The sequence below is a fragment of the Lathyrus oleraceus genome, chromosome 5 (genome assembly GCF_024323335.1).
Source record: "Lathyrus oleraceus cultivar Zhongwan6 chromosome 5, CAAS_Psat_ZW6_1.0, whole genome shotgun sequence".
In the NCBI taxonomy this organism is placed as follows: domain Eukaryota; kingdom Viridiplantae; phylum Streptophyta; class Magnoliopsida; order Fabales; family Fabaceae; genus Lathyrus; species Lathyrus oleraceus.
Window position 1 is genome coordinate 309525200 of NC_066583.1, and position 58146 is coordinate 309583345.

At 39.4% G+C, this 58146-nt stretch overlaps 1 non-coding gene across 1 annotated transcript; it reads left to right on the forward strand.

Moving 5' to 3' along the window:
• Positions 1-38254: 38254 nt before the first annotated feature.
• On the forward strand, positions 38255-38361 carry LOC127089037 (small nucleolar RNA R71). The gene has a single exon (XR_007790817.1). It is a non-coding gene; the product is annotated as a small nucleolar RNA R71 (small nucleolar RNA).
• The last annotated feature ends 19785 nt before the right edge of the window (positions 38362-58146 follow it).

A 58146-nucleotide genomic window follows, 5' to 3' on the forward strand; every position in this document is an offset into this window, starting at 1 on the left:
GAACATGCTCTGCTGAGGAGAGACTTTGTCAACCGCTTGGGGATGAGGATTCATGACTTGGCATCCGGTTCCTGTGACCTGCAACCAAAAATACACGTATGCCTCGGGGGAATTACTCAGTTTGAATTCACCGTCCGGGATTAAGCACATTCAAAGCAATTTTAAATGTTTTCCTGTGCAAATCATCTGCAAAAGCCACCATTATGTTCATATGCAATATGTTTTATCAAAAATTCGGACATTTTTGCAAACAAACTGATAAATGAAAAATAAAGAGGCTCTTTAACTAAATTATTCGACTCTTACTGGGGAGAAAATTTGTGCCAGGAATAGGCGAAGGTATCAGGAAGCTGATCTTTGAAAAGAGGTGATCGCTATAAAAAAAAGAACTATCCTAATGGCAATGGGGATACGGGGTCCCACCGAGTTTCGACTCTGCTATGGCTCGTATGTCCTCAAGACGCTCTGCTCATCTTGCTTTATGAAGTGGATGATTAGTCGATCTTTAACCTTCGAAGATTGCCGGATTGAATGAAACGGTGATATAACACTAATGAACTCAGATCACAGTCATTCGCTTATTCCCTAACTTTTGCCTGGATCACCCCCTTTTCGGGTTTTCAATCCACCGGGATACCCATTTTTGCCTGAGCCACCCTTTTGGGTTTTCGACTCACCGGGTGTACTCTTTTTTTATATCCCTAATTTTTGCCCGAACCTCTTTATTCTTTTTTTTTTGGTTCGTCGGGATGCCCTTTTTTTTTGCCTGGACTATTCTTTTTATCGTCCAGCGGGTCTATTTTATGCGAAGTATTTTTTTTAACTGCGTCTGAGTTAATAGGGGACGGGAATCCTTCGCCATCCATGGTTGTTAGCATCAAAGCTCCGCCATAGAAAATCCTTTTAACCACGTACGGACCCTCATAGTTCGGTGTCCATTTGCCCCTGTGATCTGTGTTGGGAGGAAGAAATCTTTTGAGTACCAATTCACCGACTTGATACCCCCGAGGGCGCACTTTCTGACCAAATGCTTTCTTCACTCGTCTCTGACCGAGATACGTAAATTCTGGGTACGTAGTTCCAGCATAGCACCTTAATCATCGAAGACAACGTAAACAAAGCATCAGCAAATTGGTTTTCTTCAAAAGAAAGTCAACAATCTTCTCGTGTAGTCTCTGTAAGGAGCCAGATGAGGCTGAGGTGTATACCATTTCCCGTTGGTTTGATTGATGACCAAAGCTGAATCCCCGTATACATCCAGGGTTTTAATCTGTATATTGACGGCTTCCTCAAGTCTTAGGATACAAGCTTCGTATTCGGCTTCATTGTTGGTGCAGGGAAAAGTTATTCTGGCACCAAATGGCATATGAACCCCCTTCCGGTGTGATCAACACTACACCAACTCCGTGACCATTGACGTGGACCGCCCTATCAAACATCATAACCCATTTGGATTCAGGGTCAGGCCCCTCCTCCGGGAGTGGTTCCTCTCAATCTTTCGATTTGAGAAACATGATGTCCTCATCAGGAAAGTCAAACCTCATAGGTTGGTAATCATCAATCGGTTGCTCTGCAAGATAATCTGACAAGACACTTCCCTTGATGGCTTTTTGTGAAGTGTATTGGATGTCATACTCTGTCAGTATCGTTTGTCACCTAGTAACCTTTCCGGTAAGTGTTGGCTTTTCAAAAATATACTTGACTGGATCCATTTTTGATATTAATAGAGTCGTGTGAGTCAACATATACTGTCTTAGTCGGCGAGCAGCCCATGCCAAAGCGCGACAAGTTTTCTCGAGCAATGAGTATCTTTGTTCACAGTCGGTAAACTTTTGCTAAGGTAGTATATTGCATGCTCTTTTCGACCTGACTCGTCATGCTGACCGAGCACACAACCCATTGACCTTTCTAACACAGTCAAGTACATGATCAACAGTCTTTCCTCTCGGCCTGTAGACTTGCCCCGATCTTGATCTCTTTCTTGTCGTCTGCGGTACCGATGTTGACGGTCTCAATCACCTCCTGATAAGGTGTAATAGCTCGGTCCTCCTGTTTCAACAATCTGGCTAACCCTTCAGACAATTCACAATCTTCCTCAACCCCTTCTTCGGCTTAATAGATAGGATTGTCGAAGTCATACTTGGCCATAGCAGTGTCGTTAGTAGTGAGATCCGGGTGGTCCGCTCTGCATGATGGAGGATCATGCTTTACCTTAGAATGAGAGATTTTTTTTTTGGAAAGAAAGAAAAAACGAGAAAAGAAACATTGCCATTTTTTTGTAAAAGTAAAAAAACTGAAAGAAAGAGAACACAAAATTGTTTGCAAAAGCCGTCCTTTATTGATGATAAAAATAATTGCGAAATGTAACTAAATGGATGGCCGTACAAATGAGCCGTTACACCTTGGGCAAAGTGTAAGACTTTATTATGAATGTAATAAAGGAAAACAATAAAATCACTCTTTCAGTAGAGTAACCCGGACGGTTTTTTCAGACGACCAATTGTCGAGCTTTTCTCCCGGGACACACGGGCGAATCCAGCTATCTAAGTCACAGTCGCTGTCAGCCTTGTCTTCATCTGCATCATTGACGATGTGGGGAGAAACCAAACCCCCGCCGGAGAGAGTACCGGTTTCATTCTTCTGAGATCCCGGAGCATACCCCAATCCAAACTTGTCTTCTTTGATGACTGGCTCCACAAATTTGCCCCAGCCTTGGGCATTGCCAGCTTTAACCACTTCGACAGCTTGCTTGTATGAAGAGATAGAAGTCCCGCCCTTCTCAAACTCAGGTGAAAAGACAGCTTCGGGCGCGACCTCATTGATGTTTATGGCTTCGAAGCCCTGACACAGCATCTCGTGCATCTCGCCGTCCATCTCTACATACTTAAATGTAGACAGGTGGCTAACAAAAATATCCTCTTCACCACAGACAGTGACGACCTGACCTTCTAGTTCATATTTGAGCTTCTGGTGGAGGGTAGAAGTAACAGCACCGGCAACATGAATCCAAGGCCGACCTAGCAGACAACTATAGGCAGGCTGGATATCCATCACATAAAAGGTACTCTTGAATACCTGCGGTCCAATCTTAACTGGCAACTCAACTTCGCCAAAGACAGCTCTCTTAGAGCCATCAAAAGCCCTCACAACTAAGTTACTTGGCCTCAGGATGGTGTCATCGCAATCCAACTTCATTAAGGCTTTCTTTGGAAGAACATTCAGAGAAGAGCATGTATCAACCAAAACATGGGAAAGCATCACCCCTTTGCACTCCATTGTGATATGCAAGGCTTTGTTGTGATTCCTGCCCTCAGATGTCAGATCATTATCGGTGAAACCTAGCCCCCGGCTAGCGTTTACATTGGAAACTACCGACTCCAGCTGGTTAACAGTTATCTTCGGTGGAACATAGAATATATTCAGTACTTTCAACAAGGCTGCTTTGTGCGCCTCAGAGCACAGCAATAGTGAGAGAAGGGAGATCTTTGAGGGTGTCTAATTTAGCTGGTCGACTACCTTGTAGTCACTTTTCTTGATAATCCTCATAAACTCGTCCACTTCCTTCTCGAATGCGGTCTTAGGAGGATCTTCCTCAGTAGTAACCTCTTCGGCGACCATCTGTTTCCCTTTAGCCTTGGTAGCTACCTCGGCTTCAGTATTCGCGCGTAATGTTGATGGTGCAAATAGGCGTCCACTGCGAATGAAGCCACCAACCCCTCCAACATTGTCTACAGCGGAGCTACCAATGTCAATGTCTTCTTCGTTAACTTTCTGCCCCTGGCAGTAGATATCAGCCCCATAGTGCCACGGGATAGCACTGTCTTTCTCATACGGAACGGGTCCTGGTATTGTGATGGCGATCGGACCAACCAAAGTCGGTTGAGGGATGTCAGAGTAAATTGCAACTGGTGCTGAACTTTCGATGTTCACCGCTGCTGGTTTTGTACTTTCTGGGAAATATATTGTTGTCGGAGCGAGTCTCTCGGGAACAAATATTTCTTCAGGGGTGAAATAAAATGTCACCGTCGATACATCATTCTTCACTGGACGGGCCTGATCGAACTGAAGACAACCTTCATCTATCAGTTGCTGAATACCCCTTCTCAAACTGTCACATCCGTTTTCGGCAGCTTGACAATTTCTGCATTCTTCCCCACAGCCCGGGAAAATCTGTCCTTTCAGAAGTCGGTCTTTAACCACCGATAGCGAAGTCTTCACCTTAGTCACATCAGAAACCAAATTCAAAGTTTCCCCACTATCAACAACATTAATCCTCTGCCCGCCGTGAGCCGTTATCGGGTTCTGGATAACATTAGGCATCAGAGCAAAATTGATAGCCTGGGCATCTCTCAAATCTTGTACCTTTAACTGGAGAGCCTTGCAATTATCTGTAGTATGGCCAGGTGCGTTGGAGTGAAAAGCACATCTGGCGTTGACATCATAACCTTTAGGCAAATTATTGGGATCGATTGGTGGGGCCAGAGTTCTCAACGTAACCAGATTCATGTCAATCAGCTTGGGAAGTAATACTTAATAAGGCATTGGGATTGGTTCGATGACCCGGTCCGTCTGCCTTGGACGTTGTTGATAGTGTCTCTGCTGACCCGGATTACCTCCTTGTTGTTGATTGTTGTACCTGGGTTGTTGTTGCGGATGATATTGCGGTTGAGGAACAGGTGTTGGAATAGTGACCGCGGCCACTTGATCTTGATAATAATTAGGGCGTCCTCTACCCCTGCCTCTGTCGGCATACACAACGCTTGCCTCACCTTCTTTTCTTCGCTGACCGTTACCAGCAAACGGTCTCTTGGGACCCGATGAGTTGGAAGCACTATTGTCTTGAATTCGGCCCATCTTCAACAGACTCTCGATTCTTTCTCCATCAATTACTATCTCTGCAAAGCTGATTGACGGGCAAGCAGCCAATCTCTCAATATAATTGCCTTGAAGAGTGTTCATGAACATGTCCGCCATCTCCCTTTCAGACATAGGGGGTTGGACGGACGCAACAATCTGTCTCCAACGCTGAGCATACTCTCTAAAGGTTTCCTTGGCAGTCTGAGACATACCTTGCAACAATGTCCGATTTGGAGCCATGTCCAAGTTGTATTGATATTGCTTGACAAAAGCCTCTGCCAAGTCTTTCCAGCTCTTGATGGTAGTACGAGACAAATGAGAATACCATTCACGAGAAGCTCCAGTTAGACTGTCTTCAAAATAGTACATCCACAGCTTTTCATCTTCCGTGTGAGCTCCCAACCTTCCCAGATAAGATTGGAGATGAGTGTGTGGGCAAGAAGCCCCGTTGTATTTCTCAAAAGTAGGGGGTTTGAACTTGTGAGGAATCCTTACTCCCTGAACTAGACCAAGATTTGTGACATCAAAGCCTAAGGAATTTTGAGACTCCAAAGATTTGAGCTTCTCAGCAAGCTCATCCATACGGCGAGTGGTCTCGAGGGCCTCGTCGTGCAAAGAAAATTGATCATACTGATAATCTTCAGTAACGGGGCGCCCGTTAATCCGAATTCCTTGATTCACATTGTACCTTTCGCCAATACCATTTCCAACATTCCCTATGTTGCCAACATTACCCGGGTTTCCATCAGCATTTGCGTTACCCGCGTTACCAGTGTTTACAGGGTCATCAGCGTTCCCAGGGTTACCAAGGTTTCCCTCAGCATTTGGTATCTCCACCTCCGGATCGGGTCTCGGTTGCTCAACCAATTCCCTCAGCTTTTCCTGGCCTTTTGCCATACTAGTCATCAATGTCATGAACTGATCCATCCTTTCACGCATATCAGCCAGCTCTTTCTATACTTGGTCTATCGCTAGCTGTGGACGATTTTCCTTTGTCGGGTACCTGTGGACTCGCTTGGGACCAACAACTGCCTGATACAGGGAACAAACATTAGACACTGCGGTGACACCTGCAAAACAGACAAGGGTTAATATGCATGGTATGCGATGCACTGCTTGTTCAGTTTTAAGGCACCCCCGTTTTGAAAGGGAATACCCTGCAAATGAATAAGCATGAGATGTTGGATGCAAATATGCAGATGATGTTATGCAATGCAAAGGCATGTCAATCAGAATTGATGGATCCGCTTGAACATCTGTCAGGTTGCACTGCCTGAAGAGAAATTCACTGAGGAATATAATACAAGACCAAAACTCTGCTCCAGAAAACCGGGTTGGTTGGAGGTTAAGGTTTCCTGAATTTAGCCCGCCCCTCACTGGTAGGTTCTAAGAACAGAAGTTCGTCAGCTTCATCCCTTAAGTCGCGAATAATACGTTTACCACTAAAGGTTTGGTATTATTACAGGACAAAAGACCTCCATTGACTCCCCTCAACAGGACATCCTAATAGCAAGTTCCCAGTCTCGGGATCCTCGGATTGAGCAGCGAGAATGCGCCCACCAGAGCTAACATAATCACGTCTCGGAGGAGAGGCTGTTCTCGGGAAATGGTCACCAAAGTCGATGATTTCTAGAGGAACATCCTGCCGTTACGGAACACCCGTAAGACATAATATATCCAAAAGAAACCTCGTCTGGGTGTGGTTCTTCACGAACGACTTAACGTAGCAACACGCCACGCAAGCCTCATGATTATCCACTCTAAAACCTGTGTGTACACTCAAGCCTGGGTAATGGGCTTATCTCTCATAGAACACCCCATCCCAACAAACAAACAAACAAATCCAACAGATACAACAGATGCATGCAAGCAGGTAAGCAAATAAAGGTACAAAAGCATGAACACCCAATAAACAAGAATTCACACAAGCTAGGAGGGACTCGCTTAGGGAAGATGGACCAGCAAGAGGTCAACTTCTTTCAGTCCCCAGCAGAGTCGCCAGTTGTCGCAACCTGAAAAATACAGTGCGCGAAAAAACAACCGGCGAAAGAAAATGACAGAAGAGTCGCCACCGTGCGTTATTCATCCCAAAGGAGGGAAAGGAAACGCTCGAAGTAAACCTGAAAAAGGAAAGGACAAGACGGGGTCTCGCAACCAAATCTTGGGTTCGGGAGTCGGATATGCGAAGGGAAGGTATTAGCACCCCTACACATCCGTAGTACTCTACGGGATCCACTTGTGTAGTTCTTGTCTAAAGGGTGTGAGTTTATCTTGTGCTGTTTACCAAAAAAAAAGGGTTAAATGAAAATGACTCGCGCGGATGTCGCATCCACTGCATACGTATCTCAACTGAATATGAGAATTAGAGTCTTCGTAGCTCGGCTGACCTATGGGTTAGGGGGATGTGTGCTCGCTAAGACATCGCGTCTTATGCCTACGTATCTCATATGGAATGAGAATCAGAGCAAGCCGTAGTTCGGCTAACTACGGGGTTATGGATTGGGTTTTGGACGAACGACGTTACTACGCAATCTACCGGATGCTCGACCTTTGGAGACTTACTCGCCTGTAGTAGAAGGAGTTAACGTGTTGCTTTGGGTTTTAGGGTTTGGGATGCTCAAGGGCAAAAAGGCAGTCCTTGACGAAGGAACCGCGCTACCTGCAAGGATACGAACACATACAAAACAAACATGTATAAAGTAAATGTGCCAACAAGGGGCTCAGAAGTAAATAAACAAAAGAAAACAAATGCCTCCTATCGAGGTCTTCCAGCTAAGAAAGCGATAAAATGCGGAAAAGAGGTAAAAGTACCACACGGATAAAGATCCGAAGTAACAGCAATTAAAGGAGTAAGAAACCCAGGGATCTCCCAAGCTAATGCCATCAAAGAAAGGTGAGTCAGTACAGGTAATCGGAATGAACCTCCAGGGGGTATCCCACAAATAAAGTGGGAAAACCACGCAAACCATCTCTGCAAGAGTCTGTGAGCCCTCACAAAAACTCAACAAAAGGGTTAGTGAAACACGATAAGCATTTTTTTCATGGATAACAGTATGGTTTCAGAAACCTCAAACCCTGTGGCATACATTTCAGAAATCATGTGATTAAACATTCAAGGCATAGGTTTCACCCATTCATGCATAATTAAACCCGTGGGCAAAAACATAATGAAATTCCTCCATCATACCTCATACATTCAGATGATCCAAATTAAGAGCATAAAATCATTGGATTGAGGCAAACCTGATGGGAGAGACCGGTTGAAATCAAATGGCACGGCTGGGTTTGCAAGGCAATGTTAGGGTTTGCGTGAGATGAAAGTGTGTGAGTCAGATTGAATTTTTCAGAGCTGCCTAGGGGTTGCTCTGGGTTCTCTGTCAGGTTTCTCTCCAGGTTTTGTCAAGGGTTTTGTTTCAAGGAAACCTCAGAGTATTTTGCTTCTCTTCCTTTTTCTGTCTGATCTCCCTCTTTTATAACCTGATTTTCATGGCTTTGTGGGCTCAAATGAGAGAGGTCCAAGTCCAAGTTTTTCTATTATATTTTATTTATTTTTTTATTATTATTTTTATTTATTTATTTATTTTTTGTAAAAAATTATTATTATTATTATTATTATTTTTCGTTTTTTTAAAGTTTCTTGGATCTAATTCTGATTGACATGATGAAATGCAATATGAAATGCTAAATGAATGCATGAATGAGGAGGACAAATTTTGGGGTGTTACAATAGGTGACCAACCAAAGCATGAATTGGGGAATATTCCCAAAACACTCATCATCCAAAAAGAGGGCAAAAATCAAACTCGATTATAGGATGGACATTCGATTCCAAAACAGGGATACGATTCTTACTCGACTGGTGAAGAACAAAAGGCTTCGACCAAAGAGTGCATGAGATATATTATCTATTACCGTCAGAACGTAGATAATATACTCGCATGGAAGATTATCCACAACCGGTTACTGGGTTAATAAAGGATAAATCGACCGACAGAGAAAGGCATCGGGATACCAGAACTAGGTATATAATGATGACCAAACAAGGGGAGCAACAAACATTACCGGCAGACGGTAAATGAAAGAGGACCCGCTGGGGATAAAATTGCTTAATCAGAGCAATTATCCAAAATAAGGAGGGAATATCAATACCGAATATTGGATAATGATAACCATCAAAGAGGGGATTACATCTACCGGATATTGGGTAGAAAACCACGGAAGAGTAACCGTCATCAACTAGGATGAACAACAATGGCTAACTCTGCAAAGGGGAGAAAATAGGATTTACAACTACCGGTATAAGGGTAGAAAACCACAAACTCCGCTGAGGAGGGAAAATAGGATTTACAACTACCGGTATAAGGGTAGAAAACCACAAACTCCGCCGAGGAGGGAAAATAGGATTTACAACTACCGGTATAAGGGTAGAAAACCACAAACTCCGCTGAGGATCAGGTGAATAATTACTGATTACTGAGCAATTATTCATTTATCACAGGGAAACACCTGAGACAGTCACAAGAGGCCAATTTAGGATCAAACCAAAAAGGCAAACTGAATCGAGACTCATCCTAATGAGGATATAACTCAATAGGGGAATCCATCCCATTATATGTGTTGGGAGGAAGCGGAAACAACCGTCGTTCACGAGGATATAACTCAGTGGGGAATATGGCAGGAAAGATAAACACTTTCTGCTTAAGGGGATGACTCTATATTGAGGGATTAGACACCGACATCTGCTTGGGAAATGTATCACCAACTAGCAGAGGATAACAAATAATAGCTATATGGCAAAAAATGCAGCATGAATATCTAAATGTTATGAAGGATATATGCACATATGCGTGATTCATGTATGATGAATGCTGACAAACAGACATTCTAACACAAACAGCTCCAAGGGAAAAGGCATACAGCCGTCCGGTACTACATCTCAAGGGAGGAAGCCCAAAATTCTAATGGAGAGTATCCAATCTGCCGGGGAATCAGAGATACCAGGGAATCACAAAATCTATGGGGGATGAATCATCAGGCAATCCGGCTGGGGAAAAAATTCATTGCACAGGCGGAAACTGCCACAAAAGCAACTCTACTGGGGAATCCAGCCGAGGGATATAAGAGGAAATCTGGGGATCAACCACCAAATACCGAATCTTCCAGAGAGGACATATCTGCTGAGGAGGAAAGATCACTGCTCTACTGCAGGGGAGAGTGGTGAACATCTCAAAAAACATACCACTCGGGGATGAACCACAAAAGGGGCCCCGGAGGAAGAAGATACAGTCATGCCAGGGATATGAACAAATGTCTTACCCTGTTGGGATCATACCACCCTTGGGAGAGCACTGAGGATCTCCTAAGTATCCTTTATCATTGTGAATGTTCACTTTGTTTTAAAAACAAGTTATGAAAAATTCATTTATTTAAAACAATGATATTTTCTCAATTAAAAGCATGCAAAACATTTGTTGAGTGGAAACAAATAAGAGTGCCAATAATTGGATAAAAGGCTCAAATTCATTTGATGGAATGGTAGCCTGCAAATGACAAGACTCCATAGATCTTTATAAGTTTAAAATTGGTGATATATATTGGAAAAGGGCTACATTGAACATAATGACCATTTCTCTACCAATTCTGAATTCGATGTATTCGAAGCTTTGGTTGACGACGAATGAACAAGAATCTCTGACGGATGACAGTTGTAGAACACAGTCTTGTCAGGATGCAGTTACTTGTCAAATCCCTAATTTTTGCCTAGATTGCCCCAAGATGAGGTACTCAATCTAGCGGGATGCATATATTCATTTTTTATGTCTCTAACTTTTGCCTGGATCGCCCTTTCGGGTTTTCAATCCACCGAGACACTCATTTTTGCCTAAGCCGCCCTTTCGGGTTTTCAACTTAGCGAGCCATTCTGTTTTTATTTTTAGGCGAAGTATTTCTTGACTGCATCTGAATTCACAGGACGAGTGAAATCCTCCCCATCCATAGTTGTAAGTATCAAAGCACCGCCTGAAAAGGCTCTCTTAACAACATATGGACCTTCATAGTTTGGAGTCCACTTGCCCCTGGAATCGGGCGCGAAAGACAAGACTTTCTTGAGCACAAGGTCACCTTCTTGGAATACACGAGGCTTGACCTTCTTATCAAAAGCTTTCTTCATTCTCTGCTGATACAACTGACCATGGCACATGGCAGTCAATCTCTTTTCTTCTATCAAATTCAGTTGGTCATAGCGACTCTAAACCCATTCAGCATCAGTCAACTTGGCCTCCATCAAGACTCTCATTGATGGGATCTCCACCTCTACTAGGAGTACGACCTCCATGCCATAAACAAGAGAGAAAGGGGTTGCCCCTGTTGAAGTGCGGACAGATGTATGATATCCATGCAAAGCAAATGGCAGCATCTCATGCCAATCTTTGTATGTGACAACCATCTTTTGGATAATTTTCTTGATATTCTTGTTAGCAGCTTCAACAACCCCATTCATCTTGGGTCTGTAAGGAGAAGAATTATGGTGCGCGATCTTCAACTCACTACACAGCTCTTCCATCATCTTATTATTCAGGTTAGATCCATTATCAGTAATGATCTTATCTGGCACACCATAACGGCATATGAGTTGATTCTTGATAAACTTCACGATCACCTGCCTGGTCACATTTGCATATGACGCTGCTTTAACCCACTTGGTGAAGTAGTCAATTGCTACGAGAATAAATCTGTGTCCATTGGACGCTTTCGGCTTAATCATGCCAATCATGTCAATTCCCCACATGGAGAAAGGCCATGGTGATGAAATTACATTCAGAAGTGTCGGAGGAATATGAATCTTACCCGCATAAATTTGACACTTGTGGCATTTCTTTACATATTTGCAGCAGTCAGACTCCATTGTCAGCCAATAGTAGTCTGCTCTCAACATCTTTCTAGCCATGGCATGTCCATTGGAATGAGTACCAAATGAACCTTCATGGACCTCAGTCATCAACAGGTCTGCTTCGTGTCTATCCACGCATCTGAGCAGAACCATGTCAAAATTTCTCTTATAAAGCACATCACCATTGAGGTAGAAACAACCTGACAATCTTCTCAGAGTCTTCCTATCTTTCACAGATGCCCCAGGTGGGTAAACCTGGTTCTGAAGGAAACATTTAATGTCATAATACCATGGCTTATCATCCTTCACTTCTTCAACTGCAAATATATGAGCTGGTCTATCCAAGCGCATCACAATGATATTGGGGACTTCATTCCAATATTTAACCATAATCATCGAGGCTAGCGTAGCAAGAGCATCTGCCATCCGATTCTCATCTCGTGGAATATGATGAAAGTCAACCTCAGTGAAGAACGTTGAAATCCTCCTCGCATAATCTGTATACGGAATAAGACCAGACTGATTCGTTTCCCATTCACCCTTAATCTGATTGACAACGAGGGCCGAATCACCATAAACATCAAGATGCTTGATCCTTAGATCAATACATTCTTCCAATCCCATAATGCAGGCCTGATACTTAGCCATATTATTCGTGCATTTGAAAGTTAGCCTTGTTGTAAAAGGAATATGTATGCCCTGAGGAGTAATGATTACTGCCCCAATACCATTTCCGTACTGATTTACAATGCCATCAAACACCATACTCCATCTGGAACCAGGCTCTGGCCCTTCATCGAGTGTAGGCTCATCACAATCTTTCATTTTCAAATACAGAATCTCCTCATCTAGGAAGTCATACTGAACTGACTGATAATCCTCAATAGGCTGATGTGCCAAGTGGTCAGCCAAGATACTACCTTTAATAGACTTTTGAGCTCGATACTCAATATCATACTCAGATAACAACATCTGCCAACGGGCAATCCTCCCGGTTAAAGCAGGTTTCTCAAAGATGTACTTGATTGGATCCATTCTGGATATCGCCCAAGTTGTATGATTTATCATATACTGGCGTAAACGCTTAGCGGCCCAAGCCAAAGCATAACATGTTTTCTCAAGCATTGAGTATCGAGACTCACAATCAGTGAACTTCTTACTCAGGTAGTAAATAGCATACTCTTTCTTCCCTGATTCATCTTGCTGACCAAGGACACAACCCATTGAGTCTTCAAGAACTGTCAGATACATGATCAAAGGTCTTCCTTCTACAGGCGGAGACAGGATCGGAGGTTCAGACAGATACTCTTTGATACTATCGAAAGCTTTCTGGCAATCCTCGGCCCAATCATGAGACTGATCTTTCCGGAGAAGCTTGAATATCGGCGCACATGTGGCAGTCATGTGGGATATGAATCTGGAAATATAATTCAAGCGACCAAGAAAACCTCGGACTTGCTTCTCAGTTTTGGGCGCAGGCATCTCTTGTATTGCTTTGACCTTTGCAGGATCAACCTCAATACCTCTTTCACTGACGATAAAGCTCAATAACTTGCTAGAACGGACTCCAAATGTACACTTGTTGGGATTCAGACGAAGCTTGTACTTCCTCAAACGCTGAAAAAGCTTCAACAAATACTCTACATGTTCAACTTCAGTTCTTGATTTAGCAATCATATCATCAACATATACCTCAATCTCCTTGTGCATCATATCATGGAACAAGGTGGTCATAGCTCGTTGATACGTGGCTCCGGCGTTCTTCAAACCGAAGGGCATCACTCGATAACAGAATGTTCCCCAAGGTGTGATGAATGTTGTCTTCTCCATATCCTCGGGTGCCATGTTAATCTGGTTATATCCGGAAAATCCATCCATAAATGAGAAGACATTGAATTTAGCGGTATTGTCTACCAACATATCAATATGTGGTAGAGGGAAATCATCTTTCGGACTAGCTTTATTCAAGTCTCTATAGTCCACACACATTCAGACTTTTCCATCTTTCTTAGGCATGGGCACAATATTGGCCACCCATTGAGGATATGTAGAAGTCACCAGAAACCCCGCATCAATTTGCTTTTGAACTTCCTCTTTGATCTTCACTGCCATATCAGGATGAGTTCTTCTGAGCTTCTGCTTCACAGGCACGCACTCAGGTTTTAAGGGTAGGAAATGTTGCACAATATCTGTATCTAGACCCGGCATGTCTTCATACGACCAAGCAAAGATATCGACATATTCTCGTAGCAATTCAATCAACCCCTTCTTAACAGATTCTTCCAGGAGTGCCCCAATCTTCACTTCTCGCACACAATCCTCAGACCCCAAGTTGACTATTTCCAGATTCTCAAGATGCGGCTGAATGATCTTCTCTTCATGCTCAAGTAGACGGGTAATCTCGTCAGGAATCTCTTCAACATCATCTTCCTCTGCCTCAAATACAGGGAATTCAAAATTGGGAGATGACGTTGGATCATTATGTTCAATGGGTTTGATCAACCTACATAATGATTTTGGATATGAAAAAGCTTTTAGAAATCAAACAAGGCAAATCATTATGCAGATGAAAAGATTGATTTTATTCTATTTTTAGGATTTTATGTGATCACCAATTTCATGCAAAAAGCAAAAAGGGAAAATAATTGGAAAAACAAACATTTAACATGAATTTATTGAATGAAAATATTATTGTATTTATGTTGCCAACAATGTCATCACTTCTCCTTTTGGCATGGGAGAAGGGTTTTTAAACAAAGTGATCATTACGTTGACTTGTGGACGACTGTAGGAACATCCACAGCGACCCAATTGTTGCAGATCCCACCAGGGATGATGAATTGTCATAATCCTCTGCATCTTCTTCAAAAACAGCAGCAGCTTCTTCATCCTGACCGGTGTGGATAAAACCTCCACTCTTGAACAACCCTTTCTCATTGAAAACCCCAGAAGAAAAGCCAATGCAGCCCGGGACTTATTGTCTTCCAGCTCAATCATTTTTCCTAGACCAGCAATTGCACCACACTCAATGGCCAATTTCGCATCTTTATAGGAAGTAAATGAAGGAGTTCTCTTCTCAACAGGCTTAACTATAGATAAAGCTTGGAAAGGAGTTCTAACTTCATCCTCAGCATCTATGTATGAGAAGGAAGGCAAGTGGCTAACCAGGAGAGCCTTTTCTCCCCCTACCACTACCAGTTTCTTATTTTTCACAAATTTCAGCTTCTGGTGTAGGGTGGATGTCACGGCGCCAGCCTCGTGAATCCAAGGTTTGCCTAAGAGACAGTTGTACGATGAGTGAATATCCATAACCTGGAAGGTAATCTGGAAATCACTTGGTCCAATCTTGATTGGGAGATCAACTTCCCCAATCACAGTCTTACGCGACCCAGCGAAAGCTTTCACAACTACTTCACTCTGCCTCATGGGAGGCCCTTGATATGACAGTCTTGAGAGAGTGGTTTTTGGCAATACGTTCAGGGATGACCCAGTGTTCACCAGCACATTGGACATGGCGTCGTCTTTGCAATTCATGGATATGTGTAAAGCCAAGTTGTGGTCTCTTCCCTCCTCAGGGAGATCAGTGTCACAGAAACTCAAATTGTTACAAGCAGTAATGTTTGTGACAATGTTATCGAACTGTTCTATCGTGACATCATGATCTACATATGCCACATCCAAAACTTTCTGCAGAGCCTCTCTATGTGGTTCTGAATTTAGGAGTAATGATAACACGGATATCTTGGATGGCGTTTGTAGAAGCTAGTATACAACATTGTACTCACTCTTCTTGATGAGCCTCAGCATCTCATCACAGTCTTCTTTCGCATTGCCGCTTGGGCCAACAGAAGTAGGAGTTTTCAGTATAGAGGAGGGTTTAACAACAGGTGCCGGATTCGGGGTGCTCACAGCATTCCCAATCGGGCGTTCAACAAAATCAGCATTAGCCTGAGGCTTCGGTGGTGCTGAAAACACGCGACCACTACGGGTCAAACCACTTACGTCAGCAATATTCACAACAGAGGAGGATGGCAAAGGCATCTCTTTCCCATCTTCTACAGCAACAACGTTGTAATGAAAGGGAATTGCCTTGTCAGAAGAATACGGTACTGGACCGGCAGGCTTAATGATCAGGGTAGGAGAGACCTTCTGCTTGCTACCATCGTACTTAACGATAACAGGCTCAGGCATCCGGAACACCGGGGAAATTACGTTGACCTCTGGCTCATCTTCATCAACATTCCTATTCTGAAGAATCTCAATAACTCCTTCATCCAGCATTTCCTGAAGATCTTTGCGCACCTGGCGACAACCCAATTGGTTAACAGGGCAGATTCGGCATCTATCATGATCGTGTTCATAGTGACTGTAACCATACAGCAAACGGTGCAACTCGACCAACGACTGTCGAATATGACTAACATATTTGACCTTGTACTTGCCAGGGCAGCCCTGGACCATGTTAACAGATTTCCCATGTTCGGGCAATGGGTTCTTCTTCACATTAGGACCTACGTCCTCAAAGCACAAAATGCCACACCTCACAAGGTCTTGAACCTTGGTCTTCAAAGGATAGCAATTCTCCACATCATGTCCGGGAGCACCGGAATGATAAACACAATGCAATTCAGGCTTATACCACCACTGAGGGTTAACAGGTATAGCTGGTGGGTCTCTCGGAGTAATCAACTTCCTCTCTATCAAAGAGGGATATAATTCTGCATATGTCATTGGAATAGGATCAAAAGTGACCTTTTTCCTCTCATAACTCGTGCTGGTTTGATTACTGTTTCGAGGCTGTAGGCCTGCTGTTACGGACGGTGTTGTTGCTGCTGATATTGCTGAGGTGGTTGTTGATTGTTGCTATGTTGTTGATACTGTTGATTGTCCCTGAAAACAGGTGCTATATGAGCCACCTGGTGCTGGTTACCGGCAGAACGCACAGTCTTCCTCCTCACAGAGGGTCTTCTTGGTTTCACATGGGAGGTCACAACATGTGCCTCTCCATCTTTCTTCTTTGCAAACGCCCCATATCGTTTGGCAGAAGAGCCTTCTTCCTTGGTCAAACGTCCTTCTCTAACCCCTTCTTCTAGACGCATCCCCATGTTCACCATCTCGGTGAAGTCAGAAGGAGCGCTAGCAATCATCCGCTCATAATAGAATGAACTCAAGGTCTTCAGAAAGATCTTGGTCATTTCCTTCTCTTCCAGCGGAGGCACAATCCGTGCTGCCAACTCTCGCCACCTCTGGGCATACTCTTTGAATGTTTCTTTGTCCTTCTGGGACATGTCCCTTAGCTGATCTCTATCGGGAGCCATATCCACGTTATACTTGTACTGCTTGACGAAGGCTTCGCCAAGATCGTTCAAGGATCGGATGCTCGCACTGTCAAGCCCCATATACCAGCGCAGAGCATCACCAGACAGAATGTCCTGAAAGTAGTGGATGAGCAACTAGTCATTATCAGTCTGAGTTGACATCTTCTTGGCAAACATGACCAGGTGGCTGAGAGGACAGGTATTCCCCTTGTATTTTTCAAAGTCAGGGACCTTGAATTTCACAGGAATCTTCACATTCAGAACCAAGCATAATTCGGTAGTAGACTTGCCAAAGAGATCCTTTCCTCTAAGATTCTTCAATTCCTTGCGAAGCTCAAGAAATTGGTCGTTCATAGCATCCATCTTCTCATGAACATCTGGGCCCTCAGATGGCTCAGAATGATAGATGGTGTCGTCTACCCTAGGCATGGTATGCACGACAGGAACAACAAGGACCGGGCTAGATGTCGGCATAGAAGCAAAAGTAGGAGCAGGGCCCTCAGGCATGAAATTATGAGGCATCCCCCACGGAAACCCGGTTGGCATGGCTGCTGGAGCAAAATGTGCACTGACTGCAGGCACAATTGAGGAAACAATCTCAGAGATGACTGTCCTCTGGGGAGGAGTTGAAGGTGTTGGAGAAGACTGGCCCTGGGCAGCCAGGAACGATTCCATCAAAGCACTCAGTCTAGAGACTTCTTCTTTGAGTTCACGGTTCTCTTGCTCTAGATGATCCATCAGTCTTGCAGAGTTGGCTCTAGTGTAGTACCGGTGAGTCAGCTTGTCTTCAAAATAAATGAAGAGCACAGAGTTAGACCACAGGACCAGAAGCCGGGAACAAAACCTGCTTATGCATATGATGCATGTAATGCTTGTGCACATGATTTGTTTTTATTTCAAAGGAACTCTAGGGTTTTATTTGCAAATTTTTGAAACATTAACTATTTATCACATATGGAAATATCTCATCAAATAATATTAGGGAAAAAGAAGTACAACATTGTCAATCATATACAAGAGAAAAGGAAAATAATCATCCTATGGATCCCTAGGAACAATCATCTAGAGCTCGTGACACAGGAAGATAAGATGCACGAAGCCTCTTCACCTCCCTCTCATAAGCTGCCTCCATATATGCCTTTTCCTTGGAGAGTCGGTCATACTTCCTCTTCCAAAACTTAGAAGACTGGGGAAGTAGAGAAGTCCATGCATCATTAGGATCATCAATAACTTGATGCTCAAGGAACTCAATCAAAGCATCTTTCTCCTTAATCTGCTGAAGCAACTCTTCCCTTTCACGGATCCAGGCACGTGATAGGTCTTCGTCTCTCAACTCCTCTACTCCTTGGTTAGGGAGGGTTGAAGGCCCAGCCACAACCAAAGGTGTAGGTCTCGGATATTCGTAAGGCATGAGATACTCAGAAGCTCTCTTCCTAACCCACGAGGTATAGGTTTCCAAAGCAATACAATTCTTCGGACCGAGCTCTTTCCTTCCTTTCTTATGAACCTTGCGCCAAGCGCGAACCATTCTGCCCTTCAAGCCTTGGGGATCTTTACCCTCCTGAAAGAACACACCCTCTAACAGAATGTTATTAGGTTTATCCTTTAGGGGGAACCCAAGCTGACGACGTGCTAAAATAGGGTTGTAGTTAATCCCACCACATGTACCAAGAAGAGGCACATTGGAGAATTCACCACAAGAGTCAATAATCTGCACACCATCATACACACGGTTGTACCAAGAGATATCATCATTAGTGAGAGACATAAGTCTCGTGGACCACCGTAGACATCCCTTGTTCTCCTTGAAGGCGACCGTCTGAGGTAAGTGAGAAATAAACCACTTATACAACAGAGGCAAACAACACACAATGGCACCACCACCCTTTGCATTCCTCATATACAAAGAGAAATAGGTATCACCCAACAGAGTAGGAACGGGATTAAGAGTAGAGAAGATCCTAATAGCGTTCACATCCACAAAGTTGTCGATGTTGGGGAACAATACCAACCCATAGATGAGAAATACAAATATGGATTCAAAGGCATCCTCACTCATGGCCTTCCCATAAACAGTAGCTTGAGCAACGAGGAACTCAGAAGGGAGACCTTGAATTCCACCTTTGGTAGTCATATGAGCACCAATCAGAGATTCATCTATGTGCAACAGGTCAGCTATCTCTTGAGAAGTAGGAATACTCTCCAAGCCACTGAACGACACCTGATCCAGAATAGGTATACCCACGAGATAGGCATACTCCTCAAGGGTAGGCAAAAGCTGGAAGTCCGGAAACATGAAGCAATGGTACAGAGGATCATAAAACTGCACCAGTACACTCATCAACCCTTCATCCACCTGAGTAGTCAGAAAAGGAAGAAGTTTCCCAAAGCGAGCCTTGAAACCCAAGGGATCTAATACATAGGATGTCAGATTCCTTAACTCTTTCAAATCTGGCTGTCTGAAGCTGTACTTCTTTGTATTCCTTCTTTGTCTTTCCATGTCTGAAAATTTTGCAAATAAACCCTTTAAGTTCCTTGAAAATTTCTTTTATTATTGATGATATGGATGCAAATGGATGCATGGATGCATGAATGCAACAATCACACTCAAGGATCAAGCAAAGCACACCAAACAAAGGTCATGGGATGGATCATATTATCCTTAATATCAATCATCCATTTTGGTGGATTATGGTTTACACCTTATCAACACCCAAGTTCCATTGATATTAAGGATACATGAACGGATCGACCATGAATCAAGGGTTTGTTGCAAGTCACGAGCATGGGGTCTCGGTTAAGAACCACCCAAAGGGAATGTACTAGGGTTTAAACCTGCCAGACATGTTCTACAAGAGGTTCCCATAGTCATCATCTCATCTTTCGGATATTATCGGAGAAACGACTACTCGTATTCCAAAAATATTCTCAAGAGAGACTCTTACGAGTGTAGTATCGCGTAACAATCGTATCAAATCTTACATTTGAACGACTTCCACAATACATCCTAAAAATAGGCCAAGATGGGCTTGGTAAACTAAGGTCCTTGGCTTCTAAGGTCTATATTGGAAAGAGTAATGTCTAACCACAACTTACTTGTGTGACATTATTGATCCCAACATGACATCCACCAAGTGAATGGACTTGCAAGTCAACTTGCTAAGGAATAACTCCACACAAGTCGACAAGACTACGCCATTCTCCTATCCTAAGTGCACTCGAGTTCGGGTATAGAACTCATCTCACAAAGATCACCAAGCATACAAGGAATTAATATCACGCAATTCAATCATTACATACAATACAGTAATCCCAAATTGCACAAAAATATGTCACAAAACAATATAATACAACAAGCATGAAAAGTTGGCAAAACCCACTAGGGATTTTCCCCAGCAGAGTCGCCACTTTTCTGTAGCGGGGTATTCGTTACCATTGGAGATATTGACTAAATCCAAGGTAAATCATACAAAGTCGAGTCACCACTGCACTTCTATTTATCCAAAGGAATGGTTAGAAAGCGAACAAAAACCTAATAGTTTTAACAAAAACTAGTAAAAGAAACAGAGATCTGGGTAAGGGGGTTGGTTATGCAATGGGAAGGTGTTAGGCACCCAAAACATCCTAGGTACTCCTAGGGAGCCCTTTTCACACTTGTGAAGGTTGTTTGTTTTGTGAAATTTTTTATTTGTGCAAACATGATTGAAGAGATGAGAAGAGAACATACAAGTTATTTACATTTTGTGTTTGGATGGATAAACCCATTGCCTACGTACCCTCTTATAAAAAGATTAGGATCAAAACCTCGTAGTTCGGGGTAAAAATCTCAAAACAAATTGGTGAATTGATTGGTCCAAAAGCCTTAAGGTCTTTTGTTATCAAAGGGAGAAAACTCAACCTAAAACCACAAGTCCACCATGTGAGGATAGCTTCAACATGCTAGTGAGGGGTTAACCCTATAATAAGCATGGAAGGCTCATTGTCCATCACTAAGGACAAAGGTGAGTATTACATCTACCACAAAGATAACTCAAACCTAATAGCTAAAGGTTATGAAAAATTTGATTAAGAAGTGGACATTGAAACCACAAAAGAAATTTGAGTGGGTTATATTTACCAATTAGAAGTATATACAAAAGATGGTCAAAGTTGACTTAAAGATTCAATTCAAAATGAGTGTTATGAAAAGAAAGTTTGAAAATCAAAAGCATAAAGCTTAGGTTTCTAATGTTGAAAACAAAAGTCAAATGTTTGCACAAAAAGGTTTTGGCTTGGGTTAGGGTGGAGAAATGAAGAGGGAGGCTAAGTCCTAAAGAGAACAAAAAGGTGAGGAATAAGAAATGAAACCACACTAGGAGTTCCTCTCTTGAGATCATATTGATGATCCAAGTAGATCCTATCCTTTGGAATAAGCAACCACAAAGCATAAGAAATCAAACAAGTCTCATAAGAGATCCTCAATATATCTTGTATCTTCCAACTTAGATGATGATGGTAATGATCCTCAAATTAAGCTCAAATGGAAACTCCTAGTTCAAGAACACACACATCAAAAGTTCCAAGTAAACAAACATCACACACTATATATATACAAGAGGCTCAATCAACGGGTGGGCTTTAGTCAAGAGGGGTCATATCAACCTCGACAAACAAGCCAAACTGTAATGGGTAATCTGTAGCTCTTAACCACTAACATTGAACGTTAGGGTGAAGCTGATCAAAATGGTAATGAGGATGAGACCTCATGCTCTTAACCCTGGCCAGGGTGAGCTCATGACAAAGAAAGCGTGGGGATCCAGAAAGTGGGATCCTATTCCACTTGACAGACACTGGACAAAGATCTTGGACACGTGTTCAAAAGCATCAGCACGTAGTGCGAGCATAAAGAACGACACACTGAATAACTGGGGATTGGCTACTAACCCCTTTTATCCGTCAATTGCCTCAACTCTTAGAGGTCTTATCAAATAACACATGCCTCTCTTGGAGGTCTTTTAGCACAATTGTAAACAAACACAAACAGAGCATCTGAAGGAGGACTTGCCAGCAAAATGCTTGCCAAAAAGGTGACAGGACTTCAGACTACATGAAGTAAGAAGCTAACTACCTGACTGGTGTATCAACCACAATCAAATTCTCAAGCAAGAGCTAAAGCAAGCAAGCAACTAAGGTACCTGTACAAAGACTAAACAATTAGTACTTCAGTCATACAACCAGAAAACAAACAGTGAAACCCTCTAACAGTTACACAATTCAGTGCATAAGTGCCATAGCACTCAAGTGAGCTCATGAGTTCACCACATCAATTAAAACCCTACAAAACAACAATAAGTCAGTAGTCAAATGCATTTTTTATTCCACAATACCATCAATGAGTATCCACACCTGAAACAAGTGACAGAGTTAGTTTATGTGCATTTAAACAACACAACAAAACACCAACAAACAATGTCATAAGAGATGAATTCAAAACCTAACCAAATGACCAAAACAGAACTCAATCTTCTACACATCACACATTCAAACACTCCACAAAATGTCCTCAAAAGGACCAACATCAAGTCAATAAGCAAGTGCCTCAAATGGCCTATGTAATGCAATGACCAAATATATACACAAAATGAACTTCCAACTTAGAAAATTCAAATCAAACCAGAAATGCATGCAATGACTTTAAGATTTTTTATGTAAGTTTCTCATGCCATGAATGTTCAACATAAAAAAAATCAAATCCAGAATGATGACAATGCTATGTGAACAAAAATGCAACAATTCAATGCCAAAAATGTGACACAAATTGTCACATTTATCTCCATGTGTCAAAAATGATGATAGTATGTGAGAAAAATTCCAAACCAGTGCTCAAAAGTTCATATTATGTGTGAGGATCATGTATGCAAAAAATTGGATCAGAAGGTTCAACATAGAGAATTTCACAAAGCATTGAATGCAATAGATCAAATTAGCACAATGTTCAATCAAAAATATCCACATAAAAATCCAGACATCAACAAATCATGAAATCAGGACCAAGAAATAGTAGAGATCAAAACAAAACTATGAAAAAAAATTGGGATTAAATTGGACTATTTTTGCATTTTTTATGAATTTTCTAAAATGAGCAAAATAAATGAAATAACATGGAAAAATGGAGGGAAATGAAATAATTCAAATCAAATCAGAAAAAACAGAGACCACACGATCTTGGCGCGCGCTCAATCCAACGCTCCACATTCAAATAGTGAAACGCACCGTTTCATTAATTGACTCAGCATGCCACTCAGCATTCAAACATACGTGTGGCTTTGGTCAATACATCGCATTCAATCATACTTCCACGCAACAGCACACATGGAATCCACATAAGCATAAACCCTAACACGCAGACGCCAGAGCTACAGCTCCGGTCGTCTTCTCTTGCACACTCCGGCGACTTCAACACAAAATTTTCCAGAAATCAACAAGGCTTACATCATTCAAACCGGTTTTCAACGAGGATTCCAAGTATCACATCAATTTCATCTAATTCTTCCTAGATTCCACGGATTAAAGAGAAACATATTTGATATCAAAACTTACAATCAACACTACATGCTCAATACTCAACCAAATTCAATTCTAAACACATGTACAAGCTCAACTCAACGAGATCTACACATCTATAACTTAAAATCAGCAAAAGGAGATGATGAAAATTGAGTCACCTGGAAATGGAAGCTTCTATTCACGCGTTCTCACTGGCTCAAAAGCTCCAATTCAACTCCACTGCACTTCCTATGAAGCTTTAAGCAAGAATCAACAGTTGAAACCTCTTGAATCTTCTTCAATTTCCAAATCCGATCCACATGAAAATGCACATGAACTGCATGATTTATGGCTGAATTGGTCCAAACAGATGGTGATTCTTGATCAATGAAGGATGAGGATCAAGAATATGTCAAGATCTTTGAGAGTTATGTGAAGAAAAATCAAATTCGAAGAGAGAGAAAATTTGGAGAGTTTCTTGAATTTTGATCTCAAATGGTTCTGTTATGCAGTTATGATTAGGGTTTCAGCTTATATACTCCATGCTAATCATATTTTCCATTGGTTAATCATGATTAAGGAGTATTGAAGCATCTTGCAAAAATGCAAATTAAGCTAGCATGGCCATATCACACGTGCAATCTCCCATGCTGAGCTTCTAATCCACTTAAGAACATCCAATGGTCATTATTTGAAGATCAATTTGCTTGCACCTTAAGCCAAAAATGAATAATGAAGTATTGCTTCAATTTGCACATGTGTGAACTAGTGAACTCTTGGTCATGATTCCTTTGCACAATTGAGCCAAATGATGTCAATTTGAGATGTCTTGAACATGAGAAGCATTTTGCAAAAAGAATGGACCAATTTGGAGCATTGTATCAAAAGTTATGTCATTTTGAATTTCCATGTACACCTTGTGATCAAATGACCATAACTTCTCAACCATTTATCATATGGACATGAATTAGGACTTTTTGGAAAGGGGAGACAAATATCTACAACTTTCATGTTCACCAAAAATCCATTTGAAACTTATTTGACATTGACAAGTCAAGTTGAATGTGGACCAAAAACTTGCCAAATTTGGAAACTTTGAATTATAGGTCACTTTCCATTTTTAGTAACTTTTTCCATGACCTTTGAATCTTCAATATGGATGTTTAGAATGATGAATAGACCTCATTTTAACATGATTGAGGTGTCTCAACTCATTTCCCCACCTCATAGCCCTCAGTTGACTGCACAGTTGACTTTTGGTCCTCAGATGACCTTGAAATACCTGATTAACTTAAGCCTCTACCACTTGGTGAAATTGCTTCAAAATGAAACCTAGCTCATGTAAGCTCCTTATAATAGTCATGTGATCCTCATCCCAAGAAAATACCTCATCTCTTGCACAAAGGATCTTCTTTGAAGCTCTTGACCTGGTGATTGCTTAAGCTACAAACAAAAGATGTTAATGACATATTTTTATGCTTTTGGTTAGTGAATAAAACAAGAAAAGCAATGATATACAATTCAAGCATGCTTGGTGATCTCAAACCACTCACAAGAGATCCCTACCCAAAGGGAAAGGGAGCCAAGATGCTTAATGATCCTTAAGGCTATGCAATGCAATGCTATGATGCCATGAGGGATCTTAGGGACAAAATTGGGGTCTTACAGGTACCACACGCTTAAGTGATTTTGGCATATTATAAAATATGGGCCACTTACAATTAAGTGGGCTTTTTAGCTTGAAGCCCACAGAAGTGGTTCTATAAATAGAACCCTTGGGCAGAAGCATTCATTGCGTTTGCATTTTCGTTTTCTCTTTCTCTCTCTCTCTCTCTCTTTCTCACTCAAAGCCTTCATTCATAGCAGCTAGCACTGAAATTGAAGGAATTCGTTCGTGTGGACTGTGTAGAGGCATTGTCATCGTTCAACGTTTGTGATCGCTCCGTAGATCTACACCACAGGTTTCAATCGTCACAAGAGGTAACTATTCTATCACTGATCATGCCCATTCGTAAGGATCACTAAAGGAGAAAATTTTAATTTCCGTTACGTTTTGGATCGCCGTTCTCCTTCACTTGACCTAAAATAATCCCACCAAGAATCAAGCCTTATTTTCCATCAATATGTGATTGTATGAGTTTCAAACATTCACCATGGTGCCTTAAAAATCAATAAATCTCAAAATGGCATTTCTAGAGCATGTTGGTTGGTCACATTTTGGAAAGTTTGGCCTACCATTTGGTCCAAAACCTATAACGTTTTCACCTTTCAATATTTTCAATATCTTATTTGATCCAAATGTACTAATTGAATACCTCTTAAAATTTGTTACAATTTCCAAGACCTAATTCATTGAGCAAGGACCTCAAATTTTGGATTGGCCAAGCTGGTCAAGATGCATAGCCAGACCTAGAATCATGCCCATGACCACCACTTTACCTCAATGTCATTTCCAAACCATAACTCCTTTTGATATGGTTCTTTTTGCAAATTATTAAGGGCATGGCAAAGAACAATTGGCACAAGTTTCATGTAAAATGCACGAGCCAATTTTATTTGGCCCTAGATCAAAGTTGGGGTTTCATCATGGTGCACCCAACTAGTCAGTTTCAGCCAAATCATGCATAGTCAAGCTCTAAGTCCCCAAATCACCTTGTTCTGATCCCATTTGACCCAAGACATGTTGCAAAACACCTCAAGACAAGAATCCAAGTCAACTTGAGTGCACATAGGTCACATGGAGTCAAACCCGAGTTGTGTACAAAAAGCAACTTTTTCCCAAAATGGAAAAAAGAAAAAACCACCTCAGCTTGCTTTGAGGTCCCTTTTTTCACCTATCAAGATAAGCCTTAGGATTTGTAATGTAGTAACATGTGGGTTATGATTTAAATCCCCTTCAATGCTCATTAGCATAAATGATCAACTTTTTCTTCAACTTATCATCATCAGTGAACTCAAAAGTCGACTTCGATACACATCAATTAGTTTGTATTAGTAATTATAAAAAAATACTATTAAATCATGTAAATTAAAATTAATACAATAACGTTTGTCCATGTGCTTTATCTTTCACATTTCATGGTATTTGGGTCTAATCATATATCAAAATATTCACCATGCTATGTCCAAGGAATGCAACATAACTTCTAAAAAGTGAAGAATTATCACCATAACATGTCCAAGTTACGACATTAAGCTCGATCGAAAATCTGTTATTCGAGTTGCAGATTTTTTTTTTTAATTTAGCCATTATCACCTATTTGTTTTATTTTCTTTCCTCTATAGTTTGTGATTCATTTGTACGTGTTTCATTTGTATGAGTTTGATTTGTATGATTTTTGTCACAATATGAAAAGTCCATCTACATTAAAAAAACAACAAAAGATTAAACCAATTTTAACAACAACATACAACAACAAAATAAATGTGTCTAATACATATTCACCAATAACAATATAAACAACAATAACAACATAACAAATGTGTCTGATCGCGACTTTATGAGTCTATTGGGGTATTAACTGCAAGTGCACAGTCTAATCGCGTAGTTTTAAAAGATATCGATCCCACAGGAACTTAATGAATCGATATACCGTTTTTCTAAGGTTACTTCGTAAAGCTAAGACGGATGATACTTTGTTGATTAGGGGGAAAAGTAAAACTAAAATCGGATCTAGATTAAATATCAAATACGTGGATATCGGTATGTAGTTCGTCGTAATTAGGGAATCAAATCTTCGTTGGTTTCTTAGTTTTAAAATAAGTCTTTTCAGTAGACACTATTGATTAAAAATCTTTTCTCAAACTCTCGCTCTGTTGAATCAGACTATGACTTTATATTAACGTACGCTCTCACTATTTAGTTAAGTCTAAAATCACTTTTTGAAAACAATAGAATCTATAGAAACTCTTTTTATTAAAATAGTAACCGTTTAAACACCCTCGTCTCAAACTCTCGCTCTGTTGACTTAGATTATATGATTAAACTTAAATGCTTAACTCTCGTCCTCACATTTAACCTTTAAAAATACTTTTTGAAAATGATTAGAATTTAATTAACTCTAAAAATTGCTTTCGCCCTGATTTAAAGTTAATGTCCAATTTACACTGTCCAGTTAAAAGCTCAAACCGTCGTTCTATTGATTTTAACTTCTTTATGTTTTTTACTCTCGTACAAAAACTTTGGTATTAACTCTGTAAATTGGGACCATAAAAAGAGTGACTATATTTTTAAATAAATTTAAACAACTTAGTTTTGATTCCTTTATTCCGCTTACTTTACATACCGATATCTAAGTTTATTTAGCCGGACATGCTAAACAAGCCTAAACAATAATTATGCTTAAATACAGCTATATCAGACAAACAGTATAGATAAACAGCAGTACAGAGCATATATAAATTAAAATAATAAATTAATGAACCTGTACAATTAATAGAAATCTTGGTTGTTCCCTAACTTCGATGCTTGAACACTCCACCACAAACCGGTTGGATTTGTTCTTCACAATCTTCGATCAGACAGAAAAATAAAGGCGAAGGAATAAAATACTATGACCTAACGTAAGGTTAGATCCAGTAAAAACTACACAATAGTTTCCGGTGTAGAAACTAGTGTGAAAGAAAATAAATTCAATGCTTTGGAAATTAACTAGAAAAGAAAAGGAAATAAAAATGCTAAGAAAGTAGAATGCTGTAAAATATGTTGCTGTAAAAGCTTGCACGGCAGAAAAAAGGAGAGGAGACAGCCAAAAGCAGGGCACCACTTAAGATCTATTTATACTAATCCATCATGTAACCGTTTCCCAAAAGTTCTTTCAGTAGGTTTCCTCGTGTGTCAACGAGTCAAGCGAAGAAAAAGGGCGAACGTGCTTCTGTTACGCGTCAAAGCCAAAGAAATAGGAATGGGGGTGTGACGTCCGTCACACCCTGTGTTACGCTCGTAACACTGAGCAGAGGGTCGTGACGACCGTGACGCCTTGTGTGGCGGTCGTCACAACATCACAGCGCTTCTCCTTTGTAGTTGTGGGCTGGGCTTTAGTGGAATGCTTCTTTTTGCACCCCCTTTTCTTTCTTTTTCACGTATGCTTCAAATAATGCTACCTGAAATAAATAGAAGGAAAATACCAAGTAATATCGAATAATATAAAATAAATCGGATCAAACAATAATATAATTTAATTGAATTAAGTCCAAAAATGTGATATTATTTCATGTTATCAAACTCCCCCACACTTAGACTTTTTCTTGTCCTCAAGCAAGATACAATGTAGAAATCGGTTTAAAATATTAGCCAGATGAAATTTCCAAACACACATCAATTCGTAGTAGGTTGCAAGTAAATCTCGTTTAAAAATAACCTGAGCTTAGTCTTAACATCAACTACTACCGTTACAACATCAGATAACCCCACCTTATGCAAACCAGTTCGAGTCATGCTATTATAGCTAGCCTAGTTCTTTTACTCTTATTTCACCCATTTTCGTTCTAGCGAAATCACATTAAGCTCTTTATCTTTTCGCGCACATAGTGGAGTAACCGGTTAGCGATTCTGATCCCCTTTTAGCTAGAAGTTCTGGTACATAAGTTGGATAACTTCGTTATTTAGTCCATTGCAAATTGCGGGGGATCGGATCGTAGTCCGCCCTACCAAGTTCAGCACCAGAAACCGCTGAACCAAATCAGAATGGATCGTTCATACAATGTTTTTGTAGGGTCCGCAACCTTTGGATTAAATGATCGGGTAAGGATCACCTAACTTAATTAGTGCATTTCTTGATTTTTAATATTTTGTTTTTGGGAATCATTCGCTTATATTCATCGGCTCTCCACGTAGTTTGCTATTAAGATGGTGCCGACTTCTCGTATAAACTACTCGGGGTTACTATAAAACTAAAAGTTCAAGGAATTGATATAATAGGTACTTAGCCCGATCTAACATGTTGAGGTTTTTAGAGTGTTGGGGCGGTAATAATTTTTGTCTTAATTTTACTCAAGTTTGATAAAATAAGCAACCTTTATACTTATTGAGTGTGTTGAATTTTTGTTATGGCTCGAGAAAATTGAGGGGAATGGATAATAAAAAATTTCACACTAGGGACTCGACTTGAAATAAATATATTTTATTTCTATTTTTATTTTATTTTATTATTATTAATTTTTTTTTTTTAATGAATCAATAAATTAATAAAAGGGAAATAACAATGAAAGGGAAAATAACATACTTGAAAGAGGAATGTTGAAAGAGAAATAATCATAACTGAAACAAAGTTTTTCCCCCCCACACTTAAATGAAACATTGTCCCCAATGTTTCAAAGAAAACAAAAGAAAAGGAAAAGAAAAGGGAACCCAAACTCAATTCTGCCTTCCGCCTCTTGTTCTCGGACCCGGTGATCGTTGACGAACTTCCAAGTCATCAAACCTGTTGAGCAAGTCAGTGAACCGCTGGTCGGTTATTGCATTCCTCGCTTCTTGTTGATGTTGTATCTGGCGCATCAGTTGCATCACTTCGTTATTCTGCGCCTGCATGGCATCAATAGCATCCATGATGTCATCATTAGTTGCTGGCCTTCTTCTTCGACGATGTCGGGAGGATGAACCAGTTGCATTATTGGAAGGGTTAAGCGGGGTTGACTGTTGTTCAGGACCTTGATCACCTTGCTCCATTTCCTCAAACTCGTCCGGGGGCGGGTTTGCTTGTGTAGGGTTGGTAGCTTCGGGAGCATTCAGATCGTAGATGAATCGGTCGGGGTTGGTGACATCTGTGAGGGCAATGTTGGGCAAAACAACGCTTGGGACTTCTTGGTTATTCACCATAAGATAATACCTTCCGCCTACCCTATTTTTGATCAAGCGGCTGGAGCGACAATAGCTTATATCCATAAATAAGGGTGGCAGAGATTGTAAATTTTGAAGTTGGTCCCCTAGATTCAAACCAAGTGCTATGGTGGTTATTAGTCCTCCAATCACAAAAGGTTGGCGGCCTCTAGCACATAGGGTGCGGATATGGTGAAATAAGAAAGAAGCGGCGTTTACCTTTGTATCCATTTCAAAGACGCAGTGGAGGAAGAATAGTTCCTTTGCGTTGACTTTGTTGTTGTTGGGTCGACCAAAAATGGTGTTTTGCAGAATGCGGATAAAATACTAGATAGTGGGGTTATGTATGTGTGAAGCAAGTAGTGCATCCCAGTTATTGGTTTCAACACCGGATATTTTTCTAAAGAGGTCGAAGGCGTTTATGTGCCACTGTGAGTTCGGAGGGATTCTTGGGTGGACTTGGCCACCTACAGGAAAGTGTAGCATGGCACTCAACTGTTCCTGGGATAGTGAGTACTCGGTGTTGAACATGCGGAAAGTTGCGGTACCAGTTAAGTACTCGTCTTCACCGGTTGGAATGGTGTATGAATAAGAACTTAAAAATTATAAGGTGAGTGATGGGTAGGTAGGTTGATTTTGTGAGCAAAGAAAAGGTAAATCAGAAAGCCTAAGTAGCCATTGCACACCTTGAAGTAATCCTAATTCTTGTAAACAATTTAAATCAGGATACCTGGTAGATACGACACCTCGTTGTTGGAATCGATCGAACTGCTCTCGTTGATAGTTATCATTTTCAGATCGGAAGATGATATTTCCGAATTGTGGGTTCTCTCCCATAGTGATAGGTAGGTTGAAAGAAGGAAAGGGGATGAAAATGTATTTGTATAGAGTGGTTTGTTGGAATGATGTGGTGTAGGAAGAAAGGTATTGTAGGTATTTATAGGAAAAGTTTTTGGAATTGGGAAGGTGAGTGGGTGAGAGAAAAATAAATGTGGATGAATGTGAGTGGGATGGAGTAAAGGTGAGTTGAATGCAAAAATGAAAAGATGGGGAGCAACGGTCATGTCCCCAACGGTCACCAACGTTCACCTATTCTGAAGTTGTCACGCTCGTGACAGAAGGTGTTACGGGCGTCATGTGCATTTGCGTGACGACCGTGATGGCTTGTGTGACGCTCATCACACCAGTTAGCTTGCAACGGTCACTGGCGCTCGTGACTGCTGACGTGGGTGCTTCATAAATTATTTTTATTAATAATGATTTTTTTTTGTTTAATAGATTTGCTATTGTTATATTTTTTGAATTGCCATGTATTCTATTCTACTACACACCATAGTGTATATATATATTTTTTTCTCTAATAGGCTATGTAAGTAGTAGCATATAGTGAATATCATTATTGGTAATTGTAGATATTGCATAAATCAAAATAACATAAAATAAACCAATAATGCCAATAGCTTCAATAAATATAATGTAACATTTGAAGACATAAGAAAACATGGAAAAGCAAATACTAAGATTAAAAGCAATGTTAAACGAAACTATAAATTGCCTAAAACTAAAACTAATTAACTAAAACCTTCTAGCCACTTGTAGGATCTCTGGCCGGAGGAGCAAAGGAATTGACACGGTTTAGCAACTCGTGGAATTGATTTGTCATACTACTCATGTATCCTAGAAATTCATGTCCCATATTAGTTAACTCTTCTCTGATGGCATCTTGTTCTGACATCAAGGCTTGAATGGCGGTGTTATAATCAGTTCCGGGCATATGATGTCTATGATCAGGTATTGCCGATTATGCGGGCGAGATAGGATGAGGTGGAGAGGCAACATCATGGTAACCAGTTGGTGTCTGTGGATCAGACTCAGCATAAGGAATCTGGTCGTCACAAATCTCATAATCTTGGATGGATTCAAAAGATCTAACAGGAGAAGGTATTCCATTCAGGTTGTAGAGTCAATTATTTCGGTTATGGACACTAGTCATCGGACTAGGCATGGTGAATAGGTAAAGAACTTGGTTATTAATTATTAGTTCAAACTCTTCAGGTCCAAGGTTTCCTATAAACATAGTGTTGAAGAGGAAAGGTATATTCATAGGCTCAATGCCACAAAAAGGGTTCAAGTCAAGCATGGGTTGGCGCAGTCCAATAGCATTAGCAATCATAGTTATCAATCCTCCTATTAGGATCGGTGCACGGTCATCTTGAATAAGGCGGTCAAAACTCACCAACATATAAGTGACACCATTCACTAGACGGTTCTGGGAAGCACAAAATATTATGAAGAGTTCATCACGTGAGACTGTGGTAATGTTTGATTTCTTCCCAAAAAGAGTGTGTGCTAGGATCTTGTGGAAATAACGAAAAGCCGGGTTATGTATGTTTCCAGAAAGAAACTCATGTTCCTCAGGGTCGTCATTTCCTGTCAAACTTCCCCAAAAATGCTCAAGCTCTCTATATTCAAAAAGGTCTTCTTGGCTCATGGTGAATGTGTCAAAACAAGTAGGGAACCCTAAAAGGTTAGTAAATTCTTGAATGTTATACTGATACTCCATGTTGAATATCCTAAACTGAATGAAACCTCGGCTTATTCCTTTTCCATGGTTTGGTAAATAGATCAGGGAGCTAAGGAATTCTAGAGTTAGCCTCCGATAAGTGACAAATTGTCTTCGAATAGGAGTGGTTTCCCACCATATTTGACTCAGCAGATACAGGACACTCTCTCTTAGTCCAAGGGCAGTCATTTCCCAATCATCAGCATAAAAACTTGGGTGCATCTCTCTCTCTGCTAGTTCTTTAAATTTTTGTCTCTGAGCTCTCCCTCTGAATTTGATACCCATACGATCAATATGTCCCATCAGGTTAATGTTAACTAAAGAAAAGAAAACAAGAATTTAGTCAGGATTTGGCCAGATGCCGAAAGAAGAAGAGAAGAAAAGTTTTATAAAATAAAATAAATGAAGAATGGATACTGAATAAAATCAAAAAGAATAATAAAAGAAAAAATAAAATAAAAATAGAAAGTTGTGGGTTGTCTCCCACGAAGCGCTTTGTTTAATGTCGCAAGCTCGACATAAAAGTATTAAATGTTAATCTATAAATTTTGGAGACAATACGTCTAAGTGCAGGACTTGCGAGTCTTCATTGTTTTCATCATAGTGATAATGTTTCAGACGCTGCCCGTTTACGATAAATGCTTCAATAGATTTTCCCTTAATTTCCGCAGCCCACTAGGAAAGACATTAGTGACTTGGAAAGGGCCTGACCATCTAGAGCGTAGTTTTCCTGGGAATAACTTAAGGCTAGAGTTGAACAAAAGGACTACATCGCCTTGTTTGAAAGTTTTTCTTGATATATGTTTATCATGCCATTTTTTCGTTCTTTCCTTGTAGATTCTGGCATTTTCGTATGCGTCTTGTATAAGTTCCTCTAATTCGTTTATATCTAGGATTCGCTTTTCACCGGCGGCCTTATAGTTTAAATTTAAATTTTTAATAGCCCAATAGGCCTTATGTTCTAACTCTACTGGGAGGTGGCAAGATTTACCATAAATAAGCCTAAATGGGGTTGTTCCTATGGGAGTTTTGTAAGCGGTTCGATATGCCCATAAAGCTTCGGGTAATTTTGATGACCAGTCTTTCCTTGATGTAGCGACTGTTTTTTCCAATATCTGTTTAATTTCTCTGTTAGATACTTCCACTTGTCCACTGGTTTGAGGATGGTAAGGTGTTGCTACTCGATGTTTTACGCCATACTTAAACAATAATTTTTCGAGTATCTTAGATATGAAATGTGATCCACCATCACTGACGACTATTCTTGGGACACCAAATCTTGGAAAGATTATATTCTTAAAGAGTCTAGTTACTACTCGTGTGTCGTTTGTTGGAGAAGCTATAGCCTCAATCCATTTTGATACGTAGTCAACCGCTACGAGTATGTACTTGTTACCGAAAGAAGGTGGAAAAGGTCCCATGAAATCTATTCCCCACACGTCGAAAATTTCTACTTCCAAAATGCCCTTTTGTGGCATCTCGTCACGTCTAGATATGTTTCCTGTGCGTTGACACCTATCACATTTCTTGACAGCAACATGCACATCCTTCCATATGTTTGGCCAATAAAGACCGGCCTGTAGGATTTTAGAGCAGGTCTTGGATGTACTTGTGTGTCCACCATAAGGAGCGGAATGACAATGTTGGATTATACTTTCTACCTCTTCTTCAGGTATACACCGACAAAAAATACCATCGGGGCCTCTTTTGAAAAGTAAAGGGTCGTCCCAGTAATAATGTTTTATGTCATGGAAGAATCGTTTCTTTTGTTGGTAGGATAAATCAAGTGGAACCACTCCGGCGGCTAAATAATTGACATAATCAGCGTACCATGGTGTAACGCATACAGTCAAGATGGTCTCTCTCTATTTATCAACTCTATTTTCTTCCAAATTAGCTATAAGTTTATCGTTCGAGAAATCATCATTGATCGATGTTCTTTCCGGTTCCAGGTTTTCAAGTCTAGAAAGGTGATCTGCTACTACGTTTTCAGTTCCTTTTTTATCTTTGATTTCCAAATCAATTTCTTGTAGCAACAAGATCCACCTTAGGAGTCTAGGTTTAGCGTCTTTTTTTGTTAAGAGGTACTTAATGGCAGCATGGTCAGTGTAAACGATTATTTTAGCTCCGACCAAGTAGGAACGAAATTTATCTAGTGCAAATACTACTGCTAAAAGTTCTTTCTCGGTCGTGGCGTAATTCATTTGTGCTTCATCTAGAGTTCTACTCGCATAATATATGACGTGAAGATTTTTATCCTTTCGTTGTCCTAAAACAGCGCCTACGGCGTAGTCACTTGCGTCACACATTATTTCAAATGGTTCATTTCAATCCGGGGTCTGCATTATGGGTGCGGAGATCAATGCTTGTTTAAGTGTTTGAAATGCTTCTAAACATTTATTGTCGAAGATGAATTCAGCATCTTTCATTAATAATCCGATTAAAGGTTTAGTTATTTTAGAGAAATCTTTAATAAATCGTCGGTAGAAACCGGCATGTCCTAAGAAGCTTCGTACTTCTCTCACAGTTTTCGGAGGTTGAAGGTTTTCGATTACTTCTATTTTGGCTTTGTCTACTTCAATTCCTCTATTTGATATGATGTGTCCTAAAACAATTCCTTCTTGTACCATAAAATGATATTTTTCCCAATTAAGTACTAGGTTTACTTTTACACATCGTTCTAGAACTCTTTCTAGGTTTTCAAGACATTCTTCGAAACTTTGTCCGCATACGGAAAAGTCATCCATAAAGACTTCCATGATGTTTTCGAGAAAATCGGCGAATATTGCCATCATGCACCTTTGGAAAGTTGCAGGAGCATTGCACAAGCCAAACGACATTCGTCGATAAGCGAAGGTACCAAAGGGACATGTGAACGTTGTCTTTTCTTGGTCATCAGGATGAATTGGTATTTGAAAGAAGCCTGAGTAACCGTCTAGATAGCAGAAATGAGAATGCTTGGCTAATCGTTCTAACATCTGGTCTATGAATGGTAAAGGAAAATGATCTTTTCGGGTTGCTTTGTTTAGCTTCCTATAGTCAATGCACATTCTCCATCCCGATTCGATTCGTTTGGTTATAGTTTCTCCTTTTTCATTTTCGATCACGGTTATACCCCCTTTCTTTGGTACTACGTGTACAGGGCTAACCCATTTGCTATCGGATATAGGATATATAATACATGCCTCTAATAACTTCGTTACTTCCTTCTTCACTACCTCACTCAGGATCGGGTTTAGTCTCCTCTGATGTTCCCTAGAAGTTTTACAATCTTCTTCTAGCATGATGCGGTGCATACAAATAGAAGAACTTATCCCTTTAAGATCGGTGATGTTGTATCCTAGTGCGGTTGGATATTTTCTTAAGATATGTAGGAGTTTTTCGGTTTCGAGTTTTCCTTGGTCTGCATTGACTATCACTGGTCGTTCAAGTTCTAAGTCTAGGAATTCATATCTCAGATTTTTGGGAAGTGTTTTCAGGTCGAGGGTTGGTTTCTTAAGGCATTGCGTAGGATCCGATGTTATTGCTAAACATTGGTTCTGTCTGTCTTCTACACGACAGTAAGACAATTCGTCATTTTCTAATTCTGTTTCTTTTATGCATTCATCGATGATATCCATGAAGTAACATGTGTCATCTATTGCAGGTGCTTTCAAAAATTTGGAAAGAATGAACTCAATTTTTTCTTCTCCTACTTCGAAAGTGAGTCGTCCTCGTTTTACGTCTATGATGGCACCGGCGGTTGCTAAGAATGGTCTTCCCAATATAATGGGGGTAACTTCATCTTCTCTTATGTCCATAATTATAAAATCGGTTGGGATGTAAAATTGACCTATGCGCACGGGAATGTTTTCAAGAATTCCTACGGGATATCTAACGGAACGATCTTCTAATTGCACAGACATTTTAGTTGGTCTTAATTCTCCCATTTCAAGTCTCTTGCATATGGACAAGGGCATAACACTAATACCGGCTCCTAAATCGCATAGAGCTTTGTCTATGACAAATTTTCCTATGTGACAGGGTATAGAGAAACTACCAGGATCTTTAAGTTTAGGAGGCATATTTTGGATTATCGCGCTGCACTCAACAGTGAATGTAACAGTTTCGCTATCTTCAAGTTTCCTTTTATTAGAAAGAATTTCTTTTAAGAACTTAGCATATGAGGGCATCAGTGTAATAGCTTCTGTAAAAGGAATGGTGATGTTTAATTGTTTCAGTAGGTCAACAAATTTTTTAAATTGGCCCGCGTCTTTGGTTTTAATTTGCCTTTGAGGATAAGGGATAGGTGGTTTGTAAGGCGGTGGAGGTACATAAGGTTCTTTCTTTTCTATGGTTTCCTTGTTACACTCTTCCTTTTCCTTAGGTTTACTTTCTTCCTCAGTTGACTTTTTAGAGTTTTGGTTCTCAATCCTTGGGTCAGACGATCCTTCTACCTCTGTTCCACTTCTTAATATAATTGCATGAGCGTGGCTTTTCGGGTTAGGTTGGGGCTGTCCAGGAAATGTACCAGTTGGGGCAGCAGTAGGCGCTTGTTGTTGAGCTACTTGCGAGATTTGTGTTTCCAGCATTTTGTTATGGGTAGCCAGGGCATCTACTTTACTTGCTAGTTGTTTAATCTGTTCGTTAGTGTGTACATTCTGGTTTAAGAACTCTTTATTGGTTTGCTGTTGAGAAGCGATGAAGTTCTCCATCATGATTTCCAAGTTGGATTTCCTAGGAACGTTATTGTTAGGTATAGATGGGGTCGGCTTTTGATATCCAGGAGGTATAGCTGGGGCTTGACTGGAGCTTGACCTGGTGCGTATAACGCATTATTACTCTTATATGAAAAATTAGGATGGTTCTTCCAGTTCGTGTTATAGGTATGCGAGTAGGGATTTCCTTGAGCATAGTTCACTTGCTCTGCTTGGATTCCTGTTAGGAGTTGACAATCTGTAGGAGTGTGACCTTGAATTCCACAGACTTCACAATTTTGGGTTACGGCAACCACGGTGGCTGGAGGTGATACATTTAAACTTTCAATTTTCTGGGCAAGAGCGTCCACTTTTGCATTAACATGATCAAGGCTACTTATCTCGTACATGCCTCCTTTTGTTTGAGGTTTTTCTACCATTGTTCGGTCGCTTCCCCACTGATAATGATTTTGGGCCATGCTCTCGATAAGTTGATAAGCGTCAGCGTAGAGTTTATCCATAAGCGCACCACCTGCGGCGGCGTCTATTGTTAACCTTGTGTTGTATAAGAGACCATTATAGAAGGTATGAATTACTAACCAGTCCTCTAAACCATGGTGTGGACAAAGTCTCATCATGTCTTTGTATCTTTTCCATGCTTCGAAAAGAGACTCGTTATCTTTCTGTTTAAATCCATTTATCTGGGCTCTTAACATAGCTGTTTTGCTTGGAGGAAAATATCGGGCAAGAAAGACTTTCTTCAACTCATTCCATGTGGTGACTGAGTTGGAAGGAAGAGACTGAAGCCATCTTCTAGCTTTATCTCTTAACGAGAAAGGAAAGAGACGAAGTCGAATTGCCTCTGAAGTGACACCATTAGCTTTAACAGTATCAGCGTATTGGACGAATACGGATAAACGAAGGTTTGGATCCTCGGTAGGATTTCCAGAAAACTGGTTCTGTTTCACTGCCTGCAACAGCGAAGGTTTAAGTTCGAAGTTGTTTGCTTCGATTGCGGGTGGAGCAATACTCGAATGCGGCTCATCTTGCGATGGAGCGGCGTAATCCTGAAGAGCACGAGCTGGTTCTGCCATCTCGGGTATCGACGAGGGAAGAAGATTCTTGAGATCAGGAATTTCGATTGGAGGAAGATTGTTTGCAGCACGATACTCCCGAATTCGTCGTAAGACTCGGAGATATCGTTCAACGTCGTTGATTCGTAAGTAGTACGGTTCGCCTTGTGAGCGAGTGTGTGGCATACAAATCAACGAAAGACAAGGGAAAAATAAAAATTGCCTTAGTCTCTACAGCGTAACAAAAGAGTTACGATATCGACTAAATAAAAGTCCCCGGCAACGGCGCCAAAAACTTGATCGCGACTTTATGAGTCTATTGGGGTATTAACTGCAAGTGCACAGTCTAATCGCGTAGTTTTAAAAGATATTGATCCCACGGGGACTTAATGAATCGATATACCGTTTTTCTAAGGTTACTTCGTAAAGCTAAGGCGGAGGATACTTTGTTGATTAGGGGGAAAAGTAAAACTAAAATCGGATCTAGATTAAATATCAAATACGCGGATATCGGTATGTAGTTCTTCGTAATTAGGGAATCAAATCTTCGTTGGTTTCTTAGTTTTAAAATAAGTCTTTTCAGTAGACACTATTGATTAAAAATCTTTTCTCAAACTCTCGCTCTGTTGAATCAGACTATGACTTTATATTAACGTACACTCTCACTATTTAGTTAAGTCTAAAATCACTTTTTGAAAACAATAGAATCTATAGAAACTCTTTTTATTAAAATAGTAACCGTTTAAACACCCTCGTCTCAAACTCTCGCTCTGTTGACTTAGATTATATGATTAAACTTAAATGCTTAACTCTCGTCCTCACATTTAACCTTTAAAAATACTTTTTGAAAATGATTAGAATTTAATTAACTCTAAAAATTGCTTTCGCCCTGATTTAAAGTTAATGTCCAATTTACACTGTCCAGTTAAAAGCTCAAATCGTCGTTCTATTGATTTTAACTTCTTTATGTTTTTTACTCTCGTACAAAAACTTTGGTATTAACTTTGTAAATTGAGACCATAAAAAGAGTGACTATATTTTTAAATAAATTTAAACAACTTAGTTTTGATTCCTTTATTCCGCTTACTTTACATACCGATATCTAAGTTTATTTAGCCGGACATGCTAAACAAGCCTAAACAATAATTATGCTTAAATACAGCCATATCAGACAAACAGTATGTTAGACGGTGTGGCTAGTGATCGAGAGGGGGGGTGAATAGATCACCTCTTAAAAATTAACGGATTTAACGTTTAATCAGAGTTTTCAAAAACAGCGGAAAAAGCAGTCCCGAATCGACTTCCGTCTATTCTGAACTGCTACTAGAAAGCCGGACACACAAGTGCAGTTGCTGGATTTTAATGAGAATGACAGAAATAATACACACAGAATATTAACAGATTGAATGCGCTTATCCTCAAATACTATTTCCAATGAACACAATCAAGTTAACCGTTTTGTCAAACAGTTGGTGTGTGAGTGTTTGATGATAAACAGCAATGGTGTATGACTAAAGGTTTTGTTATCACTGCTGTCCAGAAATATAATCAATCACCACACACTAACAGAATTTGCAAAACAGTATTTGAAACGTAAAGAAGATTAAGGTAAAAGTAAGATACGCAGAGATTTGTTAAGGAAGTTCCCCACGTCGTCCTCGCGTGTGGGTACGTCTCCCTCTCAATTTCAAATGAAATTGAGAACTTTGATTATCAATTATTGCCGAATCCGTTGATACAAGGTTTTGATACAAAGACAGAATTTCTAATCTCCAAGAACCTCTTCTTGTATAAACCTTCACTTGATCTGAGCTTGATCAAGATTTTCCTGCACAAAGTTGCAAACAATTCACCGGTTCCACGACCTGCTTGCGAAATCCCCCGATCTCCAAACGCAACGCTGCGGCTGAATCTGTTCTGCAAATGTGACTCCCAAACCCTCAAGAACACACCAGTTCTTGAAGGACAAACCAGTAGGTTTTTCCTAGAAACCCCCTTCAATCTTCTACTCAGCTAGATCCTCGATCGTTCCACTGCAACCCACAGCTAGATCCTTGATCACACCACTGAACGTTATCTCAATGCTTCTTTAATCCAAAGAACAGGAATTGTTATGTGTAAATGTTCTTGAAAGAAGAGTGATTGAGAAGATGAAGAAGATGAAGTCTCTTTCAGGTTTCTATGTGCTCACTGACAATTGCTCCAACACTTCTTTGATCTTGTGTTCAATTGTCTTTTTGCTCAATGAATTCGTGTCTGCCACCTGCTGTTGAAACCTGTATTTATATCCTTCAAAAACAGTTGCTGTTATGACTTAAAACCACTCTGTGTATTGATACATAGAAGTGTGTATCGATGCATACTGTAAGTTGTATAGATTTTTGGTGAAATTAATTAACCATGTATCGATGCAGGAATCGTGTGTATCGATGCATGTGAATTTTACACTAACATGTATCGATGCCCAATGCGTATGTATCGATGCACAGGCTGACTCAAGTATTCATGTATCGATGCATGTGACGTGTGTATCGATGCACAGAGTTTTTGGCCTTCCATGTATTGATGCATGGTTCGTATGTATCGATGCATACTGAACAAGAATTGTTTTGTGATTAATCACAGGCTGCATGTATCGATGCAAGGGGTCATGTATTGATACATACTGACATAAAATGCATTTTAATTGTTATTTTAAGGAAATTTTCAATGTAGGCTTATATGTGTGGTTATGCAACAATAGAATGGGATGAATTACAAAGTAAGAACACAAATATATCATGTAATGCAATGCACAACCAATTTGGATGATGATCACACAATTTGCTATCATTAAAAGTTAATTCAAGTTAAAGAATTCTTTCACAAACTCCCCCTTTTGATGATGGCAAATTCTTGGCAAGATGTGTGATACTCCCCCTGAGTTTGTGCATATCTGCATTTTTCTCCCCCTTTGTCAACATCAAAAAGAGGAAGAACCATAGTTATCAAGCAGAAAGTGAAGCAGGGCATGGCAAGAATGGATAATAGGCTAACAATCACATAGAAAGAAGCTGCAAGTTAAAGAATCATTCACAAAGAATCATTCAAACAGTAAGGGCAATAACAAATAGAGGTAAACATAAATTGAAAAGCATTTTAAGTGTGCGAACAAGGTTAAGAGTTACATAAGCTGAACCAAATAATGTGCGACAAAATAAAACATGAGCAATATGAAATGAAATGCAGTGAGATGAAAGGGTGGTTGGTTAATTTGGATTGTTGCCACCACATGACTCCTCATCATGTCTGTCAGGATCTCGGTAGCTTGGCGGAGGCGGAGGAGGAGGCATTGTGTCTGGATTTTGGCCCATGAAGGAGTATCGCCTAAATCGATTCTGAACTTCAGTGCTTCTAAAGCTGTCCATAATTCCAGGGTTTTCACGGCAATCATCCATAAAGCCGGACATTTCGTTGTAAAACACCTGATGCCATTTAACCAAGTCTTGGTGCCAAGCGTGTTGATTGTGATACATCCGTGTATGCTCATCATGCCAGTCCCGATGCTCGTTGTGCCATTCAGTTTGTTGAACATGCCAGTACCGTGCTTCTTCATGGCGTTCTTTGTTGGCGATTTCCATCTGTTGAAGCATGTGAGTGATGTCCGCATTTGGTGTTGAGGCTGAAGTACCACCGGCGAATGGAGGGGCTGTAGGTTCAGGTACGTAGTTGGTGGGAGACCACCTTCGTGGCACCCACTCACCCCAACCAGTATTGGCCTCAGCTTGAGGCACATCTGTTTCAGGCGCATCCTGCATTTCTTCATCAGGCTGTTCTTCAGCAACATGGATGCGTTCAGAAGGCACGTCAAAGTTGTAAATTCTGGTTTTGGATTTTCTTTCAAAAAAATAGAAGCACTTGCGGTCTTTGTCCCATCGATATCCCATATGCGATAGAGTGGCAGAATCAAATTCTTGAGCTGCAGATGGAGATATGAGAGGCACAATAGGTATTGTAACTTTCCAAAACTTGAGAATTTTCATTACTTGAGAGGCATACCCTAGCGCCACAGTTTTGGAGCTGTCTCGCACATAAAATAGACGTTTTACAAAGTAGTTCGCCCAATTTAAGTGAATCTTATTTTGCAGAATGTAGAGAAGGTGTATGCTAGGCCTATCCAACCGAGAGTGGCCACTGTTGGTTGGACGCAGAATGTGAGTAATGATCCAGTGCAGAATACGCGGAGTTTGTTTGATCATACCTGACGTGACGTGTTCGTCCTCACTCAACTGTCTATCAATCTTTAGGATAGAAGTTGTAAATTCCTTCAGGTCAAATTCAGGATCGAAATGCAGGTCATGCCAGGACTTGAAAGCCATCGACGGAAGTGGCATTTGAAACACTGTTTCCCAGTTACAGGCTTCAAAGGTATATGTTCTGACTCCGATAGAACACCGGAACATATAGCCTGTACCAGTTTGTAAACCAGCATAAAAGGCCCTGATGAAATCCTCATGATAATCATCTTTTGTAGATAGAAAGGACCCAAGTCTTTGTGCATGTAACAGTTCAACTACTTCATTTAGGTGCAGATGAACAGCATCTGTTTTATCAAAGATGTGAGGTTTCATTACCAACCTGGCCTTGAAGGAATCCTCAAATTCAGCAGCAATGGCAGGATGAAGAATGTCTAAGGCGTTTGAAGGAACATCTGGTGGTTGCTGAGACGTACCTGCTGCTTCCTTTCCCTTTCCTTTTCCTTTGGCTCTGGCTGGAATGGTGCGTGGAGGCATGGTGATATGAGATTTAGGGTTTTACCAAGTTTGTGAGAGAGTGAAGATGAGAAGGATTAGGGTTAGCCACTGGTTTTGGGGTTTTTGAGGGCAGATGAGATGAAGTAATGAGATAAGAGATGATATGATTGGTTGATGTGTCGATGCATGAGAGAGAAAAAAAATGCATTTAATTCAGATGACAGCAGTAAGTATCGATGCAGAGAGTTATGCGTCGATGCCAAGTATTTCAAAATTGTCATGTGTATCGATACATGCGATGGATGCATCGATGCCTAGTGTTTTCAATTGCCTTGTGTATCGATACATGCGATAGATGCATCGATGCATACTGAATCAGTTTTTCAAAAATTTAATTTCAGAGCATATGTATCGATGCAGGCTTCGTATGTGTCGATACATACTGATGCTGAACTGGTTTTTAATGAGTTTTTATGCAGTATGATTATGCAGTTGCACTATGTCATGATAATTTTGCTCAGAAATCAGATTGTTAATGAGCACACATTATAGACAGGAAGTATATTCAAGCAAACTTTACATCAACTAGAGTAAGCATATTTGTTCTAACAAACACAATCACTAATCAATAAGAAAATTGTAGAAAGGTTTGATATTACCTCTGTTGGAGAGATCTTGTGAAGGATAATTGACATCTAAAACAGTGCTTGTCACACACGGTGAGGCATAATATAATTAAGATGTAACATGCTTATGACATCAAATGAGATAGATCTAAGATTCCTAATTCACGCCGTATGTTGAAGAAAGATTCCGTTGCCAATGGTTTAGTGAAAATATCAGCAAGCTGATTTTTGGAGTCAACGTGCTCAAAGACAACGTCTTCTTTTTCAACATGATCGCGAAGGAAATGATGTCTAATCTCTATGTGTTTAGTGCGTGAGTGTAAAACAGGGTTTTTAGTAAGGTTTATGGCACTAGTGTTGTCACATTTAATAGGAATACGTTTTAGTTGAATGTTGAAGTCTTGTAGTTGCTGCTTAAGCCATAAAATCTGAGCGCAACAACTACCGGCTGCAACGTATTCAGCCTCAGCAGTTGACAAAGCCACAGAAACTTGCTTTTTGCTGTGCCAACTGACTAAGGAGTTTGAAAATAGGTGACACGTACCACTTGTACTTTTCCTATCTGATTTGCAGCCAGCGAAATCAGAATCGGAGTACCCTACTAGGCTACAATCACTTCCTTTAGAATACCAAAGCCCATATTTAGATGTTCCATGAAGGTATCTAAATATGCGCTTCACCGCTTTTAGGTGCGATTCTTTAGGATTTGATTGATAGCGTGCACACATGCAAACACTAAACATGATGTCCGGTCTAGAAGCAGAAAGATACAAGAGAGATCCGATCATACCTCTGAATCTTTTGACATCTACACACTTACCGTGCTCATCCTTTTCTAGATTTCCGTTGGTAGGCATTGGAGTGTCGATTGATTTTGAGTCATTCATTCCAAAGCGCTTGAGTAGTTCTCTGCAGTATTTTGTTTGACATACTGCAGTACCTTCCTCAAGTTGCTTTATTTGCAGTCCTAGGAAGTAGTTTAGCTCCCCCATTAGACTCATCTCAAATTCACCCTGCATAACCTTAGAAAATTCTTCGACCAAGTGTATGTTAGTTGAACCAAATATGATGTTGTCGACATAAACTTGAACTAAAAGAATGTGCTTTCCTTTGTGTTTAATAAAGAGAGTATTGTCCACTTTACCTCTTGAATATCCATGATCAATTAGGAATTTGCTAAGCCTTTCATACCAAACCCGAGGGGCTTGTTTAAGACCATACAAAGCCCTTTTTAACTTGAAAACATGATCTGGATTTTCAGCATTTTCAAAACCGGGAGGTTGTGAAACATATACTTCTTCATTTATGACACCATTAAGAAAGGCACTCTTTACGTCCATTTGGTAAAGCTTAAAATCCTTAGAACACGCATAGGCGAGCAAAAGACGTATAGCTTCGAGGCGAGCAACTGGAGCATAAGTTTCCTCATAGTCTATGCCCTCCTCTTGGTTATATCCTTGTGCTACTAAGCGTGCCTTGTTCCTAGTAATCACTCCGTTTTCATCAAGTTTGTTTCTAAAAACCCACTTAGTGCCTATGATATGATGATCTCGCGAACGAGGGACAAGTTCCCAAACGTCATTTCTTTTAAATTGATTAAGCTCTTCTTGCATGGCCATTAGCCAAAACTCATCAATCAAGGCCTCTTTGGTATTTTTAGGCTCTACTTGTGAAACAAACGCGAAGTGAGAACAAAAGTTACTTATCTTAGACCGGGTCATTACTCCTTTTGAAATGTCTCCCAAAATGTTGTCAATGGGATGGTCTTTTGAGGATCTCCAAGCTGTTGGAAGATCATTCACTTCAGCTGTCTTTTCTTCCTCAATTTCTTCATGACTTGTATCTTCCTCCTTCTCATGGACAGCTGTTTTGGACTGATCAATTTCCTCAACAGCTTCCTTGAGTATGTCTTCTGTAGATACACCTGCGTCATCAAAAGAAATACCTTTTCCGACATTTTTCGGATAAGACTCATCAAACGAAACATGAACCGACTCTTCAACAGTAAGTAAACGCTTATTATACACTCTATATGCTTTGCTTGACATTGAGTAACCAAGAAAAATACCTTCATCCGCTTTTGCATCAAACTTCCCAATGTTTTCCTTACCGTTATTCAAAACAAAACATTTACAACCGAATACGTGAAGATGTGACAAGTTTGGTTTTCTTCCTTTCAAAAGTTCATAAGGAGTTTTGTTCAAAATAGGGCGAATTAAGATTCTGTTTAGGACATAACAGGCTGTGCTAACAGCATCAGCCCAAAAGTATTTTGGTAATCCACCCTCATTAAGCATTGTTCTTGCCAACTCCTCTAGAACACGATTTTTACGCTCCACAACGCCATTTTGTTGTGGAGTGCGAGGGGCTGAAAAGTTATGCTCAATGCCATACTTGTCACAAAACTTCTCAAAGTGATAATTTTGAAACTCACCACCGTGATCGCTACGAATTGTAACTATTTTGGTATTCATTTTGTTTTGGGACAGATTTGCAAAATTTTTAAAAGCAGAAAAAGTTTCATCTTTGCTATGAAGGAATATAGTCCAAGTGAATCTAGAGTAGTCATCAACTATTACAAAGCCATAGTAGTTTCCACCTAGGCTCTTTGTCCTGGAAGGTCCAAAGATCGGTCCATATGGAGAAGCTCAAGGGGTCGTGAAGTTGAAATTACATTTTTAGATTTAAAAGACACCCTTGTTTGCTTTCCCATTTGGCACGCGTCACATAGGTGGTCTTTTGAAAATTTTATTTTTGGTAGACCAACTACTAGATCCTTGGATACAACCTTGTTTAGCAAATCGAAATTAACATGAGCTAAACGTCTATGCCAAAGCCAAGAATCATCATTCAAGGTGACTAGACATTTAGTATTTGTTAACGGTACATCAAACAAGTCAAGCATATAGATGTTGTTTACTCTTACACCCTTAAACACAATGTTTTGTTCAGCATGTTCAATTATGCAGCAAGTTTTTGTAAACGAAACTTTATAGCCCATGTCGCATAGTTGACTTATGCTTAACAAATTGTGTTTAAGTCCCTCAACTAAATGGACATTTGAAATAGTAGTGGTGGAGGGATTACCTACACTACCTTTGCCGAGTATAGCTCCTTTGTTGTTGTCTCCATAGGTAACATATCCCTTTTTCTTTGCCTTGAAATCTATAAAAAGCGATATGTCACCGGTCATGTGCCTTGAGCAGCCGCTGTCAAGAAACCACCTTCTATCTACGGAGGCAAGGCACTCATCCTACAACATCAAAAGAGAGAAGTTGGTCCCCAATTTTCATTGGGTCCAAGAGGGTAAGTGTTAACATGGTTGCCTTTTGGCTTCCATTGATAAATACCTTTAGGGACTAGAAATCTTCTAAATTTGCATTTCTCAATGGTATGGCCAGCATGACAACAATAATGACATAAACGATGATGATATGTTTGTTGTTTCTTGTTCATTGAATCCTTTAAAATAAAAGAGTATTTTGCATATGGAGGATTCAATGACTTCTTAAACAACTTGGGGTCAACGGCATAAGTAATTTTAGGTTGTAGCGCTTTCTCTAGTTTGACCTTAAGAGTGTTTACCTCTTTTTGCCAAACATAACAAGCGTCACAATACCTAACTCTACTACATCCGTCAATGTCAATAGTTTTTGAATTTTCTGCAATACTAGTTTTCAATGCTTCTAAATCAATTTCAGCTTTGTTTACTTTACCTTCCAAAAAAGAGAAGATATGTTTGTCGGAAGCTAATCGTTTAAAAGCATCTACAGCTTCGTTATGCAGTTTTTCAAAAGCTATTTTTAATTCCGAAAAAGACATAGAGGAGAAGTTATTGAAGTAGGCTTGTTTTACCTTTTTGTCATTGTCTTTCTTCTTGTGGTAGGACTGATTTTTTGTGTGAGCCATAAGGCATAGATTTGCAGCTTCATCATCATCACTTGAGCTTTGTGTGCTTGATGAATCACTATCACTTTCCCATGCAATATACGCTCTTCTTTGCTTGCTGTACCCTTTTGGTGAGTCTTTTCTTTGGTCCTTATACTTCATAGGGCAGTCAGTTTTAAAGTGTCCGGATTTACCACAATTAAAGCATGATCCTCTTCCTCTACTCTTCTTGTTTTCTTCTTGTTTCGAATTTGTGGATTGTCTTCGAAACTTCATGAGATTTTTGTCGGAATGCTTGACATCATTCTTTCGAATGAATCTATTGTATCTCCTTACAAACAGTCCCATTTCCTCATCATCCGAGTCTTTGTCACTACTTGAATCATTGTCGCTTTGTTCTTTTCGTGAGGACTTAGAGCTAGAAGCCACAAGAGCTATTGGCTTCTTCTCTCCCTCTTTGTCTCTTTTCTTCTCCTTTTCCTTCTTACTTTTATTCTCATATTTTTCAAGACTTTCCAAAGCTTGTTGATGTTCTTCCAGCTTTCCAAACAGTGTTGTAATCGTAAGTCTTGTGAGATCGTTGGCTTCCTTGATTGCTGTAACTTTAGGTTGCCACTCCCTGCTAAGACACCTGAGAATTTTACTAGTAGCAATTTCATTGGAAATAGGTTTTCCAAGAGCATTCAATCGGTTAGTTAGATGGGTGAATCTCTTTTGCATGTCGGAGATGGATTCTCCTTGTTTCATGCGAAAGAGCTCAAATTCTTGATTGAGTGTATTAATGCGGGACTGTTTTACTTCAGTAGTGCCCTCATGAGCAACTTCTAAAGCGTCCCACATTTCTTTAGCTGTCGTGCAATGTGATACTCGATAATATTCATCAACACCAAGTGCTGAAATTAACATGTTTCGAGCTCTCCAATCACACGACCACTTTTTCTCATCTTTCTCATTCCAATCATCTTCTGGTTTAGGTACTATGGCGCCAGCCGCATTTGTCATTGTAATTTGAAACGGACCGTTTTCAATGGCAGCCCATACTAACCTGTCCACAGAATTTATATGAACTCGCATGCAGTCTTTCCAGTAGCCATAATTTTCACCGTTGAAAATAGGCGCTCTATTATACGCCCCCTTTGGTTCAGAATCCATACTGTTACAGGCAGCCACAGAGCACCAGCGAACCGGCGCTCTGATACCACTTGTTAGACGGTGTGGCTAGTGATCGAGAGGGGGGGTGAATAGATCACCTCTTAAAAATTAACGGATTTAACGTTTAATCAGAGTTTTCAAAAACAGCGGAAAAAGCAGTCCCGAATCGACTTCCGTCTATTCTGAACTGCTACTAGAAAGCCGGACACACAAGTGCAGTTGCTGGATTTTAATGAGAATGACAGAAATAATACACACAGAATATTAACAGATTGAATGCGCTTATCCTCAAATACTATTTCCAATGAACACAATCAAGTTAACCGTTTTGTCAAACAGTTGGTGTGTGAGTGTTTGATGATAAACAGCAATGGTGTATGACTAAAGGTTTTGTTATCACTGCTGTCCAGAAATATAATCAATCACCACACACTAACAGAATTTGCAAAACAGTATTTGAAACGTAAAGAAGATTAAGGTAAAAGTAAGATACGTAGAGATTTGTTAAGGAAGTTCCCCACGTCGTCCTCGCGTGTGGGTACGTCTCCCTCTCAATTTCAAATGAAATTGAGAACTTTGATTATCAATTATTGCCGAATCCGTTGATACAAGGTTTTGATACAAAGACAGAATTTCTAATCTCCAAGAACCTCTTCTTGTATAAACCTTCACTTGATCTGAGCTTGATCAAGATTTTCCTGCACAAAGTTGCAAACAATTCACCGGTTCCACGACCTGCTTGCGAAATCCCCCGATCTCCAAACGCAACGCTGCGGCTGAATCTGTTCTGCAAATGTGACTCCCAAACCCTCAAGAACACACCAGTTCTTGAAGGACAAACCAGTAGGTTTTTCCTAGAAACCCCCTTCAATCTTCTACTCAGCTAGATCCTCGATCGTTCCACTGCAACCCACAGCTAGATCCTTGATCACACCACTGAACGTTATCTCAATGCTTCTTTAATCCAAAGAACAGGAATTGTTATGTGTAAATGTTCTTGAAAGAAGAGTGATTGAGAAGATGAAGAAGATGAAGTCTCTTTCAGGTTTCTATGTGCTCACTGACAATTGCTCCAAAAACAGCAGTACAGAGCATATATAAATTAAAACAATAAATTAATGAACCTGTAAAATTAATAGAAATCTTGGTTGTTCCCTAACTTCGATGCTTGAACACTCCACCACAAACCGGTTGGATTTGTTCTTCACAATCTTCGATCAAACAGAAAAATAAAGGCGAAGGAATAAAATACTATGACCTAACGTAAGGTTAGATCCAGTAAAAACTACACAATAGTTTCTGGTGTAGAAACTAGTGTGAAAGAAAATAAATTCAATGCTTTGGAAATTAACTAGAAAAGAAAAGGAAATAAAAATGCTAAGAAAGTAGAATGCTGTAAAATATGTTGCTGTAAAAGCTTGCACAGCGGAAAAAAGGAGAGGAGACAGCCAAAAGCAGGGCACCACTTAAGATCTATTTATATTAATCCATCATGTAACCGTTTCCCAAAAGTTCTTTCAGTAGGTTTCCTCGTGTGTCAACGAGTCAAGCGAAGAAAAAGGGCGAACGTGCTTCTGTTACGCGACAAAGCCAAAGAAATAGGAATGGGGGTGTGACGTCCGTCACACCCTGTGTTACGCTCGTAACACTGAGCAGAGGGTCGTGACGACCGTGATGCCTTGTGTGGCGGTCGTCACAGCATCACAGCGCTTCTCCTTTGTAGTTGTGGGCTGGGCTTTAGTGGAATGCTTCTTTTTGCACCCCCTTTTCTTTCTTTTTCACGTATGCTTCAAATAATGCTACCTGAAATAAATAGAAGGAAAATACCAAGTAATATCGAATAATATAAAATAAATCGGATCAAACAATAATATAATTTAATTAAATCAAGTCCAAAAATGTGATATTATTTCATGTTATCAGTGTCTCATACACATTCAACAATAACAACAACATCAACATATAAATAACAACAATATAACAAAGGTGTTTCATACATGTTCAACAACAACAACATAAACAACAACAACATGTCTAATACACATTCATCAACAACAACATAAACAACCATATAACCAATATGTCTCATACACATTCAACAACAACATATAAACAACAACATAACAAATATGTCTCATACATATTCAATAACAGAAATGTAATCAACAACAACAACAATGTGTATAATACACATTCAATAACAACAACAACATAAACAAAAACAACAACAAAATAACAAATGTGTCTCATACACATTCAACAACAACAACATAAACAACAACAACGTAACAAAGTGATCTCATACACATTCAACAACAACAACATAAACACAATAACATACACTACAATTTTTTTTCCATATACCAAGTATAAGATATAACAACAATCATTATAATCATAGGTATTAATCAATTTATCCGTTGGAATAGGTATCATGTAGTATTGATGATCATATACATTTTTTCATTAAAAATTATTAAAAAGAAAATTAATAAAGTAAGATTATTTTAAAGAAATTGTCCCGCCCAAAAATTTATTCTCACTCAACCCGTGTGACTCCCTTTCAATCCTTAATCATCATCGACCCATTGAAAGAAACACAACTCTTAATCTCATAAACTATTCGCGACACCTCCACATATTTTACCTAACTCCTCTGAATATTGTTCATAGTCCATTTGAGTATCTCAACAAGAGCAACCCTTAATCCAAAATATTTTTATCTCTAAAATGAATTTGCTGTAAGTATGTTAAGCCCATTTTTGTTAGACTCTCAAGTATAATTGTGATTTTCTCTCCCCTATTTGAACTACGATAGAGAATCAAAGTGTATAACCCTAATTTTGACCCTAAGATCCCTCATGGCATCATGTTATTGCACAAGTGCATTGCCTCAAGGATCATAGCATGTTTGGCTCCTTAACCCTAGGGTTGGGACTTGTTTGAGTGTTTTGAGATCACCAAGCATGCTTGTATTGTATATTATTTATTTTCTTATTTGATTATTAACCAAAAGTACAAAAATATGTCACTAACTCTTTTTGTTTTGAAGCTCAAGTGATCATGTGCTCCACAATGCTCCTAGGAGGCTCCTAAGCCCAATGCAATGGCTAGACGAAGATGAGAAAAAGCATGACAATGGTCCACAAAGTTCCTAATCATAATATATGTCTCCCAAGCATCTCAATTTTCCAATTTGATCAAGATAACCCAAAGGGCTTGAAGGTTGTTTCCCAAGGAAACCCTAATTTCACTATGCTTTGACTGTGCCTTGCCCATGAAGCAATCTCAACCTCTGATCAAATTTAATCAAGGTAAGTTATTTAATTTATCATTTTATGCATATATGAACCTATTTGAGTCCCCTCAATCATTTATTCATCAAGATTGGAAGTTTGACCTTAAAAAGTTGACCAGTCAAGTCATCCGACTAAGCTGAGGGTCAATAAGGTATAATATTTGATGTGTTTGTCAAATGAATATGACCCCAAAATCAAAGTTGTTCCTAAGAAACATATGAACAAATTCCATGTTCATCAAAAATCCATTTGAAGCTTGTAAGGTCATCATTCATTTCAAAATATTATAGGTCATTTTGACTGAAACCCTAATTTTGGGTCAACTTGCTAAGAACATAACTTCCTTAATTTTTATGATTTTAAGGTGAGACCAAAGGCATTGGAAATATTGAGATGTCTACTTAAAATGTTATGTTGGATAAAATTTCATAATCCTAAAATAAATACATGTGATAATGCAAAATATTATAGGTCATCTTGGACCTAATTCATTGAATTTGAAAAAGTACCCAACTTCAAATGCCCATAACTTTGTCATAGAAAATCCAAATGATGCAAACTTTGGGTCTAGATTGACCATATTGAAACTACCTACAACTTTGATGTTGGAGATGTTCATTTTAAGCTTGTATCATGAAAACATAAGGGCTTGATTGAGCTTACTTTTGGTGAACTTTTTCAAAATGATTTGAACATGTTTTGTATTTGAATTTTCCCAGCCAGGTTTGATCAATTTGCACAAGCCAAATGATTTTTTACCCAACATAACTTTTGTTCCTTATTTCAAGAGCTTTCCAACCATTACTACATTAGTCCTTGGGGTCTACCATTTGGGAGATTCGAATTTCTTTTCATTTAGGTGCATTTTGATATTTTATGCTAAAACTTGAATTGCAAGCATGCTTCAGTCCAATGTGCACGACCAAATGCCTTTCATGTGATATCATTAAGTTGCTTCAGCCATCCATGGGCCTTCCACACGCCCCCAAAGGCCCATGCAATCCAAAATTCAAATCCCATGCACATGAACAAAGTGTGTGATCAGCCACATTCAACTATAAATAACACCCTCATGAGCTTCATTCCACAACCTTTTGGAGATCCCAAGTGCTGCAGAATTGATACCATAGCCCTCACCAAAGGAATCACCCATAATTTTTCAGATTTTCGAGCTTGAAATTCAGTATCATTAGCTGAGTTTTAAAGCTAGATTCCTTAGCCAATCATCTTTCATACACTCAAGGATCAAAGAGAAGCAAATATCTTGGAGAATTCGTGGCCAGAAGTTCATTAATTCAAAGGTATAATCTCAAACTTTTTGGACCTGAATCTCTTAATTCAATGTAGTTTGCTTGTGTTTCTGTGATTCTCTGAAGTCCTCATACTTGAGGCAAGCCTTTGGTGCGTTTAATTTTTCATTTCATGAGCAATCCGTGTGGACACCATGATTTTCTTCTTCATCTTTCTCTCAATATAGGAAGCATGAAGGAAATCCAATGGTACAGTGATGATCTACATCACAAGAGCTTTATTTCCATGTCCTTATTTTTCATTTTCGTTGAGGTTCATTTCTCTGCAACTTTTGGACGGAATCTGTTGCTTCGCTGGAGAAGACGGTGGTTTCCACCACCACCACCACCATGTGTGCTTGCTCCTGGCCATTGGATCTTGCTTCCACAATCTAATCTTGTTCATCCGTTTTAAATACTTCATTTTATTCTCCATGTGGTGCGCTTGACTTATGTGTAGCGTGTGCCATCAGATCTAAGTTGTGCCTTGTGCCACGTCAATTAATGAATATGGATCAGATGGCTGTGCATTTTTCGCTTATTTCATTTTCCTTTTTATTTTCTGTTAATTCATTTCATTTTCAAAAATTCATTAAAAATTCATTTGAAATCAGAAAAATATGAGACCAATTCCAAAAAAATTCTTGAAAAATCTAGTTTCATTTTATGATTTTTAATCATTTTTGTGACTTCATTTGATATTTTTTATGAATTACTTGGTTTTTATTGATTTTAAAATACTTTCTGACTTTTAAAAAATACAAAAATATTTTCACAGCATCTATGGATCATGATAAGTCAATGAAAAATAGTCTCAACAATTTCTTGTTTGTTTTGAGATTATTTGAGATTTTAATTCATATTATGTTATTTTTGGTTGTTTTAATTGATTTTACTTACTTTCTGACTTTAAAAATTTGTGAAAAAATTAGTCAAAGTTTGTTTGACTATGTTAAACCTATGAGAATTTAATTGGACTTTTTGAAGTTGATTTGAATTGAATTTGAGGTTTAACTTGGTTTGTTCATTTTTTATTTGTATTTTCTTTTAATTCAAAAAAATACCAAAAAATATCATTGATTTCTTGACTTGTTATCGTCATTTCTCTTCTGTTTGGTGTTGATTGAGGTTGAATTGATTCAACTTTGATCAAATTCATTGAATCTTGTGGTTTGAAAAACTTAAGGATCATCACCTAGAAAGATGAATGAATTTGATCAAGGATGAGTTATCCCTTGATCAATTGGAATTGTTTGTTGACTTCTTACCCCTCCCTTTCATTTTCATCCCTTTCTTTCCCTCAATGGTCAATGAGTTAAAGTCTTGAGGTTGGTCTTGACAAATAAGAAGTTTAACCTTCTTTGATCCAAACCAAACTCAACTTGACCCATGATCAAGTGAGTTATTTTGTGTCAAAGATAGGTTGCTTCTTGGTCAAGCAAATAACCGAAAGTCAATACAAGGCCCTTCCCCTTTTGTTTGGCATGGCAAGTTTATGGAGCTTGGCTTACTAGTCATGACCTTTAACTTGTGTTCTTTGCCTATATTCTTATTGACCGACCTCAGATAGGTGTGACTACTTCATTAGTCCACTTACAATTGCTTAACATAGCGCTACATTGTCTCATGACAAGCTAACATAAGTCTACTAACTACTAATTTTAATTTGAGCTTTTAATTTCTTGCCATTTACTTTTAATGTCATTTATTTCTTGCTCATTATTCATTTTGATTTTCATCTTTGCTCACTTGGGCACATATTTTATGTTTATGTCATTTTTCTTTTGCTCATTTGAGCCCATTATTGTATATAAATATATTGCTATTTTGTTGTGTTTGTGTTTGTTTGATGTGAACCAAAATGCAAAAAGGAGAAAGGACTTAGAATTAGGATTTACCCATGCTTAAAGGAGTTCAAGAGCAACTAGGCCTCATGCCTTTAGAATACAAAATTTGTTGAAGAGCAACTAGGCCTCATGCCTTTAGAATGCTAAAATTCAAAGTTGACCTCAAAGGACTTCTCCTCAAACTTATTCTTTGTCCATTCCCTTTATCATATTGTGAGCTTTTTGATGTGTGATTTTGTGTGATAGGAACCTCATCTTGAGATTGTGAAAAGAGGACCATTGTCATGAGTAGCCAAGTTAAGAGCCAAGCCAAATGGAGATCCTAGGAGCTTAAATTCAAATTATTGATTGCTTGTTTGTATGCTAAATCCAAAGGAAAGGAGCATCTTGAGTCATCTCTATGACTCTAAGAAAAGGAACTCCAAGGGTTATCTTTCCCCTCTTATCTTTGTATGCTTTAGGAATAGCCTTTCTTTCTTCTCCCCACTCTAACCAAGCCAAAATCATTTTCAAAACTTTGACTTTATTTCAAATTAGAAACCTAGGCCTTAGGCCTTTCACTTTTCAAAACCATTTTCATAAATACCCATTTGTAAATAAACTTCAATCCAACTTTGACCTCATTTTATAAATAAATTTAACTTGTAAATATAACCTATTTCAAATTGTTTTGTGGTTTCAATGGCCACTTGTTAAAACCTTTTCAAAAACATTAGTCATAGGTTTGAGTTATCATAGTGGTTGATGTAAATCTCACCTCATCCTTAGTGTTGGATTATAAGTCTTCCATGCTTATTATAGGGTTAACCCCTCACTAGCATGTTGAAGCCCTCCTCACATGGTGGATTGTTGGTTTAGGTTGAGTTTTCTCCCTTTGATAACAAAATACCTTAAGGCTTCTGATCAAAATCAATTCACCAATCTTTGAAATTTTTACCCCGAACTACGAGGTTTTGATCCTCCTTTGTGATGGTACGTAGGCAATGGGTTCATCCATTCAAACAACAAAACTTGTAAATGTAATCTATTCTCTTCTCATCCCTCCAATCTTTTGCATAAATCTTTTTACAAATGCCAACCTATAACACATATTTGCAAAAAGGGTTCCCTTAGAGTACTAAGGATGTTTTGGATGCGTAAAACTTTCCCATTTCATAACCAACCCCCTTACCTAGATCTCTGACTTTTTTATTAGTTTTTGATTTGAAAAACTTCTTACTTGGCTTTTGTTCACTTTTTAGCCTTTCCTTTGGACAAATAAAAGTGCGCTGGCGACTCGAATTGTATGTTGACTTTTGGTTTAGTCAATAAACCTAAAAGTAACGAAAACCCCGCTACACAAAGGTAGTTTCATCTTCCATGATTCCGATTCGTAGCTTCCCGGTGCCATTGGTGAAACTTGATAAATATCTTTTTATTCATCATATTCCTCTTTCGATTCATTTACATCCCAATCCCTATGATTTTCTTGTATCCTCTTTTTCTCAATATGATTAGGGTTTTCTGGCTAATGTCTTAGTTTCAACTTTGTTTATATTCCTAGTTTGATTGAATTAATAAATGGGTTGTATTGCTTTTAGTTCAGAAAAAGTAAATAGGAAAAAAATAATTGAAGGGAGATTATGTTTTTATGGGATCTTCTAATAAAAAATTCACGACTAGCATATCCGACACCTATAACCAAAGAATTCTTAAGGTATATACTATATTGATAAGTCTTTAGTCCCTCATTCTATCCAAGTGATCAAAAGTCCCTTGATAACTTGCTAAGACTAGTTCCTGTAATGTTGTGGATCTCAAGGCCTCAAGTTCAAATTTCTAGTCAAGGCATCCCAGACAAATCAGGCAGTGAACTACTATGCAAAGCGCATCAAAGGTGTTTCTTCAAGATCTTGTCAATCAAGATTCACGTTATGTGACATGAGCCTTAAGCAATAAAGAAGAAATGGGAGTGGAGAATTCCTTAACTCATTATGAATATCTTTGGGTACGGGACAAATGACCTAGTTACTCATCGTATTCACCTCTATTCATAGACTTTAGCACGGTTTGAATCAAATGACTGTCAAGTCTCCCTTCACAAGCAACAATGCAACAATCATAAGCCTTTATCAGCAACTTATCAATCATGATTCAAGTTATATGCCATGAGCCTTAAGTAAAAAAGAATGATGAGAGTGAAACATTCATATCCTTGTCTAGCGTATCCTTGGGTACGGGATGAATGGCATAATAGCTCAAGATATTCACCTTTGTTCATAGGCTTTAGTGCAATTCGAATCAAATGATTGAAAAAGTCTTCATCATCATAAGGAGCAGCAAAGCATTCTTCCTCATAAACTTGAAAGTTCTGATGAGAATCATATGCCATGATCTTTAAGTAGTAAAAAAGGAATGACAGTGGAGAATTCCTTAACTCATTGTGAATATCTTTGGGTACAGGACGAATGACCCAATTCTCATCATATTCACCTTTACTCATAGACATTAGTGTGGTTCATATCTAATACTGCAAAGTATTATGCATCTTTCATTATCATTTATCTTGCCTCATCAATCTCCTGTTGTCTTTGTTCCATCATAGGTCGAACTAC